The sequence below is a fragment of the Nicotiana attenuata genome, unplaced genomic scaffold (assembly GCF_001879085.1).
Source record: "Nicotiana attenuata strain UT unplaced genomic scaffold, NIATTr2, whole genome shotgun sequence".
Taxonomy (NCBI): domain Eukaryota; kingdom Viridiplantae; phylum Streptophyta; class Magnoliopsida; order Solanales; family Solanaceae; genus Nicotiana; species Nicotiana attenuata.
In genome coordinates, this window is record NW_017670311.1 from 805,320 (window position 1) to 877,408 (window position 72,089).

At 39.3% G+C, this 72,089-nt stretch overlaps 3 protein-coding genes across 3 annotated transcripts in view; 1 reads left to right on the plus strand and 2 right to left on the minus strand.

Annotated features, from left to right (window-relative positions):
• Nucleotides 1-592, minus strand: part of LOC109237626 (acidic leucine-rich nuclear phosphoprotein 32 family member B-like) — a 1,106-nt gene extending 514 nt beyond the window's left edge. Inside the window, exons 1-3 of the mRNA XM_019403947.1 lie at nucleotides 481-592; nucleotides 341-430; nucleotides 1-153 (exon numbers count right to left, since the gene is read on the minus strand). The exon at nucleotides 1-153 is cut by the window's left edge and continues 65 nt beyond it. Of these exons, the coding sequence (XP_019259492.1) occupies nucleotides 1-153; nucleotides 341-430; nucleotides 481-592 (355 nt within the window). The remainder of the gene's footprint in view (nucleotides 154-340; nucleotides 431-480) is intronic.
• A 27,024-nt stretch (nucleotides 593-27,616) lies between these two features.
• LOC109237636 (protein LUTEIN DEFICIENT 5, chloroplastic) lies at nucleotides 27,617-39,367 on the plus strand. The gene is made up of 16 exons (XM_019403960.1): nucleotides 27,617-27,883; nucleotides 27,965-28,130; nucleotides 30,333-30,540; nucleotides 30,666-30,737; nucleotides 30,849-30,959; nucleotides 31,156-31,347; nucleotides 31,469-31,630; nucleotides 33,478-33,573; nucleotides 33,653-33,754; nucleotides 34,283-34,315; nucleotides 34,404-34,484; nucleotides 34,566-34,648; nucleotides 35,693-35,824; nucleotides 38,289-38,349; nucleotides 38,501-38,566; nucleotides 38,739-39,367. Exons 1-16 carry the CDS (start codon nucleotides 27,787-27,789, stop codon nucleotides 38,931-38,933), a joined length of 1,857 nt encoding a protein of 618 aa, XP_019259505.1. The 5' UTR covers nucleotides 27,617-27,786; the 3' UTR covers nucleotides 38,934-39,367.
• Nucleotides 39,368-41,332: 1,965 nt separating this feature from the next.
• On the minus strand, nucleotides 41,333-59,410 carry LOC109237637 (sterol 3-beta-glucosyltransferase UGT80A2-like). The gene is made up of 14 exons (XM_019403961.1): nucleotides 58,776-59,410; nucleotides 56,954-57,132; nucleotides 55,593-55,835; nucleotides 55,169-55,280; nucleotides 50,147-50,317; nucleotides 48,911-48,974; nucleotides 48,637-48,694; nucleotides 48,361-48,538; nucleotides 43,575-43,705; nucleotides 43,177-43,279; nucleotides 42,995-43,071; nucleotides 42,276-42,323; nucleotides 42,040-42,189; nucleotides 41,333-41,787 (listed from the first exon to the last, which is right to left on the minus strand). Exons 1-14 carry the CDS (start codon nucleotides 58,939-58,941, stop codon nucleotides 41,614-41,616), a joined length of 1,854 nt encoding a protein of 617 aa, XP_019259506.1. The 5' UTR covers nucleotides 58,942-59,410; the 3' UTR covers nucleotides 41,333-41,613.
• Nucleotides 59,411-72,089: the final 12,679 nt, after the last annotated feature.

Below are 72,089 nucleotides of genomic sequence, written 5' to 3' on the forward strand. Positions count from 1 at the left end.
CACCTTCACCATCTTCAAGTTGTTCATCATCTTTATCATCATCTTCTTCTTCTTCTGCTACATCTTCTTCAGCATCTTTATCAACCTCTTGAGCAGCATCATCACCATTTTCATCATCCTTCACACCTAAAGCTTCATCATCACTGTCATTTTCTTCTTCGATAATTATTTTTTCTTAAACTTGTTCTTCCATTTGAGTTTGTGTTGCACTTATGTCCAAGTCTTCTTCCTCCTCCTCACCAACACCCTCTAGTGCTATCTTCTTTGAAACAATTTTTTTACTAACAGGTATATCCTCGTCAACTAATCTAGACCTTGATCTTGTACTTTTTTCTTTTACCAATAGACTTTGATGGCTCTTTGTTCTTTTTCCTCCTATCACGCTTAGAAATCTCAGCATTTCCTTTACTAGGAGAAGCTTTATAAGTATCTACATTCGTTTTCTAGTAGCAATTTTTGAAGGCTCAGTAATTGGTTTACTTGGCGATGCTTCTTTTTCTGCATTTCCTTTCCTGTTTGAAGGCTTTGAAGGCTGTGAAGATTGTGAAGGCTTTGTCAAAGGAATATACTTCTTAGAAATTGATTTCCTCATCATATTATCCACATGCAAATATGCAATGTGACATTTAATAAATTCAAACTTATGATCAGAATAAGAAAAATAAGCCCTAATTCCAACAAACATCTATGACCAGAAAACAATCGACCTCAGGTTTATCAATAAACATTAGGTCACCAGTTACGACGAAATTCTAAAATACAGAGCACATAGATAGTCCAAGAAGCAAATATAACCACCCACACCATATAAGATATGGTTATACACAACCCAATCAATCTTGAACATGCACATGAACGAATCACTCTAAAAACCTAAAATAAAAATTGTAAGAAACGGAAAAATAAAAATATTGGATTTACCAAAATTGAAGCTTGATTCTTGTCCCTTCCCGCCAGAAACCACCTTGGTCGATGGGGTTGAGTGACAGAGAGAACAGAGATCAAAGACAATAGAGAGATGAGAGAAATTGGGAAATGAGAGAGAGGTAATATTTTTCAAACCTTATATGTGACCCACAAGTGTCACGCCCCAACCTCGGGGAGAGCGACCGGTGCTCAACCGAGTTAACCTGGCCGAGCAAGACTACACAATACCTTCTACCCAAAACTCACATGCGAACAAAGAAGAGGAGATAAGTCTCATTAATTGACACTAAAAGAATTCATGAACAACACTAATTCCATAACCATTAGTTACTCCATTAAAAGTCCCCAAAATACAATACATTTCACAACCATGGTTTAACAGTGGAAGCATGTGATACAATTGCGACATTTTTAGTTTAACTTTCCCCAACACCACTACATAGCCCACACTATGTCTACGAAGCCTCTAATGGATACAAAAGAGTACAACGATAGTGCCGGAAACAAGGCTACCGCTATACCTCAAAACATAGTAATACACACGAAACAACAGATGCACAACCCCAGAATGATATGGGGCTCACCAAGTCTACTGGGAAGAACGAGTACCGCTATCATTGGTCAATACCCTCCGTTGTGGAACCATCTGCATCCATTAAAGATGTAGCGGCCCCGGCAAAAGGGACATTAGTACATGTCGAATAGTACTAGTATGAAAACCAATCATCAAATCAAGGACTTGGAAATACAACATGAATATGATGGATCATGGTAACAATAGAATGGCATAGATAGTCATTAAATCCAAAACAAATTTATCAAGAGCTTTCGAAACATTCATAAATTTTTAAGTCGATATCCTCTGTAACCACCTTTACATAAAGCGGCCCCGCCACCTCACACCAATGTATGCTAGTGGAGGTGCAATCCCAATACCACAAACTCTATTCAAGCGGCCATGCCGCTTCACCCCAATATGTAACGATCCGGCTTGTTATTTCAAGAATTTAACCTCCGTTCGGCGGCATAAGGTCTTGAACAACTTCATATTATGTGTATCGACCTGCATGCATGGTTGAATTCAGTTATCGAATGATTTGGAGCCGAATTGGAAGAAGGATTCTAGTTTTGGAAGCTTAAGCGATAAGAATTTGACCGAAATTTGACTTTTGTGTAAACGGCTCCGGAATGGGTTTTGGACGATCTCAACAGCTTTGTATGGTGATTTCCAATTTAGGTGTGTGTTCGGATTTGGAATTGGAGGTCCGTAGGGTAATTTGGAGCATTTCGGCAAAAGTTGAAAAAGTTGAAGTTTGGAAAATGGAGAAGTTTGACCAAGAGTTGACTTTTGTGACATCGAGATCGGAATGCGATCCCGAGAGTTTGAACAGCTCCGTTATGTCATTTAGGACTTGTCTGCAAAATTTGGCGTCATTCCGGGTTGATTTGATAGGGTTCGGCACGAGTTTTAGAAGTTCGAAGATTTGAGAATTCATAAGTTCGATTCTTGGTGTGGTCCGTAGTTTCGGTGTTGTTTGATGCGATTTGAGACCTTGAGCGAGTCCGTATTAGGGTATGTAACTTGTTGGTATGATTGGATGGTGTCCCTGGGGCCCCGGGCATGTTTTGAACGAGTTTCGGATGTTTTTCATAGTTTTGAACAAGTCTGGTTCTAGTGTTCTCGCACCTGTGACACTTTGGAGCGCAGGTGTGGCTCTTCTTCTGTGTGAGCCTGGCCGGTTCTACGTCATGAAGTCCTGGGAGCTTGCTCGCTTCTGCGGAGGCTGGCACGCAGGTGCGAAGGCCACTTTTGCGGTCCACCGATCGCACCTGCGAAGAATCTTGCTTCTACGGCTTCCCCTTTTGCTTCTGTTGTGCTGCTGGTGCAGCTGAAAATCCACAGATACGGTCCGAGGCCTGGTTAGCTGAGTTCCCAGATGCAGACTCTTTCTCGCAATTGCGGTTCTGCAGATGCGGAAGTTCTGGCAGAAATATTTAAGTCGAGGGTTTGGCCATTTTCATCATATTTTGAGTTTTGGACTTCGGCGTTGGGAGCTTCTTTTTGGGGTTTTCAAGAAAATCGATTAGGTAAGTATCCTTCACCTAGAATTTAATATATTCCGTGATTTTATCTTTATTTTTATCTTTTAATTTATGTTTTGAGTTGAGGAAAATGGTGGTTTTTAATTTGAAGAAAGTTTTCAAAATGAAAAATCATGATTTGAGGGACGAAATGGTACCGAAAACTGACAATTTTAGTATGGTTGAACTCATATTGGAATGGGTGTTCGGATTTTGTGAAATTTGTTAGGTTTCGAGGTACGGGCCCAGGGGGTCAACTTTTGGACCGATTTTTTAGATTTTGATAAAGATTGAGACTTTATGATCCGGAATACTTTCTTATGAGTTTTATTTGTGCTTTGAAGTTATTTTGGTTAGATTTGAGCCGTCCAGAGGTCTTTTCACCCGAGAAGTTCATTTTAGAGTATCGGTTTGTCTTCTTTGAGGTAAGTATCTTACCTAACCTTGTGCGGGGGATTTCCCCTTAGGATTTGAGTCTTCCATGTTGAATGTAGTCCGTGTACGCGAGGTGACGAGTGCGTACTCAGGCTTATTTGTGGAAAATTGGCCTTTTAGGATTCTTAGGTCCTTATATTCACTGTGTAGGATGTTATTCTTGGTATGACTGTGTTCCTATCTACTAGTTTCTCCTCTACATACTTAAATCGGAATTAATTGCTTTAGGATTCACTCTTATTGCCTATTTGACTCTTACTTGACTTAACTGAAGATTTTACCTCTTCTGTTGTCATGCTATCTTTTCATAATTGCTTATCTTTATTTGAAATTATCATCATCTCATCCTATAATTGTTTAATTTTAATTGAGGTTATGATTATCTTTTCGCTGCTTATCCTTAATTGAATTGTTGAATATCCTCGTAATTTCTCAACCTTAAAAGAGGTTTAGATATCCTATATCTTAGTTGACTGGTCCTTATTTGGAACTATATGACTCGTGTTAGTTTCCTTATTGTTGAATTGTTTATTGTGGGTCGTTGCTACATATTAGTTTTCCCTTGTTAAGTTGTTCTCTTTAGGCCAAGCATTCTTTACTATGGTTATTCTTGTGAACTGGTTCTACTGTTTCTTTGTGATTTAAAGTTCCTGAGTTTATTTACTTGTCGTACCTTGTATTATTGTCATTTTTGCTATTGTACCTATTGTTATGGGGTTGCACGAGGTTTTTGCCGTGTTGTAACTGTTATATCAGCCATGCACGAGGTTACTACCTTGGTGTAGAAATCGTACACTGTTGTTCCTATACTTATACTTGTTCAGTTTATTAAACCAGTAGGTGTCTTGACTGTTCCTCGTCACTACTACGCCGAAGTTAGTCTTGACACTTACTGGGCACCGCTGTGGTGTGCTCATACTACACTTCTGTACATTTTTTGTATAGATCCAGGTATTTGATCGTTTAGTAGTTGTGCGGATTCTTGTTGAGGAGCCTCAAGGTAAACCCGCTGCTACATTCGCAGGCTTCGGAGTCACCTTCTTATTTTTTATTCACAATGTTTTTACTTATTTCCAAATAGTTGTATTTAGAAGTTGTAGTAAATCTGTAGAGCTTATGACTTGTACTACCGGTTTTGGGAAATTGTAAATTTTGTAAAGATTTCTATATCGAGACTGTTAGATTTTCTGTATTATTGTTTTTATTTAGTAAATGTTAGGCTTACCTAGTCCCTAAGACTAGGTTCCATCACGATAACCAACAGAGGGGAAATTGGGTCGTGACAAGTTGGTATCAGAGCTCTAGGTTCCAGGTGCTATGAGTCATAAGAGAGTTTAGTAGAGTCTTGCGAATCGGTACTGAGACGTCTGTACTTATCTTCGAGAGGCTACGGAACTATTAGGACAATCTCACTTATTTCATTCATATCGTGCGAGTTCATTAATCTTGAAGTTTGAACTTTTATCGTTTCATTCTCTCATAGAAGGTGAGGACACGAGCTGCAGCTACCGACGATGCTTCTCCCGGAGTAGGTGTCGCTAGAGGAAGAGGCAGAGGCCGACGAGGAGCACGTGCTGCAGCTAGAGCGCCTACCAGAGCAGCAGTTGAGGAGCTGCCAATAGCTCCAGTTGGGGGCAGGTACAGGAGGCGCCCCGAACTTCAGGAGACCTTAGCATAGTTTTTGAGCATGTTTGGTACATTGGCTCAAGCTGGGTTGATTCAGGTTGCACCAGCTACTTCACGGACTGGCGGAGGAGCGCAAACTCCCGTCGCCCACACTCCAGAGCAGCGAGTTCACATTGGTCAGGTTCTAGGTGTCATGGCGACACAGCCTGTGGTTCCAGTTCAGCCCGTGGTTAGGGCATCAGCATCTGAGGAAGAGCAGCTTAGACTTGCAAGGTTCAAGAAATATGACCCTCCTACATTTAGTGGTTTGGCTTCAGAGAGTGCACAGGGCTTTTTATAGGAGTGCCATCGCATTCTCCGCACTATGGGTATTGTGGATATTAGTGGGGTTGCTTTTACCACGTTCCAGCTTAAGGGAGCGGCTTATCAGTGGTGGCAGGCATACGAGTTGGATAGCCCGGCAGATAAAGTTTCATTTACATGGGTTTAGTTTTCAGAGATGTTTTCGAGAAAGTTTGTACCTCAGTCCCTTCAGGATGCATGGCGCGCGGAGTTTGAGCATCTGCGTTAGGGCACTATATCAATATCGGAGTATGCCGTTAGATTTAGTGATTTGGCTAGGCATGGACCTGCCTTGGTCATCACAGTTAGAGACTGTGTCCGTAGATTTATTGAAGGGCTCAGACAGGATATTCGGTTTAGCATAGCACGGGAGTTAGAGTTAGATGTTTCGTATCAGCAGGTGGTAGGGATTGATCGCCGTCTAGAAGGCATGTGGGACCAGGAGTGAGAGGATATTTGAGTTCAGGAGAGAGAGGACAGGGAGGCGAGGAGGCCTCGTAAACTGGAGAGATCTACTGGTCCTTATTTTTTACGCAGGGTACGACATGGTAGAGCTTTTGTAGGTCAGCCAGTTCAGTTGCACTTCCGACTTTGCATAGTGTTTCAGGTGCTCATGGGTCTCAGAGTACTCGTATTACACAGTTTCCATAGCCACGTCAGCAGAGAAGTTACTTTGAGTGGGGAGATACCATCCACATGGTGAGATATTGTCCCAGACTCTGGACAGATGTGTCGCAGCGAGGTATTCAGGCGAGTAGGGGGTGCCCAAGAAGGGGAGGCCCGGCCCGCTGATGTATTCTCTATAGCGGGCTTGAGGCCGCTACGTCAGATGAAGTCATATAGGTATGCTTTCGTGTTGTTCTAGAGCAGCACCATTCGTATTTTGTTACAATTCTACTTATCGAGGCGAGTTCCCCTATTTGTTGCTCCACATATGGGTGAGTTCATGGCTCAGTATTCTGTTTATGTGTTGCCCCTGTTGGGAGGTTCTATGAGTGGTATCCATGTCTATCATTTGTTTTTACTCATTATTAAGAGTTACGAGGCTAGTAGTAAATTCTTGTGGTCCATTACGGTAGGTTTTGATGCGACTCATGAGTATTCTTGGTTACAATTTGTAATTTGATACTCTACCGGGGTGAGAGTTCAGTGAGTGTTATGATTTATTGGCAGAACTGAGTTAGTGGGGAATTTCAATTGGTATGATGTATATTCGACCTGTGATTTTGAGTTGAGGGTGAGACCATCGTGATTTCATGTGATTTGATATGTTGAGCTGGGCTACGTGCCTCGGTGGAGAGTTATACCAGGATGAGATCCTTATAATTTGTTCATGTACTTTGATTTTCCTATTTAAATTGATTCGTAGTATAGTACTGATAGAGAGTTGTGCCTGTCGGGCATGTTTGATATTTCTCTTATGTGTTTCTCTTTACATATTCAGTCATTTTCATTTTCTGCTTCTTAAGTTTTAGCTTGCGGGGTGTGTGCCTGGTGGTGTTAGCTGTGACTTGTTGATTCGGGTGTTTAGTTATGAGGTTTTCGTGGTTCTTCTATCATCGTCAGTGTTGTGGAGGTTTGAAACAGGTTCCTATTGGATATGAGGCTAATTGTTGGTGCTGGATTTGATTTCGAGCAGCTATTATGATCAGAAATGTTATTATGGGCCTATGTGTGGTGTGTTATATTGTGTGGTCGTACCTTGTGGGTGTGGGCATGAGTTGATACATCTGGTTGAGACTGATACCGGATATGGATTTAGAATCGGGTCTTTTAGAAATGAATGGAAGGTGAGAATTTTGGCTTAAAGGCTTATTGGTATTGGTGGAAGAGGTAAATTACAATTGAGATGGTGTCGTCGGGCTTGTGTTGATTGGGGTGACGGGGAGTCACCCGTGTATGTTGGATGTGTGCATTGAGCGATTTGACGGCTTCGAGGCGATTCTTGGCACGTTCGAGGACGAACATTTGTTTAAGAGGGGTAGGATGTAACAACCTGGCCAGTCATTTCGAGAATTTAAGCTCCGTTCGGCGGCATGAGGTCTTAAACAGCTTCATATTATGTGTATCGACCTACGTGCACGGTAGAATTCAGTTATCGAATGATTCGGAGTTGAATTGGAATGAGGATTCTAGTTTTGGAAGCTTAAGCGGTAAGAATTTGACCGGAATTTGACTTTTGTGTAAACGGCTCCGGAATGGGTTTTGGATGATCTCAACAGCTTTGTATGGTGATTTCAAACTTAGGCGTGTGTTCGGATTTGGAATTGGAGGACTGTAGGGTAATTTGGAGCATTTCGGCAAAAGTTGAAAAAGTTGAAGTTTGGAAAATGGAGAAGCTTGACCAAGAGTTGACTTTTGTGATATCGGGGTCGGAATGCGATTCCGAAAGTTGGAACAGCTCCATTATGTCATTTGGGACTTGTCTGAAAAATTTGGCGTCACTCCGGGTTGATTTGATAGGGTTCAGCATGAGTTTTAGAAGTTGGAAGATTTGAGAGTTCATAAGTTTGATTCTTGGTGCGGTCCGTAGTTTCAGCGTTGTTTGATGTGATTTGAGACCTCGAGCGAGTCCGTATTAGGGTATGGAACTTTTTGGTATTCTTGGACGGGGTCCCGAGGGCACCGGGCGTGTTTCGAACGAGTTTCGGATGTTTTTCATAGTTTTGAATAGGTCTAGTTCTGGTGTTTTCGCACCTGTGACACTTTGGAGCGCAGGTGCAGCTCCGCTTCTGCGTGAGCCTGGCCGCTTCTGCGGTCATGAAGGCCTAGGAGCTTGCTCGCTTCTGGGGAGGCTGGCACGCAGGTGCGAAGGCCGCTTTTGCGGTCAGCGATCGCACCTGCGAAGAATCTTGCTTCTGCGGCTTCCCCTTTCGCTTCTGCGATGCCGCTGGTGCGGCTGTAAATTCGCAGATGCGGTCCCAGGCCTGGTTAGCTGAGTACGCAGATGCGGACTCTTTCTCGCAATTGCAGTTCCACAGATGCGGTTACTTGTCCGCAGATGCGGAAGTTCTGGCAGAAACATTTAAGTCGGGGGTTTGGCCATTTTCTTCATATTTTGAGTTTTGGACTTCGGTTTTGGGAGCTTCTTTTTGGGGTTTTGAAGCAAATCTATTGGGTAAGTGTTCTTCACCTAGAATTTAATATATTCCGTAATTTTATCTTTATTTTTATCATTTTATTTATGTTTTGAGTTAAGGAAAATGATGGTTTTTGAAGAAATTTTTCAAAATGAAAAATCATGGTTTGAGGGACGAAATGGTACCGGAAACTGATAATTTTAGTATGGTTGAACTCATATCGGAATGGGTGTTCGGGTTTTGTGAAATTTGTTGGTATGACTGAGTTCCTATTTACTAGTTTCACCTCTACATACTTAAATCAGAATTAATTGCTTTAGGATTCAATCTTATTGCCTATTTGACTCGTACTCGACTTAACTGAAGATTTTACCTCTTCTATTGTCGTGCTATCTTTTATAACTGCTTATCTTTATTTGAAATTATCATCATCTCATCCTATAATTGTTTAATTTTAATTGAGGTTATGTTTATCTTTCCGCTGCTTATCCTTAATTGAGTTGTTGAATATCCTCTTAATTGCTCAATCTTAAAAGAGGTTTAGATATTCTATATCTTAGTTGACTGGTCCTTATTTGGAACAATATGACTCGTGTTAGTTTCCTTATTGTTGAATTGTTTATTGTGGGATCGTTTCTACATACTAGTTTTCCCTTGTTGAGTTGTTCTCTTTAGGCCTAGCATTCTTTACTATGGTTATTCCTTCTGAACTGGTTCTACCGTTTCTTTGTGATTTAAAGTTCTTGAGTTGATTTACTTGGCGTACCTTGTATTATTGTCATTTTTTGCTATTGCACCTATTGTTATGGGGTTGCACGAGGTTTCTGCCGTGCTGTAACTGTTATCTCTGGTTATTGAGTTGTATATTTATTTTGGGACTACGGAACGGTATTCCGGTAGATCCCCCTATTCTGCATATTTACTTTGGGACTACGGAACGGTATTTTGGTAGATCCCCCTGTTCTGCATATTTACTTTGGGACTACGGAACGGTATTCCGGTAGATCCCCATGTTTTGTATATTTACTTTGGGACTACGGAATAGTATTCCGGTAGATCCCCTGTTCTATATATTTACTTTGGGACTACGGAACGGTATTCCGGTAGATCCCAATGTTCTGCATATTTACTTTGGGACTATGGAACGGTATTCTGGTAGATCCCTCTATTCTGCATATTTACTTTGGGACTACGGAACGGTATTTCGATAGATCCCCTTGTTCTGCAAACATTCCACGTGATGTCCATCCTTTCCCTTATGCTTACTCGCTGATATGAACTATGTTTGACACTAGCACAAGCATACACGTAGTTAAGCACCCTTATCGGATAAGAGGTTTTCTTGATATTGTTGAGTATAGATGCACACCCTTGTTTACTTGTCTTCTATGTGAGAATGGCTCTATTTGGCACGTGAGTCGTCAGTGTGGTTATGAGGTGTGATGAGGGCACAGGATGCCAAGCGTTAGGGTTCAGGCATTGAGATCCGTGAGTTGTGATTTGTTCGAGGTTCGATACCTCGTGGAGTTTGTTGACTAAAATCTGATGTGAAAGTTGTCGTAATTGCTGAGTTATTACTTGTTCTTGCAGTATTTGTGACTTCGGATTTGGTCATATTACGCAGTCTTTATGTAGAAATCGTACATTGTTGTTCCTATTCTTATACTTGTTCAGTTTATTAGACTAGTAGGTGACTTGACTTTTCCTCATCACTACTCCACCGAGGTTAGTCTTGATACTTACTGGGCACCAATGTGGTGTCTCATGCATTTTTTTGTACAGATTTAGGTATTTGATCGTCAGTAGCTGTGCGGATTCTTGTTGAGGAGACTCAAGGTAAACCTACTGCTGCGTTCGCAGGCTTCGGAGTCACCTTCCTATTTTGTGTTCACACTGTTTTTACTTATTTTCAAACAGTTGTATTTAGAAGTTATAGTAAACTCTGTAGAGCTTATGACTTGTACTACCGATTTTGGAAAATTATAAATTTTGTAAAGATTTCTATATTGAGACTGTTAGATTTTCTTTATTATTGTAGTTATTGAGTAAATGTTAGGCTTACCTAGTCCCTAAGAATAGGTGCCATCACGATACCCAACGGAGGAGAAATTGGGTTGTGACACAATGTATGCGAGTGGATGTGCAATCACAATACCACAAACTCTACTCAAGCAGCCCTGCCGCCTCACCCCAACCTATGCGGGTGGATGTGTAACCATAGTCCCAAAAGCTACACAAAGCGTCCCCGCCGCCTCACCCCAATATATATGCGGGTGGAGGTGTAACAACAATACCAAAACCCTACACAAAGCGGCCCTGCCGCCTCACCCCAATGTGTGCGGGTGGAGGTGTAATCCCAATCACAATCTCTACAATATTTGGCATAATAACTTTCATTTGAAACACGACTTTGAGTTATAACATGTAGATACGCAATTCATACTTTGAACACATCCTCCATTAGAAGCACATTATAATAAGAGCCTTTGAAACACGTATGGAACATATATCTTTGTCACAAAGCTTATTTGGAATAATCGATTTATGAGAGTTTAGCCAACATACCTAGATTCAGCCCTTTACAGATATTAAAACCTCTCACTACTCTTACAACTTCAATCTACATCAACATAATTCAATTGGACCAATATTCGTAAAAATTACCAAGTTTTGGGTCATTTCGACATTTTGTCAAACACCTAAAGTGTGTAGCATTCTACTACGTCTAATAATGGTATTCCTTCATCCAACAATCCCTCCTTCCCACCAACAAGATATAATACAACATCCTCTGACTCCTAACTGCCTTCTTTAGCACCATTGTAATCACCAATGAACTGACATCCACCAAATTTCACTAATTAACTCATTACAAAATCTCTACAACACCCAATAATCTAGTTTAAGTATTTATGGTTTACAATCACCATCTCATAAGTGCTAGTACTTATTTCTTGTTCATATATTCACTAACAATCCATGCATGTAGATTTAAGGGTGAAAGATTACCTCTTGTAGACCAAATCTTGAAAGTCAACTTTTGGGGTGTTCTTGAGATTTTGAATAAATCCAATGGAATCCAATCAAAACCTTGTTGGAACTAGTGATTGAGAAGTGAAATTATCATAAATACACCCTTAAAAAATCACCTTAAGTGTGTATTGGAAGCCTTGGCCGGATGGGTGATGAAGAGAAAAGCCCTAGTCTTGAAATCCTTTTATAGTTCTCTCTCCGCGCTCAGGTATTAATAGGCCCAGGTACAGTATTTTTTTCATTGGTGCTATCCCTATGCTATAAGGCTTTAGCTCACTGGTTTGCTAAAATTTCCTGCTTTCATCTAGTGTTATAGCTGCTATGGAGGGGATAGCTCACTCTATTTTCTTTAGTTTTATTGCTTTGAAATTAGCATCCAAGTGTTCCCTATTATTACAACGCTGAAGATAAATAATATATTTATCCCCAAGTATCCAAATAAATTTATCCACTCCAGTAATTTCTCATGTAGTTCAGGTATACATTAAATTGTATTCCTAAGCTCAAAATTGCTCGAATTAGCTATAGAAATTCACGGGGCCTTACATCCTCCCCAACTTGGGATAGAGTCTGCCTAAAATACCTAACATAACTCATCTCGTCTTTCACACATCTCAAACCCCCAAATTTTGGCTAACCCAAATTTCCAGAAATTTCGGCAGAGTTTCCCCTGTAATTGGGCTTATCCACTTGCCAGAGAATCCCAAACCAAACCTAACAACATATAAATAATCTAATGATGCAACATAATATGAAACAACACCAACCGTGACCTCATAAGCAATATATTACTAGAAAGGGAACACCCTGAGTACAAACTGTACAAGTGATACATAGTTGATAGGAAACAATTTCATAGAAACGATTACATAGCTAATCAAACAAATGTTGATATTTCTTCTTCATATCTTCCTCGGCCTCCCAGGTGGTCTCTTCAACCTGTTAGTTTCGCCATAACACTTTCACGGAGGAAATTTCTTTATTTCTTAGCTTTCGGACTTGCCTATCAAGAATGGCAACTAGAATTTCTTCATAGGTCAGTTCTTCATTAACCTCAATAGTCTCAATTGGCACAATAAGCGACAGATCACTAACTACCTTCTTTAACATAGACACATGAAATACCGGGTGCACTAGTGCCATCTCAGGTGGTAGCTCAAGCTTTACGCCACCTGACCAATTCTCTAAATGATTTTGAACGGCTCGACATACCTCGGGCTCAATTTTTCTCTCTTACCAAACTGCATTACACCCTTCATGGGGGAACCTTCAAGAATACCCAATCATCTTCTTTAGACTCTAAATATCTGCGACGAACATCCGAATAGGACTTTTGACAATTCTGCGCAGTTTTTAACCGATCCTTAATGACCTTGACCTTTTCCATAGCCTGATGCACGAGGCTTGGTCCTATCAATTCCACTTCCCTAATATCGAACCACCTAATGGGAGATCTACATCTCCTACCATATAAAGCCTCAAATGGTGCCATCTGAATACTAGCGTGATAATTGTTGTTGTAGGCAAATTCTACGAGTGGCAAATAATTGTACTAGCTATACATGAAGTCAAGGACACAAGCACGCAACATATCCTCAAGCGTCTGAATAATCCGCTCTGCCTGCCCGTCGGTTTGTGGATGAAAAGTTGTACTAAGATTCACCTGAGTACCCAGACCTTGTAGAAATTTTTTCCAAAAATTAGTCATGGACCGTGCCCTCCGATCCAAAATGATAGAAACTGGAGTGCCATGCAACCTAACTATTTCCTTTATATACAATTGAGCATATTGTTCCATTGTGTCAGTATATTTAACTAGCAAGAAGTGTGCTGACTTCGTGAGTCGATCCACAATTACCCAGATGGAGTCAAACTTGCACGGTAGTCCTACTACAAAGTCCATATTAATCATTTCCTACTTCCACATTGGAAATTCTATGTTCTGTGCCAACCCACCGGGCCGTTGGTGTCCGGCCTTCACCTACTGACAATTTGGACATCTTGCCACAAAGTCCGGTTTCCTCTTCATGTCATTCCACCAGTAGACTTCCTTGAGATCATGATACATCTTTGTAGAGCCCGGTGCACGGAATACCTAGACGTGTGAGCATCGATCGTGCTTCTTTCCCGGAGGCCATCTACATTTGGAACACATAGTCGCCCTCGGTACCTTAGTGTACCATCATCCATGCCAAGAGAAAACGCCATAGTCTTATGTTTATGAATCCACTCCTTCAATTTTACCAACAATGGATTGTTGTATTGCTTCTCTTTGACTTACAAAACAAGCGATGATTCAGCCCTATTTTGCACAATCACCCCTCCTTCACTAGAGTCCGCAAGAAGAACTCCCAAACTATCCAACCGATGAACTTCCTTAGTCAATGGCGTTTTATATGCCTCCAAGTGAGCCAAACTACCTATAGATTTCCGGCTAAGAGCGTCTGCCACAACATTGGCCTTTTCCCGAGTGATATAGGATATCGATGTTTTAATCATTGAGTAACTCAAGCCGTCTTCTCTACCTCAGATTCAGCTCCATCTATTTGAAAATGTATTGAAGGCTCTTATGGTCCGTTAATATATCTACATGGACCCCATACAAATAATGACGCCAAATCTTCAATGCAAAAACCACTGCCTCAAGTTCTAAGTCGTGTGTTGGATAGTTCTTTTCATGATTGTTGATTTGCCTAGAGGCATAAGCAATCACCTTGCCATGTTGCATTAATACCATAAACCCATCTGTACCCTCTAGTAGGGTCAACACCAGTGTCGTAGTCAATCTTGATTTCAACTCCTGGAAGCTCCTCTCACAAGCATCTAACCATTGGAACTTAACCGTCTTCAGTGTCAATTTAGTCAACGGGGAGGCAAGAGTGGAGAACCCCTCCACAAATTTCCTGTAATACCTGGCTAAGCCAAAGAAACTTCGAATCTCCGTTGGAGTTGTAGGTCTAGGCCAATTCATCACAGTTGCAATCTTCTGAGGATCAACCTTGATTCCTTCTCTAGAGACGACATGACCCGAGAACGTGACATATTCAAGCCAGAATTCACATTTTGAAAACTTCTCATACAACTGGTGCTAATATAGAGTCTGTAGAAACTGCATGATCGGCATGGTTCTCTCGACTTCGAGAATATACAAGAATATCGGCAATGAACACTATCACAAAGGAGTCAAGAAAAGGCTTGAAGACTCGATTCATAAGATCCATGAAAGCTGCAGGGGCATTTGTTAGCCCAAAAGACATCACCAGAAATTCAAAGTGCCAATATCGGGTCCGGGAAGCTGTTTAATATCCTGCTCCCTGATCTTCAATTGGTGATACCCGGATCTTAAATCAATCTTGGAGAAGTACTTAGCACCCTCCAATTGATCAAATAAATCATCTATCCTTGGTAGTGGGTGCCTATTTTTTATTGTGACCTTGTTGAGTTGCCGATAGTCAATACACATCCTCAGTGACCCATCTTTCTTTCTTACAAAGAGAACTGGTGCGCCCCAAGGCAACACACTCGATCGGATGAAACCTTTCTCTAACAAATCCTTCAATTGTTCCTTTAGCTCCTTAAATTCTGTCGGTGTCATTCTGTAAGGTGGAATAGATATAGGTTGCGTGCCCGGCATCACATCAATCCTGAAATCAATCTCCCTGTCTGGTAGGATCCCAAGGAGCTCATTAGAAAAGACCTCCAGAAATTCATTCAATACAGATACGGACTCAAGTTTAAGTGCCTCAGCATCGGTGTCCGTAACCAGGACCAAATGGTAGATACACCCCTTGTTAATCATCTTCGTGGCCTTAAGGTAAGAAATAAACCTACCCTTCTGCACCACATTATCCCCCTTCCATTTTAATCACTGACTCATTTGGAAGGTCAAACCTAACAGTTCTGGTCCGACAATCAAGCTTAGAGAAACATGAATAAAGCCAGTCCATCCCCATTATTGCATCAAAATCAACCATCCCCAATTCAATGAGATCGGCCATGGTGTCCCGACCACGCACCGTGACAACACAATCCCTATAAACCTGCGCAACCACAATAGGCTCACCAACCGGAGTAGATACGGAGAATGGCTCATGAAGCTGTTCCGGTTCTATCCTGAATTCCATAGCAACGTAAGGGGTGACATATGATAAGGTGGAACCACGATCAATAAGAGCATACACATCATGAGATTGGACTGTCAATATACATGTGACAATATCTGGAGAAGCCTCTGAATCCTGATGCCTCCGCATAGCATAAAATTTGTTGGGCCCTCCCGAGTTTTGGGTACCACCCCTAGATGCACCACGCCCTGCGGGTACTGGGGTGCCTCGAGCTAGAAGAGGCGTTGTGGAGGTAGTAACTGCAGAACTAGCTGGTTGTGCCACACCCCTACCCATGGTTTGGCGGGACGAGCGGCAATCCCTCTGAATATGACCCCTCATACCGCACTCGTAGCATATAGGTAGGTCTATGAAGCAGACCCCAAAGTGAATCCTCCCACACTTAGGGCATGGGGGCCTCATCTACTACTGGAATCTCCCTCCTGATTGACCCTGTTGGTGGGGTCCCCTATTGCCCTGATCGGGCCTGAAAGGACACCAGTGCTACTGACTGGGCTCTGATAATTGTGCACTCATTGAAGACTAAGTGAAAGACTAAGATGGCTCTGATGACCCTCCGCTAAATGTCGACCTACTACCACCACCATCGTAAGAACCACCAAAGTTGCCCGTGGACCGGGTCTTGCTGCTACCCTCACGTTCTATTCTATTTTTCAGTTTACGATTCTCTGTAGCTTGAGAAAACGCCACCATCTTCTCATAGTTCATATCAGAATTCAAGGCAGCTGTCGCAGCCTCATTAATAACCAAGGGGCTAAGGCCCTGTACAAACCGCCGCACTCTTGCCTCCATAGTGAGAAACATGTGAATAGCATACTTGGACAGGCGCGCGAACTCCATGTGGTACTCCTACACACTCATGCTACCCTGCTTTAGGCTCTCAAACTCAGTGGCACTGGCCGCCTTGGTCTCGGCGGGTAAGAAATGATCCATAAAGGCATCGAACTCACTCCACCTCACCGAAGGGCTCCCGTCCTTAAGGGACCCCTCCTACAACTCAAACCAAGAATAGGCCACCCCTTTCAGGTGGTAGGAGGCCAATTCCACTCCCTCCGTCTTAGTAGCACACATAACTCGGAGAGTCTTGTACATCTCAACAATAAAATCCTGGGGGTCCTCCTCGGGATTAGTACCCGTGAACCTGGAGGATCTAAGTGAAGAAACTTGTTCACCCTGGAACTAGCAAATTCCCCTGGCTGGCTGGAAGAATTAGGTGCAACATTCAATCTCTGGGTCTGAAAAGACACTATCTGAGCCAAGATTTGTATGGCTCCCCTAAGGTCCCCATCGGAAACACCGGGACCGAAAACTGGGGCTAAAGGTGGATCTGGAATATCAGTTGGAGGATTCATTGCGCCATCATTAAGTGTAGGAACTGGTGCAGCCTGAGCAGGAATAGTAGAATCAGGTCGTGTAGTAATTGCGAGAATATCCTCACCCCTCGGGTGCTCACCCGCATCATCAATTATAGAATCAACCGCCACTCCTGGGGTAACATTAGCTCCTTGGCCAGTTCTTGCCTTCTTCCTAGGCACCATTTACTAAAAGTTAGAGCAATGCACGAGTTAGAGGAGGAACAATATTACAATCCGCTTTATCGCACGATTGAGAACATCAAAGAAGGGTATTGTTCCTAAATGTCCAAGTAGCCTCCAACTTATAGATGTGGTCGATAACACACCGATAAGAAGGACTCTACTAGACATGCCTCTGATACATCCTAGGACACTTTAAACCCTTAGGTTCTGATACCAAGTTTGTCATGCCTCAACCTCAGGGAGCGCGATCGGCGCTCAACCGAGTTAACTCGCCCGAGCAAGCCTACACAATACCTTCTACCCAAAACTCACCCACGGACAAAGAAGAGGAGATAAGTCTCATTAATTAACACCAAAAGAATTCATGAAAAACACTAATTCCATAACCATTAGTTACTCCATTAAAAGTCTCCAAAATACAATAGATTTCGCAACCATGGTTTAACAGTGGAAGTATGTGATACAATTGCAATATTTTTAGTTTAACTTTCCCCAAGACCACTACACAACCCACAATATGTCACGAAACCTCTAATAGATACAAAAGAGTACAATGATAGTGCCGGCAACAAGGCTCCGGCTATACCTCAAAACATAGTAATACATACGGAATAAAAGATGCACGACCCCGGAATGAGATGGGGCTCACCAAGTCAGCTGGGAAGAACGAGTACTGCTATCACTAGTCAATACCCTCCACTATGGAACCACCTGCATCTATTAAAGATGCAGCGCCCCCGACAAAAGGGATGTTAGTACGTGTCATATAGTACTAGTATGAAAACCAAACATCAAATCAAGGACTTGGAAATACAACATGAATATGATATATCATGGTAACAATAGAATGGCATAGATAGTCATTAAAGCCAAAGCAAATTTATCAATAGCTTTCAATAACATTCATAAATTTTTAAGTCGAGATCCTCTATAACCACATTTACATAAAGCGGCCCCGCCACCTCACCCCAATGTATGCGGGTGGAGGTGTAATCCCAATACCACAAACTCTACACAAAGTGGCCCTGCCGCCTCACCCTAATATATGCGGGTGGAGGTGCAATCACAATACAAACAAACTCTACTGAAGCGGCCCCACCGCCTCACCCCAACGTATGCGGGTGGAGGTGTAACCACAGTACCAAAATCTACAGTAAGCGGCCCTACTGCCTCACCCAATATATATGCGGGTGGAGGTGTAACAACAATACCAAAACCCTACACAATTTGGCATAATAATTTTCATTTGAAACACGACTTTGAGTTATAACATGTAGATACGCAATTCATACTATGAACACATCCTCCATTAGAAGCACAACATAATAAGAGCATTTGAAACACGTATTGAACATATATCTTTGTCACAAAGCTTATTTAGAATAATCGATTTATGAGAGTTTAGCCAACATACCTGGATTCAGCCCTTTAGTGATATTAAAACCTCTCACTACTCTTAAAACTTCAATCTACATCAACATGATTCAATTGAACCAATATTAGTAAAAATTTCTAGGTTTTGGTCATTTTGGCATTTTATCAAACACCTAAAGTGCATAGCATTTTACTATATCTAGTAATGGTGTTCCTTCATCAAACAATCCCTCCTTCACACAAGATATAATACAACATCCTCTGACTACTAACTGCCTTCTTCAGCACCATTATAATCACCAATGAACTCACATCCGCCAAATTTCAGTAATTAACTCATTACGAAATCTCTACGACACCCAATAATCTAGTTTAAGTATTTATGGCTTCCTATCACCATCTCATAAGTGCTAGTACTTATTTCTTGCTCATATATTCACTAACAATCCATGCATGTAGGTTTAAGGGTGAAAGATTACCTCTTGTAGACCAAATCTTGAAAGTCAACTTTTGGGGTGTTCTTGAGATTTTGAAGAAATCTATGGAATCCAATCAAAACCTTGTTGTAACTAGTGATTGAGAAGTGAAATCATCATAAAAACACACTTAAAAACTCACATTAATTAAGTGTGTATTGGAAGCCTTGGTCGGATGGGTGATGGAGAGAAAAGACCTAGTTTTGAAATCCTTTTATTTTTCTCTCTCCGCGCTCAAGTATTAATAAGCCCAGGTACAATATTGTTTTCATTGGTGCTATCACTCTGATATAAGGCTTTATCTCACTGGTTTGCTAAATTTTTTTGCTTCCCTCCTGTGCTATAGCTGCGCTATGGGGGGGGGGGGTGTAGCTCATTGTATTTTCTTTAATTTTATTGCTTTGAAATTAGCATCCAAGTATTCCCCTTACAACAAGTCTTTAAAATGTTAAAAAGGCCCCATCCACCCTAACCCACTCATTTAACCATTTTCCAACCAAAAAAATTTGAGAAAGAAAATGGGAGGTCACTTGACCAATTCAAGAATTGAGAAGGTCTTCTTGTCAAATGTTCACATGTAATTCAATGGTAATGATTGTTGTTGTAGGGTGTGTTTGGTACGAAGGAAAATATTTTCAAATTTTTTCATGTTTGGTTGGCTTAAATATTTTGGAAAATATTTTTCTCTAATTTGAGGAAAATATTTTCCCTATCAAGAGAAGAGAAAATATTTTTCAAGACTCTTTTTCAACCATCCCCACCCTATTCCCCATCCCAACCAACTCACCCCCACACCCACACCCTACCTACCAACCCCACCCACACCCTACCCCAACCCCACCCACCCCAACCCCCGCTCCACCCCCACCCTTGCCCCCATCTCCACCCTAACCCTAAATAAAAATATTATTAATAGTACTTTCTTGTCATGTTATAGATAGATTTTTTTTTCGTTTCAACAAATGAGTATTTTATTTTCATGATATAAAAAAGTATTTTTTTTCATTTTAACAAAAAAAGTACTTTCATTTCAACAAAAAATAATATTTCTTTTTCATGATGTAGGAAAATTAAATAATATTTTCTACTCTCCAACCAAATACTATAAAATATTTTCCGAAAAAGTTTTTCATTCATAACTAAACAAGAAAAAATAAGTGATAAGGGGGTCTGATCATTTGTAAAGGACATCATATTCATGTTACATAAAGAAATATACTACTTTTCTCTTAAGCTTTCAACATTACTATTACTTTGTTCTTGTATCAACTGAATCTTCACTTGGTTCAAGGGTGATCAAATTCGAGGGCCAAGGTTACTTGATTCATTTGGTTTGCTTCAATTCCTATTTACTGTCAATTTCAATATCAGTTTACGTTTTTTCTCAGTTTGTGCCAAGTAAAATCATGTATCCTTAAAACCAAAATATAAATTTAATTGTTATCCATTTTTAGGGTAAACAGTTTGGCGCCCACCGTGGGGCTAAGGATAATAGTGATTGTTTAGTACAAATTTTCGTAACACACACTATTTTACACTTGTTATTTTAAGTGTCTTTGATTATAGGATTAAAAAATGTCAGATTCTCAGTCAGCGCCTCAACACAATGACAATGATCTCGGCCATCACGGCAAAAATGAGAAAATTGCACTAGGAAACGTTGTACCCCCTACTGGCCTCGATGGAGTTCTGGCTATAGATCCAATCAACATCAGTTCGCATGTAGCCATCAATGGAAATTTGGTCGTCGATCCAAAAAGCAGTGTTTGTAGGGGTACTCAATCAGCTACTCAAAACGCATATGGCGGTGAAGATGGCGGGATCAGCCTGCGGGTGATCTTCGAAATGTTGCAAGCCCAACAGGCAGCAATAGATCAGCTCCAAAATCAGAACCACACGCCAAATAGGGCCGAACTCGAGCCATCCTAGGATGTTGTACACAGGGTCGAATCGGATTCGAGGAGATCGAATGAGAAGGAATCGAAGACCAATCCTGCTATCATAAAGATGCTCGAAGAACTGACAGCGAATCGAGACAGGGGAAAAGAAGATCGAGGGAAATGATAAGAAGGTGGAAACCGATAACTCCAAGGTCGACCAAATCCCGGGGGCTCCACCAATATTGAAAGGACCATATTCCAAAAATTTTGTACAAAAATCTTTCCCCCCAAGTGCAGCTCCGAGGTTGATCCCCAAGAAGTTTCGTATGCCCTAGATTCCTAAATATAATAGGACGACTGATCCAAACGAACACGTCACCTCCTACACGTGTGCTATCAAAGGAAATGGCTTGGAAGACAACGAGATCGAAACCGTCTTGCTGAGAAAACTCGGAAAGAATCGAAGGGTGCAATGACATGGTATCATAATTTACCGCCTAATTCTATGACTCGTTTGCTATGCTTGCAGATTCTTTTGTAAAGGCATACGCCGGGGCCATTAAGGTCGCAACAAGATAATTGGACCTTTTCAAGGTAAGGCAGAAGGATAACGAAATGCTCAGAGAATTCGTATCTCGATTCCAAATGGAACGAATGGATTTGCCACCGGTCACCAACGATTGGGTTGTTCAAGCTTTCACTCAAGATCTCAACGTTCGGAGCTCCATAGCTTCACAGCAGTTGAAGCAGAATTTGATCGAGTATCCAGCTGTCGCTTGGGCCGATATACATAATCGGTATCAATCGAATATAAGGGTCGAAGATGATCAACTGAGGACTCCTTCTGGGTCCGTTTATCCTAACAGGCTCGTAGATAGAATCGAGATAGACATTGACCGAGAACCAAGGTCAAATAAAGATCGATATCAACCGCATAATGGGAACTGTAGAGGCAACAGATCTAGGTGAAATTCTGCACAAAATGAGAGGAGAAATGATCGAGGTCAAAGTTCATGGGGACTTGGTACCGAGGAAGGTCGCATTAAACACCCGAAATCCAAATGATCAGGTACGACCCCATTTCAATTCTTTCTATTTTTCGACTAGCACTTGCAGGTTGTCGACAATGAGCGGCACGAAGACTTAGGTCCTAAAGCACGTGTTGCACTCTTTTTCCCTTGAACCGTTTTTGTCCCCATTGGGTTTTTTGACAAGGTTTTTAACGAGGCAACAATGGATCGTGCTAACTCAGAATCGAAGGTCGATCACGAATCGGTGCCAAAAATAGCATTAACAGTATTCGAGGTTCCTCTACAATCAACCTCGAATACTGGGGGGGGGGGGCATTTCCCTTGGATGTCAACTTTGTTGCGAGGAAATTACTTCATAGTAATGGGGTGAGATTTGTAAGGGCCAAACAATCAAACGAATCGTGCCCACATAGATTGCTCGAGCCCTGGCACCAAACATGTACACATGTGTAATCATTTTTTACAAGAATAGAGAGAAGTAGTTTTCCTTGAAATTACCTCATGTCCTAGAAAAAGTTTTTCTACTTTGCAATTCCATACTTTCAATCTATTATAGAAATGAGCTCAAGGGCCGATCATAACCAGAGTTCGAATAACCACCCCCACACTCGGGGACTGCCTTCCAAAAAATAAAACTTGAACATACCGAGCTATTGAGTGTTGAGGTATAAGACATGTTAGGCGATCCTCGAATTTTAAAGTCCACGGCTGTTCCACTCGGGGACTGCTATCTCAGGCAAGCTCGGATAAAAAGGGAGAACAAGCCCAATGGGAATATCCCAAACTAAAAGGCTACGGCCAATCTAACAAGGCTCGGAGACGTCCGAGACCCGTAACAAAATAGGCCTTCGAAAAAGAAAAAGTTCTTTCACAACTGGTTCTAAAGGCTACCCTCGGCAGAATCTTAAACTTGAGATATTTTCGGTAGAAAACTTCGGTAACTTCGAACCCCGGTAATGCCTTAACCCGGAAAGGCAATAAAGGTAAGATTTTGTTCGAACCCTCGAACACAAACTTATTATTTCATGCTAAGGCATTTCGACCTTTGTAAATACGAATGATAAAGCAAAGGGAAAAATTTGAGAGCCGAAAAGGGTACACCTTGACCCGAGTTCGAGCAAATTCTCACTCGGGGACTATCTATCAAGCCCAAGGGATACCTTATTTTGAGTTCGAGCAAGTCCTCACCCGACCATAAAGCCTAAGGGCTACTTTTACTTCGAGTTCGAGCAAGTCCTCACTCGACTACAAAGCCCAAGGGCCACTTTGACTCGAGTTCGAGCAAATCCTCACTCGACCATAAGACCTAAGGGCTACTTTTACTTCAAGTTCGAGCGAATCCTCACTCGATCATTAAGCTTAAGGGCTACCTCATCTCAAGTTCGAATAATCATTCGGGGTCCATCGATCAGAAACGGTCAAGGGAAGTACTTATTATTGGTCCTTACCATCTCAAACCTTGGACTTTCAAATACAGCTTTATAATTTTATGCTAAGGCACTTTGAACCTTACATAACAGATTCAGAAGCCATGGAAGGGAAAAAGTTTTATATATATTCATCAAAACCTTTTTATGAGGGCAACACGGCTCGATGGAAGTTCTTTATAAAAGGCCAAAGCGACCTCGACAGAAATACAAAAAACTATTTAAAAGACTAAGTGGCTCGGTCATCTCCGGAAGTAGCATCTCCACCCTCGGGGTCTTCTGCACTTTCGGATTCACTCAAGCTTTCAGATTTATCATCATCATCGGGATAGGCTAATTTCCCAGCTTCAACTTCAAGCTTCTTACCGTTCTTGATCTCAATTGAAAGGTCAAAGCCCCGAGCATGGATTTCCTCAAGGGCTCCATTCGAGATTGGTGTTTGGCATGCTCGGTGATCCTCTTTGCTCGAATTTGAGCGGCCTTGGCAACCTCCTTTGCTCGAACCTGAGCAGCTTCAGCATCGGCCGGATAGATAGCCACCACTGCATCGGCATTGGCCTTGGTCGCTTTGACCTCCGATTTGGCCGATTTGAGCTCTGTGACCAGCTTCTCCTGATCGGAAATTGTTAAACCCAACTGGGACTGGAGCTCCTCAATTTTTTTGGCTTGTACTAAGGTTTTCTCTTTTATACTTCAAAGTTGGATTTTAGCCGAGGCCAGCTCGGCCCGGGCAGTCTCCTTTTCTGAGGCCAAACGATCCATGTGCTTTTTCCATTCTTCGGCCTCAGTCTTTACATCTTCTACCTCTTCACGAAGCTGCCCGATTATGTCAATCTTTTGTTGGACCTGCGGGTTCAAATCATTAGTCACTATGCTCGATTCGCCTTCAGTAACTTCAAAGATTCTGTTTACCTGCTCGACTAGATTGGCATGCTCTTTTGAGCTATCTCTAAATCAGCTCGAAGGCTCTTAACCTCCATTTCTCTTTGCTCACTAAGAAGTTTGAAGGTATCCTTTTTCTGGGTGAGCCGCCAGATCTCGGCCTCATACCGGTTCAACTCATCTCGGGATCGGTGGAAGGCCTCATGATAAAGCACTGAAGCCTACAAAACACGAAAAAGAAAATTATATAAAAAAGTATAAGTGCAGAACTCGGAATTGTCAAAGATATTTAAGGGTACCCGATTCAACGCCCGTTGAGCTTCATTGAACAAGTAGGGCATCTCCACTTCATCCATCTTAGCCTGGTCCTCCTCGGTTACCAAACACCAAAGGTAGCTAGCCACCCCTACGGGGGCAGAAAGGACCCGAGCATCCTCCGGGACCGAGATGGCGGTTGATCGCTTGCGCCCGGGATCGACACTTGGAGCTGGAAATTGATTGATCAGTTTAAGGATCGAGAAAGCCTCGCTCGAGCTCTTCCTCGGTACTTCCAAATCACCCAGGCCGGTGGCATCCTCCACTCTGACGAAATAACCACGGAAAGGGTCTTCTGCTTCATGGACCTCTTCACCATGGCTAGTCTCCACCGCCTGAGCCTCCTTGATCATTGACTCAGTAAACAAAGGAAACGAAGGAGAACCCTCGATATTTATCACCCCAAGTGACTCATTTGAGGCGCCTTCATCTCGGGAAGCCTCGAGCCCAATTTCTACACCAGCATCAACCGCCTCCTCGGTAGCCTTATCACCTCGAGGCGAAGCGTATTCAGTTCTTTCTGGCTCGAGGACTTCAGCCAAAGCCTTCCCCTCAGTCTCATCAAGTCGAGGCGGAGCAGCCTCAGCCCCCACCGGCTCAATTATTCCTTGAATCTCGGTGCCAGCTTGCACACGGGCCACCAACCCAGAGTTTTCTTCTTCTTCTTCTTCTTAGGCCTCGCCCCTCAGCCATTGGACAGACTCCAAACTTAAAGGGATAATGTTCCCCTTGGGTTTACGGGTAGTTTTCTTTTTGGATTTCTGCCCCTCAGAGTTCGTGGAAGTCGAAAACCTCTTCCTTTTCTTCTCCTTCGCCGGCTTCGAGACAGATGGTGGGGGCAGGATTTCTTCATCACCAGACGGGGGCCTCATCATCACCTCCTTCCCGAGACCTACAAAAGAAGAGAAATGAGTAAGTTCAGAAAAATATTGGAACAGTGGTTAAATCATTAAGTTAAGAAGAAAAATTTACCATGACTACAAGCCTCTCATCGACCCTTCGCCAAATCACGCCATGTGAGATTAGCATGTGTCGATTACGATATTAAGCTCATTACCCAATCCTCGAGATTGGGAACCGCACCCGGCATCCAGGAAACGGCTGTATCAAGTAAAACACTGATGAGAAAGGGCGAACAAACGAAGGCAACAAACAGAAATTGAGGACGGAATTATACTTACGCTTCATATTCCATTTCTCATGAAATGGCATACTCTCGGCCGGGATCAAGTCCGAGGTCTTCACTCGAACAAATCGGCCCATCCAGCCCTGGTCTTTGTCCTTGTCTATGCTCGAGAAAGGTGCCCTGGTCGCCCAATGTTGAAGCTTTATTAGCCCTCCTCGATAGAGTCGGGGGCTATATAGGCGGATGAGGTGGTCGAGGGTGAAGGGAAGCCCATCGACTTTGCTTGAAGAAACGAAGTAGTATCACTATCCTCCAGAAAGAGGGATGAATCTACGAGGGTCACCTCGTATTTCTTGCAGAAATCTATGATAATCGGATCCAAGGGACCCAACGTGAAGGGGTAAGTGTAAACACTTAAGAACCCTTCCACGTGGGTGGTGATTGATTCTTCTGGAGCAGGAACGACCACAAATTTTTTTATCCCAGATACAATCTTTTTTAACCTGGGAGGGGAGTTTTTCGGTTGTCGAGCATATGTACCTCGATACCGGCTCGCATCGGCCCGGCACTAAGGAAGTGTTTTCAACCTTGAAATCAGAATCGAGGACACATCCTCTAGGAAAAAACTCTTCAGGGCGTAGCTCCGCCACCGATTCCTCACCGGCCGGTCGTGACGATGAAGCAGTCTCCTTTTGTGCAATGGTTTTTGAAGTCTTAGCCATTTTTGCTTTTATGAACGAAGAAGAATGGGAACTGAGGAGGACCGCTTGGTACTTTAAGATAAAACAAGCAGATCTGAAAATACAAAGCTCTGAGGAAGGCAAACGATTTTGAGGATGAGAGCAAAGAAAATTTAAAAGTAAAGTTTGGGCAAAAGAAGAAAGATGCATTTATAGGTTTAAGATGACTGTTCAATCCGGTAGTGGCCGATCGCCGACCAGCACGCATTAAATGCCTGGGAAACTGTACTGCCGAGACGTTTCGGTTACCTCTGTTGCTTACGTCACGGTGAAGATCGAGGGCTTAAGTCGTTTCTTGTCATTACTCTCCAAAAAATGAGGGGATTATCGGTATACAGTCAAAATCGGGCTTGCCCCTTTTTATGATTAATCAATACCGGGGGGTGACAGGCCAGGGTTCGACCCCATGCCATACCGGACCAAGACACAAAGTAGATGGCCAAGCTCGTGACTCAGGGACCGATCGAGATCAAGACCAGCCTAGATCGAGATCGAGCGGGGTAGAGATCGAGCAAGACCGAGGGGAGCCTGCCGAGTCAAATAACGGAAAGACGAGATATCCGCGATCGGGCGAGGATCACGGCGGAAATCTTGGCATGTATCAAGAAGAGGCCGATTAATGAGCTAATCATGGATTTCCTACCATATTTAGGATTGTATTAAGGGTAGGACTCCCCTACTATATAAAGGGGGTCTGATATTTATGAAGGACATCATATTCATGTTACATAAAGCAATATACTACTTTTCTCTTAAGCTTTCAACATTCTGTTACTTTGTTCTTGTATCAACTGAATTTTCACTTGGTTCAAGGGTGATCAAATTCGAGGGCCAAGGCTACTTGATTCATTTGGTTTGCTTCAATTCCTATTTAGTGTCAATTTCAATATCAATTTACGTTTTTGCTCAGTTTGTGCCAAGTAAAATCACCTTAAAATCACAATATAAATTCAATTGTTATCCGTTTTTAGGGTAAACAGTGCAAGAGAAATGCAAGACCAGTATATCCCTTGAAAAATAAAAGAGAATTTGAAAAGTCATCTTACAATTATCTATCAATTTTTACTTCTCCTTTCCCTGTTCCAACACATGGTCTAAATTTATATGAATTCGGAGCAAATAATGACAAAATCCCTCGGAAAATTTAACCTCCTACCAAACATTGGGTAGTCCAAATTTTCCAATCCTTAGTTAGTTGGCCTTAACCAAAACGAAGATACTTTAGGACGGCTGGGAGTATCTTTACACCAAAACGGTCCATAAGCCAAAGCTAACTATCCAAATAAGATTCCTTTTAGCGGTTGCCTTTTTAACAGCACAAACTTCACTCTCCATTATCAACATTTTCATGGCAGCTTCTGTTCCACTTCTTCAATTCCCAACTCACTCCCTTCACAAAACAACACTTTCCAGATTCCGACCCACTACTTCTCCTAAGTTCAATGGTATCATCATTAAGCTATTCCATTTTCCCATTTTTAGGTAGAAAAAAATCGTTAATATGTTATTATTTTCCTCTTAATTAGGGAATTATGGGTATTGCTGCACAATTAGGTGTAATTCTTCAAATGGAAGAGAGCCAGAGTCAGTAAACGAGGGAGTTAAGACTGTGGAGAAGCTTCTAGAAGAAAAACGGAGAGCTGAATTATCTGCTCGTATTGCTTCTGGCGAGTTCACTGTTGAACAAACTGGGTATCTTCACTTACACTTCTGAAAGAATTTCTTTTTTTTGGTCTTTTTCTCTGCTTTACTGTAGTGGATAATCTCTGTATGGTTTATAGTGGTTTTGCATATCCTTTAAGCAATTTTGTCACTTTATATTTAAAGTTTTGAAATCAAATCTAATAATGAGAACATCCTCGAGTAATTTAAAAAAAGTTAGCTCGGTGCACTAAATTACAGCTATGCGTGGGTCCAGTGAAGGTCTGAACCACGTTGGGTGTATGTATGCAGTCTTACCTTACATTTTTTAGGAGGCTAGTTCCGACCAGGGGCTGATTTATACGTGTAATTATGGGGCATGTGAACCCATGGTCTCTCCGTATAATTAGATATTTTATGTATATATTTTTTCTAAAATTGGTATAATATTAACTGGTGGCACCCATGTTCAAAGAAGGTTGAATGGTGCACTTGGTTGAAGGTTGAGTTATTTACCAAGAGGTATAGGGATCAATTCCAACTTGATACATTTTTTTGTAGTGCACCCATGTGCTAGAAATCCTAGATCGGCCTCTGGTTCTGACCTCCTGGATTGTGTCACACTCCTAGAGTAATTAGTGTAAAATTTTAAAATTTGTGTAAAGAAAGTACATTTTGAATTTAAAGCATGAAGGAAGTTCTTTCAATCAATGTTGTATAATATAGTAAAATTTAGTGGTAGTTTATTCTCATTGGAATTTTACCTTTTGTTTGGAAAGAATGGAAGGGTAGAAAAAGGAAGGGAAATTGTGAGAAAGCGGAAAAGCTATTTTTTTCGTTTGAATAGAAAAGAAAGTTGGGATAAAAGGCAATGGGGAGATCGACGAGGATATCACATCGTATTGGAGCGGGGTGGATGAAATGGAAGCTAGCATCTATTTGTCACGATCCGAAATTCCAACCTCGGGGTCGTGATGGAATCTAACATTTCACTTGCTAGACAAGCCAACGTTAGCTAATTACTTAACCAGTTTTAAAATTTAAATCAAAACATAAATAATAATAATAATAATAATAATAAGAAACCGTGATAGTATGAAATAGATATGATAAATACCATGTAGCATAGACTAAAAATATCACAGAAATCTGGAGTCAAAATGTTTAGTAAAAATTTTCATTTTCTTCAAAATTTCACATAAAAGCTTTTCGAAAAGCAACACGGACCACGTACGCAAACCAAGAAATGTCAAATGAAGTTGCGGGAGGTCTCGGATCATGAAAATTAAAGCTAGAACTCAAAATGACCTATCGGGTCCTAACACTAGTATCTTGTGTGATAAGAACGTGCCACCACTACTTAAAGGTAGGTTTTACATAATGGTGGTTAGATCGAATATGTTCTGTTGGACGGAATGTTGGGCAGTCAAGAACTCTCGTGTCCAGAAGATGAAAGTGGCAAAGATAAGGATGTTGAGATGAATGTGTGGGCATACTATGAGTGATATGGTTAGAAATGAGGATATCCGGGGCAAGGTAGGCATGGCCTCGGTGGTGGCAAGTTGCGAGAAACAAGGTTGAGATGGTTCGGGCATGTAGAGAGGAGATGTATGATACCCCAGTGAGGAGATGTAAGAGATTGACTATGGTGGGTTTGAGGAGAGGTCGAGGTAGGCCGAAGAAATATTGGGAAAAATGTGATTAGGCAAGACATGGTGCATCTTCAGTTTACCGAGGACATGACCCTTGATAGGAGAGTGTGGAGGTCGAGAATCAGGGTAGAAGCATAGTAAGGAGTCGAGCGTCTTTGCTTTCATCCCAACAGTGATAGTGTTATTCTCGTACTCCCATATTGTTAGATTTCTATTACTATCTGACAATGCTGTGTTTCGATTTTACTATTATCTTGTTGTTGTTACTACTCCTTTGACTTTTTCACTACTGCATATCGTTTCTCTATACTGTTGTGATTATGCATGCTTGCTTTGAGCCGAGGGTTTATCAGAAATAGCCTCACTACCTGCACAAGGTAGGGGTAAGGTTGCGTACTCTATACTCTCCCTGGGCCGCACTTGTGGAATTACACTGGATATGTAATAGTTGTTGTATTAATCGTGAACTTAAACTATCTACTTGATTTGATGCGTTCTTGTGACGCAACATATTTCTATTTCTAACATGAATAATAGGCAATTGAAGTTATTATGGTTTCTTCTGTTGTTAAATTTGAGCTCTTTTTCTTCTGTGGACTAGATTCCCATCACTGGTCAAAAATGGTTTGTCTAAGTTGGGTGTGCCTAAGGAGTTCTTTCAGTTCTTCTCTCAATGGCTGGGTGATTATCCTCGCATTCCAGAGGCAAAAGGATCTATTAGCGCTGTTCGGAATGAGGCTTTCTTCATCCCACTTTATGAGCTTTTTCTTACTTATGGTGGAATTTTTCGTTTGACCTTCGGTCCCAAGGTTTGTTCATTTTCATGAAGATGTACTTTTTTTCTTCAGCAGTGCATTTAAAAATCATTTGAAAGCTTAAAGGTAAATTAGACCTCCTCTGAATGATCTTTTGATGATTTGACCTTGTTGTGCAGTCTTTCTTAATAGTTTCTGATCCTTCAATTGCCAAACACATACTGAAAGATAATTCAAAGGCTTATTCTAAGGTAAAGCAGCTTGCAACCTGTATCTATTAGTTTGTCGAAATGTGAAAGTGAAGGAAAGAATAATCAACTCACAATTCCTAAGATGATTTCTTCTGCCTTCTCCACGTCCAGGGTATCCTAGCTGAAATATTGGACTTTGTGATGGGAAAGGGACTTATACCTGCAGATGGAGAAATTTGGCGCGTCAGGCGGCGCGCTATTGTACCAGCATTGCATCAAAAGGTAACAATGCAATTGTACTGCTTCTTGTGGCTTACTTATTATATTACTATTTGTTAATGTTAGTTGGTGTCCTACTGATATCTGTTGAGCTAATTCAATTTTTTTTAGTTATCTATTCATCTATTTGTGTAGTATTAAGAAGGACAAATTCTTCTAAAATTTTACTCTTGTTATCATTTTCCATTGCTGATTGTAGTATGTAGCAGCTATGATTGGCTTATTTGGTCAAGCAACCGACAGGTTGTGCAAAAAGCTTGATGCTGCTGCATCTGATGGAGAAGACGTTGAGATGGAATCACTATTTTCCCGTCTAACATTAGACATCATTGGCAAAGCTGTATTTAATTATGATTTCGACTCGTTAACAGTAGACACTGGTATTGTGGAGGTACTACATTTTTCTTAAGTTATTTTATTTGTTTAGTCTATTCTGTTGCAGCTATTGCTAGTTTTACTTATTGTTAAAAGCCTTGATCGTGCCTGCGCTTGTGATTCTTTGTCTTGTTCAGGCTGTATATACAGTGCTTAGAGAAGCAGAAGATCGCAGTGTTGCACCAATTCCAGTTTGGGAGATACCTATCTGGAAAGATATCTCTCCTAAGCTAAAAAAGGTCAACACAGCTCTAAAGTTGATTAATGACACCTTGGATGATTTGATTGCTCTATGTAAGGTAATATAGTTATTTGGTTCAGAGATCAATCTGAACTACTTGCTTTACAAATTTAATTGTTGTTTGGATGATAAAAATAACCAGTTAGTTTGCCTGATCAAAAAAAATAACCAGTTAGTTTGTTACGTAGACTTGAGATGAAGCATTATGCAGACCTACTAGAAAAGGGCATTTCCGTAAAAGAAACCCCTAGCCTTTTGCTGTTTTTGAAGAATAACTTTTGAGCCGCGTCAATGAGATTGCAAGTCTCAGAGGTTCATGCAATTCGACAACCCAACTATTGGACTGGTAGGACGTTTGAATGTGAGATTAGAGAAAAAAAATATTACATGTATTGTACAAATTATCTATAACAGCTCCTAGATATTGTACTTGTCTAAAACATTCTCCCAATGTCTTCTCTTATTTTCTCACATGGTATGATCTTGGTAATGACTTACTACAGCTGCTCCATCGGCCAAAATTTTCATTCTTCTTCCTAGTTTCAGTACTCCAATCTCTTTTCAGTGTTCGTTCTGGTGACTCCATGACTCTTTCCAATGGCTGTTCCGGTGCCACGACTTCTCTTTCTGTCACTGTTCCTAGGCAGTGCGTTTCTGTCAGCTTTGCGCTTTAGTCAAGTGATCGCTCTGACCTCATTACACCTGTTTTTCGTGACTCTTCCGACACAGTTCCATCACTATGACAATGACCATCTGACCACTCTTCTCATGACTGTTCCTACCACTTTTTGAGTGGTCACTGTCCGACCATTATGTCAATACAATTCTAGCCACTGTTCCTGCCATTGTTCAGGCACTATTCTGACATAAGAGCTGCATGTTAATCAACATCACTGGATAGGACCTATGCTACAATGCTAATGTGTAAACTCAAGGTGACTTCTCCACATTGAATTTGAAGCAGTGTGTTAGGATATTAGATATATTGTCCAATAATAGAAGAAAGTATTATGCTATTTGTAGAACCCATTAGGAAACTCCTATGTGTAAGTTATTCTATCACACCAGATACAAAGGATGAGAACAGATCGCATATGTCAAAGGTGGTTAGATTGGAACAGGATCAGTAAGGATCTTATAGGATCACAAGTGGGATTCTGAGATCCTAACAATCCTAGTACTGCAAATTTATTAGTTTTTTCTCCTTTCGCTGTTTCTCATAACTTGTAGTAGCGTTTATGTTATAAATTTCAAAAAACTTACCTTAGTAATAATTAAGGACAATAACATGCTTGAATATGGCATGAGTTGGTATGATTCAGGATGAAATCCAGCATATACAAACTAAGAATCAACAAAAAGTGGTAATCTGTGAACATGTCCTATAACTGAAATAGCATAGTGGCTTTATTGAAGTGGATGTGTGGGTTTTTTCTAGACTAGGACAGAGTGGTCCCCTTTCTAATACTGCAAAGCTCCATGGCTAGTTTGTTATATCTTCTTAACTGACCTGCAGTATGATTCAAAGGCTTTGTCCAATTGATGTCTTCTCAATTTTGTTTGAGAATAGCTTGTCCAACTATTCCTAGTAAGATGTATGATCTTAGCAAAAAAGATGTATTTTTCCTCTTCTAATAATAAGAAACAGTGATAGAGTCAAGAAATAAAGGCAAAAGAGACGACTGCTTAAGCACCAGAACCAAGCCATTAGGAAATACACTGCAGACTTTATTGCAAATAGAAATTTTGAAAGAGATGCTGCTTTGGGTGAGTACTCACATGCAAGTATTTTAACTCTTTTTCCTATGTTGTCAGTGCCTTTCTGAGACGTATTAAAATTGATTTTGCTTGATCTTTTGCTTGTAATTTTGTTCTGAATCGTGTGTATCTACAAATGCATTTCAGAGGATGGTAGACGAAGAAGAGTTACAGTTTCACGAGGAATACATGAACGAAAAAGATCCTAGCATCCTCCATTTCCTGTTAGCATCTGGTGATGAGGTATGACATATCGGTGTCTTGAATGCATTTATACTGCTCAAATATTTGGTTGGGAAAATTCTCATGCCCTAAGTTGTAGGTGTCAAGCAAGCAACTCCGTGACGACCTCATGACAATGCTTATTGCTGGACACGAGACATCTGCAGCAGTGCTCACTTGGACCTTTTATCTGTTGTCCAAGGTTAGTCTACCCCTTTCAAGTTCAGGTAGAAGCATAAGTATTTAACATCCTTCTTTCAGCTGCCTTTTAGGGGTAGAAGGTTCCTTCCTTTTTCGGTTTTCCTTTTCATTTAGACTTTCTGTCAGTAACAGTAACATGTGCATATACAAACTAATCGGAAGTATGTCGTCTTATGTGCGTACAGCTTTCATAAAATAGAATGACAATCAATTACTAGAAGCTTGAGAATATGGAGTTCAGATAACCTATGCAGATGTTTTTCAGTTCTATGTGAAGCCTTTTCCTTCAAAAAGAATATGCACACAATAGATGTTTTAGTGTCAATTAAGATTGTCTACATGTCGTGTTTTGAGTATGTCGTGTTTTACTCAACATCCATACTTGCAAGATCTTAAGTTTTTCTCATGGTTGAACCTTTGGAAATTATGGTTTATTTGTGATATGAGAAAGGAGATCTTATTTCAATAGGTAGTATTTAAGTTCTTCCTTATAGTCTTTGACCTTCGTTTCAATCCTAAATAACTGCAGGAACCTAGTGTCATGGCCAAACTTCAAGATGAGGTAGGTTAAAATAAAATATAATTAAATCAGCTTTTATTGAAAGCAGCTACTTGTATATCATATTTAGTGTATTTATTGTTACTTTCAGGTCGATTCAGTTCTGGGTGATAGGTTTCCAACCATTGAAGATCTAAAGAAACTCAGATACACAACTCGTGTGATTAATGAAGTGAGAAGAATGTTACCTGTAAGCATAAATCCTTGTGCTCACAACTGTTTCCTTTGTGTAATACTTCTTTTCATTTTGCAGTCTTTAAGACTATACCCACAGCCACCCGTCTTGATTCGTCGTTCTATTGATGAGGACGTACTTGGAGGTTACCCAATAAAAAGGTTATCCTGAAATCTGTTTGAGAAGCATTCTGCACAAACCTCTCATGCATGCTAAATTAAATTTAGGATAAATTTGCACCATGAGTGTATACAATCTTTGGAGACTCTGAAAATGCATCTCTCCTTCCCTTCTAACAGAAATATTAGAAACAAAGGGATAAAAATTTGAGGCTGCTTTTAGCATGCCAGATGTATGCTGTTAGATAATGAAAATCAACTGATTGGCTTTTCCAACTTGAATAATACCATTGAGCTTACTACAAAAATTGGTGTGTCTTCTATGCCTAGGGTGTAGAGATGCTGAAATAAGTGAATACCTCAGATAAGTCCTATCCTGCTCCGAGAAAGAAAGAAACAGGTGTTCATTGTTTGCAGAAACATTTGCACCATCAATATCGGGATAGTAGTATATTGGCGTCATTTTGTCAGCTATGTTCTTTAAACTTGTTCTGTAGTTTGGCAATAAATTTGACAGACTTCTCTCTCGTCTGACTTAGTACTATAATGTCTTCCCTTCTCATAACAGTATCTTAACATCGAAAACGGAAGCCTTCACCATGCATATTATATTCTTTTCTTTCTGCCTTGAACATTCTGCAAGGGCAAAGTGGAAAATGGTATAGGCAAAGAGTGTTCATGATCGATCGTGGTCATTCACTTAATTGGCTTTGGTTCACTGATTATCTTGAAAAAGCTGAATTAGAAACACTAAGATAAGTGATTGAGTTTTTGCATACTGCACCATTCATTTGAAGATACCATAAAGGAAATTGTAACGTAGTAGTTATTTTATTAACAGATTGATCATAGGCTTCTATTAGCATTTGTAAGTTTCCAGTAGTTCGGGTTTGGCATGGGTAACATGCCTAGTGATCAACTGAGGTCTTATCATCATAAACCTTAAAAGATTAACTTACATCTGCACCATATTTAGCGTATGGCCTTTATCATCTGTCTAGATCTCTGGGACTATGTGTTGGTTTAGGTTTCTCTGACATCATTTTTCAGTCATCATATTTCTGAAATTATTTAGCACTTCCACAGGGGTGAAGACATTTTCATTTCTGTTTGGAACTTGCATCGGTGCCCCAATCATTGGGAAGAAGCTGATAAATTTAATCCTGAGAGGTGGCCTTTAGATGGACCTAACCCAAATGAGACAAACCAAAATTACAGGTATTGCAGTTTTCAGCTTATCAGCATCTATAATGTAACTTTTGGAAAACTCAGGTTATTAGCCACTCTCTTTTGATATATTATAAATTTTTTAATTTCTTGCTACCTTTAGTAACTAAGTTTATGCAAAATAAAAAGAGTAGCTTAAATTTGTGCCTGTGTTTTTAGGAAAAGAACTACTCATTCTTGTAGTGCATGTTAATTTTAATCAGAATGTTTTTGCCTTATTTTGTTTAAAAATGAATTACCATTGCAAATGACTTGATCAGAGGCAATTCTATTCTAGGCTCAGCAACTCTATGTTTGCCATCAATATTGTGAGCTTGTGGATGTCAGCCGTGTTAAATATGGTTTCTCTTTCACCATTTGGAGTAATGTGCTTGGGGAAACAAAATTGACTATGAGATATATTTTTACATTTAGATTCTCCCTTCAGTTTACGTGGCAGGGCAATGATGGGTGGAACAGAGTTTGCAATACAGTTAAATGATAATAGTTGGAAAATATGTATGCCTAAAACATAGGTTAAGTTAACACTCTTTTCTCAAATGAATTATTGTTTATTGGGTACTTGTTGTGTAAGGTTGTGGTGTAGTGGTCAATAAAGTGGGTTGAGAACCATGAAGTCTCGGTTTAAATCCCATTGGATGAAAAATCACGTGGTGATTTCTTCTGTCCAAGCCTTGGTGGACAAAGTTACCTGGTACCTGTGTTGGTGGGACTTGGGAGGTAAAGGTACCCCGTGTAATTAGTCAAGGTGCGAGCTGGACTCGACACCACGGTTATAAAAAGAATATATTAAATAAATAGGAGTATATATTATATTATTCTAGAAGGTAGTTGATCAATCTCAAGTCATTAAGCAATAATGAGATAGATGTCCTTTCATTCCCTACTCGAGATTTATTTATTTGTCCTCTATATTTCATTTTTCTTCTTCCCTATTGTATAATAACTACCACGAGGTGGTTACTTTTAGGGGGAAATATCACTCCGTTGGAAAATTTACTCGTTGATGAGGATCTGCACAGTACTTTTTCAGTTATTTTGAAGAATCTTGACTTTGAAAAATGTGGTGTTCACTAACTGATATTTGATTCCTGCCACGTAGCACTCTTAATATGTAAAATCAGTTTCAACTTCATGTCAGATAACAGTTGTTAAATGCAACTTGTTGGAATATCATTGTAAATCTAAAGTTGAAACTGAAAATATGACTCGCATAATTAGCCATTTTTCATTTATCAAGTTTGTGTTTGCACCTATAGACCTCTTGACGATGCTCTTATCCCAGTTTCAAACTCCTTACTACGTTTTGATGCTAACATTGAGACATGCTAGGTTATGATCTATGTTGCTCGGACTCCCCGAAAATGTCATGGGATGCGTGTCGGATTCTCCAAAAGCAGTGTATTTTTGGAGAATCCGACACGGGTGCGGCAGTATTTTGGAGAGTCTGCGCAATATATGTTATGATTTTGATTTTTATCCTACTTAGCCTCTATTTTTGCAGAGATCTATATTCATCTACCATTTTCCAGAGGGTAAGAAAAAGAAAGTTCAGTAATATTATATATATTTTTTAAAACAGTTGAAATAAAAGTACTGATAATAGATAAGTAGACAAGTAATATAGAGTAGTGTTAGTTTGAATTTGTAGGGGAAACAAGTGTGAAGATGTCGCAGATGAAGGCGGAAAGTAAGTGTGGTAAATTGAGATAATGAAGTATTAACAGAACAAATGGTTTGCGAGGTGTATAGACTATTCCAGGCTCCTAGCAATGCTGTAATCTGACAAAATTCAATTGCTATTTTCTTGCTTTAGATGCTACCAGTTTATTTAATCTGTCAGAGCTAGCAATTATTCTATTCAAGCGAGTCATTTGCGTCTATTCAGAGGCTATTAGGTACATCAGAGTAAGTATCTTCAACAATGTAGTTGGTAGCAAGCAATACAATCTACAAATGAACTAGCCATGAGTAATTCACAAAGCCGTGCTCTTTTTTTTCTTACCATCGGTCTATATTCTTTTTAATAAAAGGAAGCTTATGGATGAGGGCACATGATAAGAATATAATATCGAGAAAGGAAAGAAAGTTTGCTTTAGGTCTGGGTTAGTTTTCATATCCTTTACTAAAACAAGTAACAAACATATGGACTGGAAGTGTTGGTGCCTTGTAGAAGTGAAAGGTAGATTTTCATTCAATATTTGCACAACCAAGCAATTTAGCAAGTTTCCTCACTTGTGCTCATTCTGGATAAGATTGCATAGAATTCATTTCATCCACATCCTCCTGGAGACATGTATGAACAACTTCCAGGTCATATCAAAATATTTCTGTTTATTTCCATGTTGAGCTAATATATTGTATGCTTTACATGTGAAATTATCCTAGTAGTTTTTCGGTTTAAAGCTTGAAATATACATAAGCTAAAAAAACTCTTTCCACTCCATTCTATCAGTTATCTGCCCTTTGGTGGAGGACCAAGAAAATGTGTTGGAGACATGTTTGCCACATTTGAGGTAATCCTTCAACTAGTAGACTGCAGTTGTGGGACAAGGGTTTTCAATTATATCTAAGTGAGGTTGCTTGATATGACTGCATTTAGCTTCTCCTTAATATTCTTATAGCATCTTCAGAACTACCTCTCAAAAACTTTTTATCTAATTTCAGAATGTAGTGGCAGTTGCAATGCTTGTCCGACGATTTGATTTTCAAATGGCTATTGGAGCTCCTCCTGTAAGTTATGATGTCCTCTCTTAATTTTTGTCATTTCCTTTTGGTAAATGATAGATTTATTTTACTGACATATTGTGAGTTTCTGTACTTATTACACCTGGATGAACTTAAAGGATACGATTTTTATTTTACCTACTCAAGAAATTATTTAGGATAATCAACTTCTCTGCAGGTTAAAATGACAACTGGGGCTACAATCCACACTACGGAAGGATTAAATATGACCGTAACACGAAGAACAAGACCTCCAGTAGTGCCCAAATTGGAGATGGCAACATTAGAAATAGATTCATCTGTGAATAGTTCAGACATCAACTCGGTGTCAAACCAAAGAGCAGAAGCTGAAGCTTCTACTGTTCGGTCCTAATAGAACCAAATACTAGCGACAGTATATATTTAAACAATTTTTATTCATCATTGGACCTTGGAAGCTCATGAGTTGAAGTCATCAAGAAAAGGAAGTCCATAATTCTAAGTTATGTTGCTGTAAGCATTTATAAGGTGGATCCTTATAGGCAACAATCTCAATAGAATTGAATCCACTTCTGGTGGCCTATACCTCTATTCTTCTCGAGCCTTGAAATGATCAGATTTCATTTCAATTGAAATCTCTCATGTTGTAATCATCAATCCTTTAGCACTTTCTTTCTTGTAATTGGTAACATATGGAAAAGCGCCACGAACAAGAAGTATGCATGAAATTATGGAAGCCAGTAAGAGCGTCTTAGGTTATGATTTCATGGCGTGACTTAGTAAGATGTTTTGACTATTCAGCCTCTCAATCGAAATTTGTTACGGTCACTTCACTCGTTTGGCCATAAATATTTTTCAAATTTTGTTTTCAACAGTTTGTTTATAAATTTTAGGAATTTTTACCTCCTGTAGCAAAGGTTATACCTTATTTATTTTAAATAATTACCCTTTTAAAAAATTATATTTCATAGCTACCTTTTGATTTTTATAGCCAAATATCTATTTATGGTCACCTCCTACCCTTAAGCCATAAAATATGCTTTGTATTATCTTTCTCTCTCATTCTTTCATTTTTCTCCATCCTCTCTCTCAACGCCAGTTTTTCTCCATGAATACAACCTCAATTTACTCTTCGTAACAGCCCAACAAATTCTTCCTCTTTATTCCAAGATTGCTCAAACCCAGTTGTTTATCCCTTCAAATACAGTGACCCATCAAAGCATTCGTTCTCTTCTGTGGCAAAAACGAACTGGGTTGTGCATTTTTGCACTCAAGGATGAAGAAGGAACTTGCTCCGGCGACTGAGTTGGAGATGGCGGAGAGAGAAAAGAAGCGGCGCCGCGGAGTTGGTGGGAGGAAGTTTGGGAAATTATTGAAAAATCTTCTTTTATTCTAGAGGTTCGAAATCTGCTATCGACGAGACGACATTAGGGTTGTTCTTGAACAAAGAAGACGGAGTTTGGGGCTGAGCAACTTGAAGATTCTGTTAATATATTTTCAATGTATTTTCAATGTATCTCGTTGTATTCTATGTATCTCATTGTCTTCTTTTTTCATTGTATTTCAATGTATCTCGCTGTATTCCATGTATTTCATTGTATTCACTGTCTCGCTATATTCCATCAATGTATTCATATGTTTTTTTTAACTAATATAATTTATGTATTTTATGTGTTCAGATTTATAATTGTGTTTGTTGAGTTATATTAGGAGTCTATTGTGTTAATTGATTCACTTTCCGTTTAAAAACAGCTGAATAGACCATGAATTGCGCTATTTACGTTACTGTATTCACAAATACATATCGTGAATACAGTCGAATACAATAATCTGTCTAGCTGTAATCCCCTATTTCACGCCGTGAATACAATCGAACACAATAATCTGTCTAGTTGTAATCCCCTATTTCACGCCGAGAAATGCTACTGTATTCATGAATACAGTAGCTTAAATACATCGAATACACTCCAAAAAAACCTGAAAACATAGCTATAGGAAGTAATATAGTAAATGGTAGCTACAACTAGCTAATAACCACTAAAACATAGTGATTTCTGAAAGTTTCTCAATATTTTTCGCAGATTTTAAAAACAAAATCTTAAAACCCCAAAAATATCTCTAGAGTAGTTTATAAAGTTTTCCGCACACAAACTTCAAATTTATTTCAGGTAAAATGCATGTCCAAACATAATTTTAATCATCTTATTTTCAAAAACTCATATTTTCAAGTTTCGACCAAATGTATGTCCAAACTTTAGCTTAATGTATGAATCACTATTCTCTGAAAAACCAAAATAATGTATAGTCAATTAGATATAACCACTTATCTAAATAATCGAAAAGACTACAAATGAAACGCTAAAAGTATCTGAAAGTATGGGTTTCTTTCATACTCTACACAAAACTTCAAAAAAATAATTATGATTAAACAATTAAATATAACTTAATATAGTTTAATTCAAGTGTATGACGTTCCTTAATCCAGATGATGCCTATACCCCAATTTGTCTGGAAAAAGAAAACGCGTAAAGCAAAACAAGCTCCAAAACAGTGCGGACCTGTGACCTCTTATTGCTTAGGTTGTCTACTTTGGCAGTAGAGCAAAACCTTATTGGCGGACTATTCACTTGATTGTAATTTATACATAAGACACTGCAGACACCAATAAGCTCAAGTTGCTCTTTGTCTGACAATATTTATAGTACATGACTTTTGCACCATTTTCTCCGATCCAAGGAAAAATCAGCACCAGAACCGTGATACGCGCGATTCATCAAGGTTTACATTGTCAAGTCATTGAAAGCGAGAGAGTTTAGGGATATGAAAACCAACATTTCCATCCATAACTTCCTTTGCTACAAAATATTACCGCCCATAACTCCTCTCACTCCATTTTAAACAAACACCAAACTACATTATCAAAATTACAATCAATATCAGGGATATGTTTCATCATGAGTGTTGGATCCTAAATTTTTATGGATATCTTTGTTGCCGAGGTTACAATTCCAACAAGCTGTTCTATCTCTACAACATCATTGATCACACAGAAGTAGACTTCAAATGTAAAAAAATTAGGCGTGACCAAAACAGCGACTTAGGGAAAAGAAATGGTGAGGACGAGGTGAGACCTCAGGCTTAGGCTCAAGTGATTCTCGAGGGAAATGTTTATAGAATGCTTTCACAGCCCCAGTCACTCCGTCCTCATTCTCCATGGCTTTTGCTAGTTCTACAGCACGTTCTTTTACCTGCACATCACAAAAGTATATTGACCAGCATGTATCATGGCTTTGGACCACTCAAATATTTTTGTATCTGGTTCTATATAGACGATCACACTAAATATTAACTCAGAGAATTCTTCACTTGGTCACCTCATGAAATATTCCCCATGTTTGACAGACGAAAATATCTTTTGAAAAAAAAAAAAAGCAAACCAAATATGGATGTCCCTCCAGAAATAGCCGATTGAAAAAGAAACACTATGGAAAACTACCTACCTTTGGATCTAGCATGAAGCGGATGGCAGCAACCAGCTTTTCAAGTGAGAACTCATCCACGGAGATGGGAGCAGGGCCAACTCCCCTAGCATGCACACGTTCACCCCAAAAGGGTTGATCCCCAAAGAAAGGTACCACAGTCGTTGGGCACTGAAAAACATTCATGTGTTATCATTCAAAGTAAGCCACTAAAACAATCTAAAGGATTACAGTCATGTATGAAATCAAATAATTACCGCGGCTTTAAGTCCAGCAGCGGTTGTTCCAGCACCTCCATGATGCACCTGGAAGAATGAACAATAAAATCTCCACATATCAGTGGCTGCTATGATTAAAAGGTCAAACAAATTTACTTATAACGGATGTTAGAACAACTACTTTATCAAGTTGAGGGGAGGCTAAAGTTGATGCACATATGGCTTGGACATGAAAGCAGTTCATTTTCTGTCCCAATACAGTATGCACTATATCAGATAAAGGGTTTCCATTGATTTTATTCAATAACAGTCAAACTCATATTCAATTTTCGCGTAAAGTAAAGATTAAGCTGCCCGTGAAGTATAGATTAACCTGCCATAACCCAAACGCTTTAGGATAATAAGCAGAATTACCTTTTGCAGCCATGAAAAGAAAATTAAACAAAGCTTAAATTATAGGGTAAACAGCAATAGGAACTAAGCAAGACTTAAACTGGACCAATGAACTAAGTGGATCACCCAAGGAGTTCCATAATAAAGTATGTTTGTGATAGAGGAGATACAAAGACCTCTAAAGGTGGACTGAATCACCCTTTATCAACTCAAACAATTTATTGCACAACCATATCATAGATCATCAATCTAAAATTCAGTCTTTTAACAGTGTAAGATGAAAAGGTGGAGGAGCAGGCGTGTATGCAGGGGTACGTCCAAATTCAGATAAAAACAGACCAATAAACTGAGTAAAGAGGTTATACCACAGCAGCACATTGCAGGAATAGCCAATCATGAGGGCAATTATCCAACAGGTACACAAAATCCTTTGGCTCCTTCACTGAGATAACACGAAATAGTCTTATCAGCCAATATAATCGATCATAAACCTTGTGAATTGCAGTAGGTTTTTTTGGTGTGACAACTAACAAAAATAAGTACTTACAGTTCCCAAGGCCACCCCAGCCTTTGTTAATGATACCTCTTTGTCCAGTCATTTCCAGAGCTTGAACAATTATCTCGGTCATTTTTTCAGGTTCTTGAACAGGCTGTGAAAAACACTTAATATCTTGAGAAAATTGTCACTGAAAGGTCAGCACAATACTTCAAAAGCCCATTAAATTAGCATAACATTTCAGTTGATTTTGAATCCCATGTAGGTATGTAGACTCATGGGTAGCAACAAAGACATTAATGGCGGTTATTGAAATACATACAGGACTTTAAAAAGTAAGCATGATACTTGAGAAGCCGACTTAAATGAGTATAAAATTTCAGTTGATTTTGAATTCCATGTAGCTTACACTCATAGTAGCAAAAGGAAATTAGCAGTGGTTAACTTACAAGACTTCCAAAGCCAATATAGATAGGCTTTTCACCATCTTCAAGCCATTTAACGAGTTCTTCTGGGGGTTCATAATTGGAAGCAAGGTCTAGGAAGCAAAAGCCCACCACGTCAATTTTTGGGCCCCAATCTGCAGATCACCCAGTAGAAAGAAGTGTTAGTGAAACAGCATGTTCTGCTGCCAGTTCCCTCGGTAATAAGAAAAACACCAAAATGATACATGGACAACTCATTAGTGACAATTCAACAATCATGTTCAAAGGGAAAATGGAGAAAGCCAGAAGCTTTATCTTCTAAGGATATCTACTTGCAGAACATACAGTAACCTTTGTGATGCAGCATTTCATCATTATCAAAAAGAATAGCAGCATGTTACACTCAGAGGTGCACTTTCTTTGTTTCATAAGGCACCTATCTCGGATTAGTTATGCGAAGAAGTGAATCAATAACAGTTATAGAGTAACGAACTTAGCAACTTAGAAGCTAAGAAGAAACTTGAATGCTGAAAAAGGCAACATCTAGCTAAGACATATATACGTACGAATAAAAGACATACTAAGAGTAGGAAGCCGGAGAAATCTCCAACTTTCTTAATCAAATTTCTGTAGTCATGAATCAACAGAAAAATATGCACATTAGTTTTGGAAAAATACTAGAAAGTGAATTTAAAACATATCAAAGGAAAAGAAGCAATTAGATAGAGGAAGCAGATACAACTATTTCAGCTGTATTATCCTTTCCCTCAGTATGAGCAAGGTCACTATGAGCAAGGAAAGTTTCAAGTACCTCAGATCTATAATCTAAGGTAATGGTGAGATTAACGAGGATTTCACACATCGAATTGGAGCGGGATGGATGAAATGGAGGCTAGGTTCCGCGGTTTTGTGTGATAAGAAGGTGCCACCAAAACTTAAGGGTAAGTTCTACAGAGTAGTGGTTAGACCTACTATGTTGTAGAGTGTTGGCCTATTAAGAACACAGCCATGTCCGGAAGATGAAAGTAGCACAAAATGAGGATGTTGATATGGGTGTGCGGGCATACCAGGTTAGATAAGATAAGGAATGTTGATACTCGGGAGGGAGTGTCCCCCGTGGAGGACAAGATGCGGGAAGCTAGGTTGAGATGCTACGGGCATGTGAAGAGAAGGTGCATTAATACCCATATGAGAAGCTGTGAGGGGTTGCTCATGGTGGGGCTGAGGAATGGTAGAGGTAGGCCGAAAAAGTATTAGGAACAGGTGATTAGGCATGACATGGCGCAACTCCAGCTTACTGAGGACATGACCCTTGATAGGAGGGTATGGAGGTTGAGAATTAAGGTAGAAGGTTAGTGGATAAGCAGGCGTGTCTCATTTTCATGCCAGCAGCATTAGCATTAGTCTCGTATTTTCGTTTCTCCTTATCCGCTGATCTCTTTTACTATATGTTCCTTTCACTTCGAATAATCTATCATCTTATCACCTTTGCTTGTTGTTGTTGTTGTTGATACTTCTTGTTTCTACTTCTTTTTCATTTTTTTCTTGAGCCGGGGGTCTTTTGGAAACAGCCTCTCTACCTTCGTAAGGTAGGGGTAAGGTCTGCGTACACTCCACCCTCCCCAGACCCCACTTTGTGGGAAGACCCCACTTTGTGGGATTACACTGGGTTTGTTGTTGTTTTTATTACCAAGGTAGGGGTACATTCCACCCACCCCAAACCCCACTTTGTGGGATTACGCTGGGTTTATCACCGTTAATCAACTTTGTGATTAGTCACTTTTGCCATTTGAAATTCCTTGCTCAAAACTCCAATTTTCTCTTTTTTGCTTTTTCCTAGTCTAGCTTTGGATCAAAGCAAGATATTAATTTTCTTTACTCTACTAAGATTTCTAAGCATTCTGTATTTACAGATCTATCAATAAAACAGCTATCCCGATCAACTAGGGGTGTGCATTCAATTTATCGATTCGATTTTGACCCTTATCGATAATTACTTATCGATTATCGATTTGTACATATGCTTATCGTTATCGTTTCAATAAGGTTTCGATTTTGATTTATCGATTCGGCGATTACACCAATAAGAAAATTCGCGGGATTCCACGGAAAGTATATCGCTATAAACACGCCTACCTAATATGGACAAAAAGAAGCTAAATAAGACGAACACCGTTTATAACATAAAAATTGTATCAACAAGCACATGCAACGAAACTAAAGTAAGGGATCAAATGTATGCCACCAACACTCCAACAGTATAAAAAAAACAAAAACAAAATACATCATCACGGCTAATTTTGTTTTCCATTAATTTGAACTTCATTCCCTTGAGCTTTAAATATGATCATTCCTTAAATGTGGTAGAGGAAATAATAGGGTTAGGGACTTAGGGTAAAGGAAAGGGTATTATAGAATAAGGGTAAAAAAAAAAAAAGTCTTTTTAGTATATCTTATCGGTTTATCGATAAACCGATAACCGAAGAGGACAAAATCGAAATCGAAATCGATAACTCGATAAGAAAAATTTCGAAATCGAAATTACGGTAAATCGATAAACCGATAACAAATAATCGATTCGATTTATCGATAAACCGATTCGAATGCACACCCCTACAATCAACCTTTTAAACATGAAGAATCATCCTTGCCTTACTATGGTCTGAGCCATGTCTGAGCTCTTCCGTTGGCTGTGGTTTGAATTGTAGAAGGCTAGTATCCTTGGAAGGCACATTCGAACTAATCCATAACATAGTTGGACTTAGAGCACCCCCCCCCCCCACAAACAAAACTCCCTAAGCCAGGAGCTCAATAGCAGCCCTTCATCTTGCTTCCTTGAACCCTCAACCTTATAGTTGGAAATGGATGGTCCTTAAGGCTAGGCTATTCCTCCCTGGTACAAGAAGTTGGTAGTAATAACTAACTACTACTGTGAGACCATCTTGAGAATGGGATATACGTCTCTGTCTGAGAGAGAGAGAGAGAGAGAGAGAGAGAGAGAGAGAGAGGGACGGGGGGGGGGGAGGGGAGCGCGGGATAGAGGCAGAGGGAGCTAGATAGGTGACGAAAAATAACAGTAGTCCCAAAAGAAGGAGAGGGTGCTCTTTTTCTAGTACAGAAGAGAAGAATACTATCTGGGTTTCTTGGCAGGTCCTTCTTAACAGCGAAATACTACCTTCGTGTTTTGTGTCTCCACAACAAGTGGAAACTACATTTGTTACTTCAAATCAGACGTAAGCTTACGGAGCATCAGGCATAACATAGAGATGCAAAATTTTAAAATGCTTGTTTCCAGAATTTTGTAAATAGAAAAGAAAGAAATAACAGAAACATTTCATCAGCACGTGAACACAATAATAATCACCAAAGTATTATTTTCAGAACCAACTAGAAGAGAGACAAATGATCACAGATTCCTACCAATTCTTACATGAATCTCTCTTAATGAACAGGTTCGCTTCCCTATCCAACCGTGGAGTAGGACTTGCTAATTGGTCACAAATGAGAAGAGTTGGTAACTAAGCATTTCCAGTGCAGGTTCTAACTAACAAGTATAGTGTACTATTATCCTGCCTCTACTCCCATATAACTCGAAAACTAATCCTTGATAAAGCCCCCAAAACTTCTTCAAGTATGCTTCTCAAATAATAGAACAGCACCAAATAGTCCCCAGCGAACTCCCACCCAACTTCAACTCCTATCTCAACAATCAAATATGGCGGCAAGTTCTGTTTATATATATGCCAAGAAAGAGAAATCATTCAACTACGGACTATTAAAAGCAGCTTGGAAGCACTTCAAAACAGTCTTGTATTTTCTCACAAGTATACCATATGTGAGAATACTTGTGTAGTTCCCAACACCGAGAATATCCCTTTGCCAAGATGATAAACTAAACTAATGAAGCAGCAAATTTCATTTATCCATTGATACAGACCCACTGGTTATCTATGGGAAAGAGAAGATTTACATTCATCCTATGAGAAACAGGAGAGAGATCCTACAACAATTAAAATGAACTTAACTATTGAAGGTATAAGAGACAAGATTAAAAGGCCTAATGAATTAAAACAGAAAGTAAAAATGACATATAACTTAATGAGTCATTCTTGACCTTCCATTACCATTACAGAGTCTTCTCTTGTTTCTACTTTTGGGAAGTAACATCTCCTTCTGACTTTAAAACCTTTTTCTTATTTTTGACTAAATTCGTATTTAGTGTTGTGTCTACCTCTAACCAAAGCTCAGTCATTTCAATGTCGATTAAAGGAAAGAGAATACAGAAGCTTGTTGAACCCGAAATATTTCGGCTTATTACATGGTCATAACATGAAACAGCTTCCAATTAAATGCGAAATTTGTTTTCGAATATGACCCAAACCTACACATTATTTGGTCTAAACTGACCATCTGAAGCACATTACAAAGACGAATCTAGAATGAGAACGGATATACCATTCCATTAAATTTCAACTATCAACTTTTAAGCAATGAGTGTTCTCATGACCTAACAAAAAGTGAAGTAACTAAAAGGGCAGACAGGTTGGGCAAAAACATCCCAGAATTTTCTATGAAAGACCATTAAGCTATGCAAAGAATGAACCATATACAATTTAGGGTGCATCTCAACCATGAAACTCACAAGGTAGAGACTACTGCAAGATATTTAGAAAGAGACCTTTGGGTTTAGGAACTAGGTGCAGACTCCATATATTAAGCTATACAAAGAATGAACCATATACGATTTACGGTGCATCTCAACCATGAAACTCACAAGGTAGAGACTACTGCAAGATATTTAGAAAGAGACCTTTGGGTTTAGGAACTAGGTGCGGACTCCATATATAACCATAAGGCACATCTGGATGAAAACTGTTGGAGTTACTCAAATAAGTTACTGGCCTTAGCTTCAACTTTTTCTTCCTGAAGTCATTTACCACATCTCGAATCCCAAGCCAGATCAGTCCATCAACGACTTGATATGATAGCTGCACCAGGCATTCAGAGATTAAAGATACAGACGATACAGAAGGACTATCAAGTGAAGTCAAAATGCTAAAGAAAATGAATATCATCAAACACTCACTCTATAACCAACTGCCTGTTTGACACGAGAGAGAGGATGTGGAAACTCACTAGTAGGCCTGCCAGGGAATTAAAGCAGGAAACTTAAAAAGAGTAGAAAGGTCACATGTTACAAGAAACTGTATAATCATACCCATATAGAAAGAACAAGATTTGCAAGAAACTGTGAAAAAAAATCTATTTTTGACCAGTAAGCATTCAGAGTTCTCACTGGAGCCACTTGATTGCAAATAGAGTATATTAGGAGTTGGAAAGCAACGAAATAGACCACTTACGTCCATGGCATCGTGAAAAATATATGCAATGGCACTTTCAGGGCCTCTGCTACATGCATATGTCCTAAACAAAGCAAAGGATAAGATAAATCACGCACAAATATGTGGGAAATTTTGCTCGATCTAACATATCATCAATTGTGATAAAATTCAGCAGATATATATGTACTTTTAAACCAAAAACTTTTCCAACTAAATAAAAGTAGAGTTAAATTACCACAATTTCTTCCACATGCCAGCAATACTGGCAGAAAGCACCCGTGACAAGGGAGTCATTGGCATATCAACCAAGTTATGCGGATCGAAATGTCAAATTTCTGCCAACTTTGTGAAACTAATGTCTCGTATAAATACAACATCGGCAAGGAAAGGTTTAAATACTACATTGCAGATTTTTCCATGCATTTTTCCATGCAGTAATCAACCGATTTGCTTTACGTATGAGCAATCAGCAATGTTATCCAAACCTAAAGCTTTGACCAAATTTTTCATCACTTCCAATATGACTAGTGCAAATTGACGTCTTTAAAATCAATCAATCAGATATATTACACAACCAAAACAATGTAAGACAAATCACTTGATAATGAGGTTGAGATAGTACTTGTCACGACCCAACCATTGGCATGGAATAAGATAACAACTAAGAGTGGAAATATTTTCACAGTCTCAATAACTAACTCCAAAATAAGGATAAAGTTTCAAAATCCTATCTTTAGCAGAATATGAAAAATTACAAACGCACAGCTTTGACTGCAAGAGTTCAACATGAGTACAGAAGATCTGGAAAATATCTGCTAGCGCTTGCGCTGCCATCAGGAGTGTGTTCCTTGCTCAAAAGTTCTAATATACGGAGAAGTAGAGCGCAGTTATAGTCTAATAGTTGCTATATCCACGGACCTGAAGGAGAGGAATCAGTATATCTCTGAAACTTTGAATCTCATATACTGCGGTCTTTGTTTGTGCTTACAAAACCCCACTGTATAAATAGATGGAATTTATTTTTTGACATCACGAGTTGTTCAAAAGTATTCAAGAACCAATCCTTTTGACGTATGCAATATAAAAATAGGGAATGATGATGTACACTTATCCTGAGCAACAACTTGAAGGTAAACTTACAACACAAGCAACGTTTATAAAAGCATGAGTAGTTCATATCACAATTTATCAAGCTGACGGTTGGTTAAACCTTTTTCCAAAAAAAAAAAAAAAGCATCAAGCGGATAGTCTTACCATATGCAGGAGGATTGGCAATAATGGCATTTACTTTGAATGGAACATTGGACTCTGGATCAGGATCTACGCATGCAGGTAACAAGGAGAATACGATATCTTTTATCTGATTTCGTTGAATATGTATTTCAGAAGGTCCAGATGGCAAAAACCCTTTATTCTTTACCATGTCTGCAAAAACATATACGCAGTGATCAAATTTGCTGATTATGCATTCTAAATTTGATTGGGAGCAATTCATAACCACAAGTAACAAGGAGAGAGAGAGAGAGAAGCATTAACCAGTTTCGACTATGCACATAACAAGGTTGTGAAATACAATACAATCCAACCAGGACACTTTTGTTATCAGCACCCAACTTAATAAGTGAAATTGTGTAATGCTAATAATGGAATTTCTCTGTTTCAATACAAGATATAGGCAGAAAGGCGAGTCAGCCTGAGCACAGACAAATGGCATATATCTACAACTACGGGGTAGAAGTTGGTGATTCAAATGATCTCTTGTTTTCTGCATCCAAAAGCCCCAATAATGAGGATACAATTTCCAAGCTTGAGTATAACACTTGTAGATTTCAGTCCTAATGACTACCAAAACGTATCTCATATGAACAGCAAACCAGATCCGAAAGATCAAAAGCCATCGGAAGAGATTGTTGACAAGTGCAGTCCTTCATTTCTCCAAAATGCACACAAAAAGAAATAAGAAAATGCTATGAACAAGCTTACTCGTTCTCTTAGCTACTAGCTGTACACAGTAGTACAGTACAGGACACAACACAAATCTTGTTCCTCTAAGTTGCAAACAACTTCCAAGGGAACTCTCCAGCATGTTTTACTACACGATGCAAAACTGGGAAGCATAGTACTTGGTAGCCACTCACTCCTTTGATAAAGTGCTACTACTTTATTTGTTGCCGGATCTAAGCCTCGTATATAAGTAGTGTTCTACAAATACTACGGTTGCTTATCAGGCGGATTGGGCGGTTATTTACTCTTAACGGTTTGGCTTAGCGGTTATCGGCTTTTAAATGTATTAACCCCCTAGCCACCCAATAAGATATCGGGCGGATTGGTATCGGTTTAGATCTTATCGGACGGTTATCGGGCGGTTTATCGGCCTAATTCAATGTATATTGCGTGCATTAATTATTTGCTGACCGCTGTGACTCAAAATAAAATTCCTACGCTCAGCAGACTACATTCCAGTCTATAGAATACAAATAGATGAGTCCATGACAAGGGTTCAAGGCTTACTATTCCAACAAACAAACTAAGGTATTCTGCATTCCCCTGCTACAGTTAACACAACTCATATTGAAATTAGTCACACGTCTCAACCGAATGATCTTAGAACCCGAAATTCACCAAACATGTATATAAACCATAGCTAATCTATAGTGTGAAAAAGTCCTTGTTTCAATGAGTCTTGGCTGACTAAACTGGATGGTCGCAGGTTCTTAAATAAGGCCTGCATCATTAGAAACCTTGAGAAAGATTTAAATCCAAATGGAACAGCTTCAGACCCATGGAAACTGTGCCTTTCCAGTAACCCTGAACCAGCACGCCTTTCCAGTACTCCAAGCAAACACAATGGACCGACACCTAGTTGGAAACTTCAATATCCCAGCAGCCCTAAGTCCATTACATCCCAAAGCAGACTGCCCGTTTGGCCAAGCTGCAAAAATCAGCTTATTTTGAGAAGTGCTTTTTCTCAAAAGTACTTTTGGTGAGAAGCAGTTTGTGTTTGGCGAATGGATTTCAAAAGTACTTCTGAGCAGCAATTAGTGTTTGGCCAAGCTTTAAAAAACTGCTTTTAAGTGTATTTTTCTCAAAAGTGCTTTTCAAAAAAGTGCTTTTGGAAAGAAGCTACTTTTTTCTGCTTCTCCAAAACTGCTTCTGCTTCTCCTCAAAAGCACTTTTTTTTCTTTCAAAAGCTTGTCCAAACACCTTAATTTTAGAAAAAAAGCACTTTTGACCCAAAAAAAGTACTTCTGCCTCAAAAGAAGCTTGGCCAAACAGGCTAGTACATTACAGATGAGTCCAGAATAAATATGTTTGTTAACGCCTAGAATACAAATTCTGAAATATATATTCTTAACGGGTTAAGAGATTATCCGTTAAGAAAATTGAATAATCCGCCCCCAAACCGATAAGCCGTTAATAAAAAAATTTCAATCCGTTCCCGTCGTAAGCCGTTAACACGATACCAATAAGCCATTAAGCTTCGGTTTCGGTTCGGTTTTGAATACCCCTAACAAATACCTCCAGACAAGTCATCTAGTCTAGCAGGAACCTCATGGGTGCATCAAAAATTAATTAAAAACAAATTTTATATGTATGAAATCATGTGACACCCCTTGAAAGGCTATTCTATTTCTTACTCTTAAGTACACACGTAAGAGCCAAACAAGCTACATCGTGTGGTCTACACTGTCTGAAGTCCAACTAAACAGCACATCCTTTACTATAATTTGCATTGCCCGTTGTTTCCAAACAGCACGTCCACCCAGCATTATAACAGTAAGTGATCCACATGTGTTCTCCTTAACAACAGTTAAACATGTAGCACCAGCTATCTCCCTCCTCCTATCCTCCTCCTGAAATTTCCAGCTGTGAGGGTGAACCTCCGTGCGCTACCGATCAAGTGAAGAAAACAGTATCCTCTCTTCTTAAAAGCTGGTGGTAGGAGGACTTCGCCGAAAAAACCCTGCTTCCCCTTCTGTATCATTTCCAAGTACATTGGATACAACAAAGAAGACAAGCTCCTATGTAGGTCCAATTTCTCAATCCTCTACCGCTACATTTAGGATTCTCATCTCACCCATCACCACTTTTACTACACCAGCAACACCCAGTTCAAGTATCCCCAACCTTGAGACTCTAAAAATTGAAATCCAATGAATTTTAATACGACCAACCCTAAGGAGGTGCAAAAGAGTTTGAAGGATTAACAAGCCCTCCATCGTTTGGTTCATACACAGAGTTATGCCAGGATTATAATGCAGGGATTGTAATACTAGTACCAGGATTAATGATCCTTGGATTATCAAGTGCTGACCAAGTTCCGTTCATTGCATTCGAAATGGCTTCGCTGTTTATAGTAAAAAACATGTTTGGTTTTAAGTTGAAGTTTTGTTTACAGTTTTATCCTTATTTTTAAGGGAAACATGAGAAAAAAAGAGGTGGTCAAGGAAATTCTGGTCTTTTAGGTGTTTTATCCTATGCTTACTAATCCCGTATTAGAAACTCCTGTTGAATCCGGTATAAAATAATACCAAAATTGTGGAATAAAATAATGTTTGATATTGCTTATACCAAAAACAAAGATCCAACCAAACGGGGGTAAAATAATTCTAAATTGTATACAGGGATTATTTCTCTAAACCTGTAACCAAACGACCTCTTAGAGTTCTGACTTCATCATAGCACCATGAGGTAGACATCCTTACAAATATAGTCTCTCTCCATTCTGAGACATTCCAAAATGCTCGACACTGTTTCACTAATGTCATTTTAAACAACTTCCATCTTAAAACCCTATCCTAGCTAAATAGATTCATGAATTGGAAGGGGCAAACTAATGATACTGACAATGATAATGTTAATGGAGGTGATGATGATGTAGTAATAGTGACAGTAACAATAACAACAACATTTACTATTTTTTTAATTTATTATTTTTAAACATATTTATAGGTCTATTAAGTTTTATAAAAGTTAAAAACTGTTTACTGTTTTGGCCTTTTGGGGCCTCTGTGACCAAAGACCAATCGACAAGGTTAACAAATTAAAAAGAAAAAGATATAAAAGGATATACATGTTAAGCTATGATGAATTAGGGTGTTGATCTAGTGGTAAGAGCACAACAAGAGATGTGTAGGTTAGCCGCACTTCACGGGTTCAAACCTTGCCGCAGACAAAAGCATGGTATTTAAGTGGAAAAGGGTAGAGGGGCAGGCCCATTTCTACCGAGTTCGAACCATGGAACCATGCGCCACGGGCCCTCGGGATTTCTCGGTTATAAAATAAAAAATAAGAAAATGATGACTTGGGGAGCACATAATGAGATCATCCAACCAGTATTGATGCTCAATTCTTTCAAGATATGCAGTGAACTAGTTGTAGCTACAAAAGCAAAACTGGTTTAAACATCCGTCTTGAGTTAAAATTTTCAGCCCCTTACCTTATTTACAAGGAAGCATATTTATTCTTCAGATTGTTTTCATTTTTTTATATGGTTCTTCAAATTGTTTCTATTCACAGTAGAGTTAGAAATCCTGAAACCACGTTGATAAAGCAATTGGAAGTCGACACCGCTATGCCCCATGGAAACACTGTTTGAAGGGTCAAAACCACTTCTACGATTTTCTTAGATAAGGTAATAGATTTCATTATAAGGGGCAAAACATGCCTGTTACTTCTATGATGAAACAGCCTTGCTGGGTTGATCTTTATTCTATTGCAGAAAGTTCTACAGGTTTTTTCATGCTTCCACATTTTTATTCTTCCCATATGATTTCTTCTTTCTGGTTTTGGGTCTCAAATTTCCAGGGTAAAAACAAGGAAACAGTAAAATGCTTTCAACCTTGAGTCAAACGTGCCTCGAGGCTTCACATCCAAAATCACACTTGACGTAAGTACTTTCCTAAATGCTTCGTGGCTGAAAGCTGAAGCTAATTGCATTACCAACTCGGTGACCAGTAGTTTTAAAACAAACAAGTAACTTGACTAATGTCAGAGTTCAAGGATTGAATTAGCTTTCTACAAGCACATTTACTTTTATTAGATTCTTACAAAGAACGAAAACATGTTACCAAAAAGACAATATGATAAAGCTCTGAGGTAGGTATATACCATGAGCCCCTCAACTCAAGTACAAACCATTTTAAGGGCACTAGACAGAAATTAAGTTGCAAAATATTTTTAGTGGTGGTTTATATGCTTGACTAAAACCTGAATATGAGAAATATGACATAATGAAAAGGCCAGTGGATAAGGTTTTCAGAGAAGATTACTCACAAGCAGCAAGAACTTTTGGATCTCCACCTAGAGGATAAAATTCCAATCCAGCATTCAAGACGAACTCTCTAAAATTGGCATGAGTTGCTAGTCTCACCCTATGACCACTTTCCTGCAAAAGAAATTTCCACTTCCAAGTTATAATATGCCTATTATTTGACTTCAAAGTTAACAGGAATAATTATCAAAGACTCGTCCAGCAAATGCCACAGATGTTATTTTCCTAAACAAACATTGATATCATTATTGCATACTCACATTGTAAAAGGATGCACATGTATCAGCCAGAAATTCATGGACTGGAAAGATATAAAAAGTTATCTCTAACTAATAGGAAAAGCAAGTGACTATGTTAACTAATAAAATGTAGTAAATTATTAAATTGCAGATGGTTGAGCTTGTTGAGTAGGAAGGGCAAGTAAACCTGAAACTTCTTCCCAATGGCAACAAAGGGTTGCACATCTCCCCTAGTCCCGACAATGAGCATAACAATTTGCAATGGAGGTAATTCTGGTGTATCAGCTACATCATTTGCGGCTTCAGCTGTAGCTCCATTGTAAACAACTCCAGTGCCAAAATCAAGTTTTTCGGGTTTAATATCCCCCGGAACTTCAAATTGCACAGTGCCGTCATCTTGAACAGTGGCAAGCCTATTGAACAATTTGAGCTGCAAATTTTAGGCTTTGTCACAAATTACAAGAACAGGCACAAGTTCATTAAAAACATCATGTCTGAAAGAAGATAGTTGTCTGGTAACAAGGAAGCTCCATCATTAAACTTTCCAGTGTATTACATGATAAAAGCAACTCAAACACACCCAAGTGATGGTAAATGAACAGAAGCCCAAGTAAATTAATTTATGGGACTTTAGCCCTTCTAAATGGAAGACAAAGTTGAAGGCTCTAAGAACAGGTGAACAGATAAGGTAGAAAGAGATCTGTGATTTCAGAACATTTAAATGTATCCAAGTTTACCTAGGGCTACCATGAGGAGTGATTAAGTATGTCCATGGGAAAATCATCTTCAGTATCCTTTGAAAGGCTGAAAAACTTATGTAAATCCCCACCTAACCAGGGGCAAAAAACTTGGAGCTTGACAAGCACCTAGACGACACGTAACATAAAAAATTAAACTACACACACTTTAACAAACATCTATACAAGCTAATACAGATATGGAGCTTGCTGTTTCGATCCAATGATTTAATTTGTGTATCTTCAGTGAACCCAAAGTAGGCCCCAATAATTAGCGTTTAGCAGCAAGTTCATTGGTTGCTTCAGAAAGGTACAAAAATCAAGCAAGTTACTTTCATATTCTTAGACAAGAAAACACCTGACCAGAAGGAAACAGGCATTATACTTTATTCACAAGATACTATTAAATATGCCTATTCAAAATGCTTGATATCAATCAGGGGCGGATGTAAGGTAAAAAAATCGGGTTCAATTGAACCCATAACTTTTGACGCGGAGCATAATTTTATGTGTAAAAATCACTAAAGTTGGAACAAATAGTAGATCTGAACCCATAGCTTTAAAAATATAACGGGTATAATACTAAAAGCTTTAAAGTTGAACCCATAGACTTTGAATCCTAGATCCGCCTCTGACATCAATCATGACGCAAACTAAAGGGTTTCATTCTAACAAAAAGATGTCCTGAAATAAATTTTAAGAAGATCTCAACAATGTGAGGCTTCTCCACCAATCCCTCAGCAAATCAAAAACAAATACAACATAGAACGTGTAAACAACTTCATAAACAATTTTGACATTTTACACCTGCCTTTTTTCTTAAAGGAACTTTATCATCAAAAAGCTTTGCTGCTAGCAGACCTAGAGCCCGATTCTGGTTTTGTTTGCGTCTTCCAGCTTTAACCGGCTGACGGATACCAAGTTCTGATATCTCCACCGGCTTTTCCACATTTGTAGTGCTAGGCCCAGCCGAATTCCCGTTAACAGATCCTGATCGAGGCGTATTAATATTGAGACACAAAATGAGTAACAAATAACTTAAGAATAGCCATCAAATAGTAAAATATGATATAACATATATTTGGAATTGATAAATCAATAATAGCATAAGTCCATAAAATAGTAACTAACTAGAAGCAGACTTCCTCCCAGTAGCCAATCAGAAGTTAGAATGACACCAAGCCAATCGCCCAAAGAAGGTCTATTCGGAATAAAAGTACTTCAGAATTTCTGTACGAAGTGATGCGCACTTTGACCGGGCACGGAGTTTAAGAAGTACAGAAAGACTTTTGAAACTTGTGGCCGAAAATAAGCCATAAATGTTTGTATGGCTATAAATCATCTCATTAAAGGTAAAATGGGAAGTTTAAAGTTAAATTATTTCTAAATATAGAAAGATATCATTCTTTCGAAATAGACTAAAAAGGATACTACATCACATAAATTGGGATAGAAAAGTACTAACTAGAAAGGAAAGCTCAAAGTATTCATGCATACATGCAAAGACGGATGTAGCTTACAGTCTATGGGTTCATCTGGACACCGTGTTTTCAACACCGGAGTACGGATATATATGTAAAAACCTATTAAAATCTAAACAAATGTTAGATTTGAACGCATAGTTTTAATAGTATAATGAGTTCAATACAAGTTTGAACCTATTAAATTAAAATCATAGATCCGCCTCTGCTTACACGCCATCCCGACATCAGATTCTCTTTCATTTGTGGAAACAAACATTAGCAAGGAAAGTCGATTCAATCAAAAAGGTGCTAGCCAAAGCAGAAGGTGATGATGCAAGGGAGGCAGTTCCCACCATGTAAAAGAATTCATGCACACAAGTTAGATGTCTATTTTAACATCACAAGTTTTGTGAAGCAATCATAGCACTAACCCTGTATAGAACCGCAATTTATCTATGCCAGGAAGCACAAAGATTAACCTTCTTTGTGCAAAATCTCTAGGTTGGTAATGAACAAAAGAAAACAAAACAAAACTTTAAGTACGTAATATTCAAGTGTGTTGACCATCTCATCTAAGCACACTTTCAATTACTTAATTGTGTTGTACGGGCCAAGCACAAAAAAATGGGTGACGATGAGACTCGAACTTAGGGCCTCTAACTGTGTTGTAATACCATGTTTGAGTATTTCATCTAAAAGCTTAGGTTGTTAGAGAGCACACCTTTATTTACTACTTAATTATGTCTTCAACACATAAAAAGTTAAGCACTTTTAGATATATATGTTCTTTCAATTGCTCCATCTACTTTCCAACAATACCAAGTCTAATGTGTATCGACAAGTAAGTATGATATTCAGACCCTTGTTTGAAAGGGCAAATAACTGCTGCAGATTTTAAAATATTGGCTAAACACCTAGCCAACTCAGCTTGAATAATTTTGGTCACATTCTTTTACTCGGACCACATTCACCCATAGCACGAACATCCATAGTCAGTGTCATACAAATGTTTGCACCAAGTCCAAAAGCAAATAAAATGACACCATTTTTTATTGGATAAGAAAAAGCAAATGACACATAATAATCAAGCAGGAAAATGCTAAACCGCAGCATTCCAAACCTTTGTCAGGAAAACATCAAAACAATGCCAGAGCAGAAAACAAATAGTACCTTCAACAATATTGATACTATTAACATCAGTCTCCTTGTGAGTTTCATTCCCATTATCACCCTGTACAATTTCCACTTCGAAATCAACCGGAACCTCGCCGGAATCAGCTGACGGACTCAACCGCCGATCAAGCCCATTATTATTCTTTTCCAATGAATCCGCCATTTGACAACAACCCAAAAGAAAGGAAAACCGACAACTGTAGTGTCTCTCCTGTTTTCCTTTTTCTTTTCCCACTTTAAAGGTGGGTATAGAAGAGAAACAGAATCTAAAAAAGCAGATAAAATGGGAATATAAGCAGATGGGTTTTTGTGGGGGGGGAAGAAAAGTAGGAGAAACTAATTAGGTAAGGGTAGACTTACTAGTACAACAAAAGTGATTTCATTAGGATTATAGAAATAGTATTTGGGGGAAGACGCTATGTGTAAATATATATAAGTGTGAAGAATTGGAAGAGAAAAAAGGGGGTGGCGGGGGAATACATGCAGAATTAGAAACAGAGAAAGAGAGAGCGGTTTGGGGGAGACACGTTATGTCCCCACGTACTGTGTTGTTTACGCACTATGTACAGATTTGTTTATTACTGCGACCCTTTTCCTTCGCAACATTTCCTTTTTGTTTTCCCTCTCCGACAGAATTGCACCCGGCACCGGCACCAAAATGGAAATTCCGAGGGCGTCTGCACTAAAAAAATATTTAATTCCTAAAAAAATTACTCATATTTACTATTCCTAATTGTTTCACCTTACGTGGCGATTTATACTAATGAATAGAACATAAAATTAGTAAAATAAAAAATTATGTTTAATATTTAAATAAATAAATAAAAAGAAAGCAACATAATATGAAAAAGTTACAAAATTATATGGAAGCATATCATAATCAACACGTTGGAAGATTGAAAAATGAGAATAAAAGAAATAAAAGAGAAATAATGTATGTAAAAAGAATATTATATTTGGAGGAAAAAAATAGAAATATTACATTAGCTTGTGATTACATAGTGTAATTACCAATAATTCTCACTTCTCCATTGAGAATTGGAGAGTGTAATTACAATCCTAGAATTACACCCAATTTCATAATGACCAAGCAGTTATTTGGCCAAACAAACATGTCAAACTGTATAATTACTCAATTACACACAAATTTAATTCCTGGGTAGCTTTTCAAATATGCTCTAGAACAAGTTGTGGGTATTTTTTAAAAGGCTTATTTTCTTCTTCCAATAACTTGTCATGCCCCAAACCTGGGGAGACGTGTCTGGCACCCGATGTCATACTCGGCCCGAGCTTATCACTCTGTAACTATGAACTTTGGAGGGGTAACCCTCAACTTCGGCCGACAAGGCCTACCTGCAAGATTGATGATTGAGTTGGACCTGAGAGCCGGATTTGTGAGTGTTATTGTGGATCGGGCTACGCGTCGCAGCATGTCTTATTAGCTTATCTATTATTGTGGATCAGGTTGCATGCCGCAGCAGGCCTTATAGGTTTTATACTAGTTCTTGGGCAGGATCCGCCCCTCCGGAGTCTGACATACCAGCAGTTAGCGCAGCCACCGTGATTTATATACACAAGCTTTGATGAGGGGTATTGATGTCAGGCACCCGTACAGTGTTGAGTGATTGTGTGTGATGACTAGGAATATGAGATAGACAGATTGAGGACTCTGAGAGTGTGGAGTACCTGAGATTATCGTTGTGATATATTACATTTGACAGCATATTAACATGTAGGCATAGAGATGTAACATTCCTCATGCTAGTTGTACTTGGCATATTCTATCAATGTTGGGCTTAAATTGTTGAACTTGAAAGCAAGCCTAAATTTTAGTACTGTGAACGACATGAATATGGAAGTTTCTCTGAGTTATTACTGTCATTCTCTTTGTTATATATGTGTTGCCATTATTTTGGTTCTGACTGTATTCTTCTGAGCTCGTCACTGCTTTCAGCCCAAGGTTAGTCCTGTTATTATTGAGTACATTGGGTTAGTTGTACTCATATTACACTTTGCACTTCGTGTGCAGATCTAGGTACATCTGGACGCGGTGATTGCTAGATCTGGCGCTAGTACCTGCTCAGAGACTACGAGGTAGCTGTTATGATGCCCACAGACCTTGACTCTTTTTCCTTTCATTTTATTCAATACTGTTCTATTTTCTCAGCCAGTTGTAAAAGTGTTTCAGACTATGTTGATACTTAGTAGCTCATGTACTTGGTGAAGCCGGAATTTTGGGATGGTTGTAGTAGAGTTACAGTTGTTTTTTTATCAAATATTTACGAGACTTTCCACTATTGAGCATATTAAATCATGTTTTATATTCAAATGCGTAGTTGTTGTGTGATTTTCAGCTTGCCTAGTAATGTGTTAGGCGCCATCACAACAGGTTGGGATTTTTGGTCGTGATAAATTAGTATCAGAGCACTAGGTTACTTAGGTCTCACGAGTCATGAGCACGTTTAGTAGAGTCTTGCGGATTGGTACGGAGACGTCTGTACTTATCTTCGAGAGGCACCGAACCATTAGCAAACTTCACTTTCTTGCTCTCTTATTGTACGGAATTGTTGATTCCGAAAACCAAAGTTCAGGAGGTTTTTGACCAGATATTGACTATATGCACGAGCCTTGCTCAGGCGGTTTCGACTCCGGCTGCACCAGCTACTTCTCGGGCCGGGGGAGGTGCTCAAACTCATGTCGCTCGTACTCCAAAGCAGGCAGCTCAGGGACTTCAGACATCAGGGGTACTACTAGCCCAGCCGGTTGCAGCTGCTTGGGCCCAGGTTGGCCCACCTATGAGTGATGAGAAGCAGGCGAGACTAGAGCGGTTTGGGAGACTTAAGCCTCCGAAGTTCAGTGGGGCCGAGTCAGGGGATGCTTAGGATTTTATAGACAAGTGTTAGTGGATTCTTCGCACATCAGGTATTTTGGATACTAGTGGAGTTTCATTTACTACTTTTCAGCTGACAGGGGCAGCCTACAGAAGGTGGGAGGCTTATGAATTGAGCAGGCCAACCGGCGTTGCACCACTTACGTGGCATGAGTTCTCAGTTCTCTTCTTAGAGAAGTTTGTTCCACAGACTCGTAGAGAGGAGTTACGTAAGCAGTTTGAGCAGCTACGCCAGGAGGGTATGCTAATTACCTAGTGTGATATGAGGTTTTCATAGTTGTCTCATCACGGGGTATGATTGGTCCCCACCGAGAGGGAGAGGATTAGGAGGTTCATTGATGGCCTCAACTTTGGACTATGTTTCATCCTGACTCAGGAGATTACGCCGGGTGTGAGGTTTGACGAGATGGTCGATATTGCTAGACACCTAGAGATGGAACGCAGCTAGGAACGTGAGGAGAGGGAGGCCAAGAGGCCTTGTGGTTCAGGTAGTTTTAACAGTGCCTTATCTGGAGGACAGTCCCACCACAAGGGGTCGTCCTTATAGGCCCGCCCAGATGGCTCGTCCGGTTTATCGTGGTGCATCAGCTACCCATGGTTCATATAGTGCTTGTCCAGGTCAGTCATCTTTTAGTGCACTTCCAGCTTAGAGTTCATATCGTGCTCCATCAATTCAAGGTTTATCTATACCAGGTTCTTCTAGTGGTTATTCTAGTTCTCGGGGTCCGATTCAGTCCCCGCCGCCATTGTAAGATTGAGGTTTCTTCGAGTATGGAGAGTTGGGGCATGTAAGGAGGTATTGTCCTTGTATTATAGGAGGTCCATCTTAACAGAGGGTTCAAGCTATAACTTTCGCACCAGTTACTTCACCACCCTCTCAGCCAGCTCGGGGTGGGACTCAAGCAGCTCGAGGTTGCCCTAGAGGGGGAAGTCGATCAGGTGGTGGTCAGCCTCGATGCTATGTTTTTACCTCCAGGCCAGAGGCCATTGCTTCAGACACAATGATCACAGGTATTGTTTGAGTGTGCCACATGGATGTTTCCATATTATTTGACCCTGGTTCCACGTATTCATACGTATCATCGTATTTTGCTCGTTGTTTGGATATGCCCTGTGATTCCTTAGTTATGCATGTTCATGTATCTATGTCGGTGGGGAATTCTATTATTGTGGACCGTATATATTGGTCGTATGTGGTGACTATTGGGGGAGTGGAGACGAGAGTTGATCTTTTACTGCTTGGTATGGTTGATTTTGACGTGATTCTAGGCATGGATTAGTTGTCCGCATGTTATGCCATTCTAGATTGTCAAGCTAAGATCGTGATGTTGGCAATGCCGGGATTGCCTAGGATTGAGTGGAGAGGTTCTTTGGACTATGTTCCTAGTAGAATGATTTCATATTTGAAGGCCCAATGGATGGTTGGGAAGGGATGTTTGCCTTTGTGAGGGATGTTGGTGCTGATACTCCTGCCTTTGATTTCGTTCTGATAGTGCGAGACTTTCTAGATATTTTTCCTACAGACCTGCCAGGCATGCCACCCAAGAGGGATATTGATTTTGGTATTAACTTGGTGTCGGGCACTCAACCCATTGATATTCATCTGTATTGTATGGCACCAGTAGAGTTGAAGGAACTGAAAGAACAGCTTCAGGAGCTTCTGGATAAAGGGTTCATTAGGCCTAGTATGCCGTCTTGGGGTGCACCAGTTCTTTTTGTGAAGAATAAGGATGGTACTATACGAATGTGCATTGATTATAGGCAGATAAACCAAGTTACAATTAAGAACAATTACATATTGTCGCGCATTGATGACTTATTTGACTAGCTTCAGAGAGCTAAAGTGTTCTCTAAGATTGATTTGAGGTCTGGGTATCACCAGTAGAAGATTCGGGGTTCTCACATTTTGAAGACGGTATTCAGGCCCCGTTATGGCCACTACGAGTTCCTTGTGATGTCTTTAAGGCTGACCATGCCCCAACAACATTTATGCATATGATGAACAATGTATTCCAGCCATATCTTGATTCTTACAGTATTCATTGATGATATACTGGTGTACTGTCGCAGCCAAGAGGAGCATGCGCAACATCTAAGGATTGTACTACAGACGTTGAGGGAGAAGAAGCTTTATGTTAAATTCTCCAAGTATGAGTTTTGGCTCGATTCTGTGGCGTTCTCGGGGCATGTGGTGTCTAGTGAGAGGATCAAGGTAGATCCGAAGAAGATCGAGGCAGTTCAGAGTTGGCCCAGACCGTCTTCAGCTACGAAGATTCGGAGTTTTCTTGGTTTGGTCGGATATTATCATCAATTTATTGAGGTTTCTCGTCCATTTCTGCACCTTTAACTGATAACTGAATTGATAATTGATAATTGATAATTGAATTGAACAAAGGAAGTAAGGATATGGAGACTCCCTCTTCCGAATGATGAACCACCTTTTTATTTGAATAAAAACGGTGACCTCATGTCCAATATATATGTGCAAAAGTTGTGGCATCGGGCCCAAGTATACGTATACATAACTGCACCCTCAGGACTAAAGATGCATAAAGCATAAACTGCAGCCTCAGGCCCAAAGATGCATAAAGCATAAACTACGGCCTTAGGCCTAAAGATGCATAAAGCATAAATTGCGGCCTCATGCCCAAATATAGGTGTTCAAAATTCATGGATTTAAAATCAAGAACTGAGAATCATACTACAATACATGATAATGAAATACTGAACCATACTGAGTTACATGATACTGGAATGTTAAATTAAACTAACTGAGACATGTATTCATGAACCGATTATGAAAAATGAAACTTTAGCTGTTTATGACGTGATGGGTAGTCTAGAATGAGACTTTGTGCATCAAACACAAGTCTTTGTTGATTACGCACTGAGCTCACATCATTCGGAATGAAAGTCATGAACAAATTACGAAGCTTGAGAATAGAAGTTCTGCAACTATTCAAGGAACTAAGCTTAACTATATTTCTTAGATAATTAGTAATATTGTAAAAGAAACGTAGTGTAGGGAGAATCATTAACATTCCCAAACATAGAGTTAGCCTCACATACCTTGGCTTTGCCCCTTTAAGCGTACCACAAAGTTCGTCACCTCTTTCAACTGTAATCTATGGCAAAATATATCAAGAGGAACCAATTTAGCATTAATGCTCATGTTTTGGTCACTTAAACATTTTATCAAACGTCTTATGGGCGTAAAGCCTTATAGCCCTCTCAATGGTGTTTATACACCCAAAACCCATTCTCTTGCTCCTAGATAAATTCTAAAATCTCAAATTTCTTATAATCAATATCATTCTGTAGGAAATGAGAGCAAAAATTTCAATAATAACACTGTTTCAATATTCTTTGTAAGCGGATACATGAATTGGCTTGAGTTGTGCTGGGCACTGTCCTATTAAACTATTTCAGCAGTGTGAAATTTTTCTCCACGATTAAACAAGCCTACCTCTATTTGGGAGGATACAGGAATCAATAAAATATTAAATTACAAACCCAGCTATTTAAAAAAAAAGAGGGGAACAAAGAAAGTAGACTACAAAAGCTTAAGGAGAAAAAAAAAGGAAGCTTGAAGAGGAACGAAAAGGCAAGGGAAAAGATGTTGCGAATTGATGGCTATTTTGAAGGCATATTTATAGGCTATAAGAGAAGCCTAGAGCATGACAAGTGTATAACACTTGTCTTGAATTTTCCATGCAAGATTTTGTCCATTTTTTTGAAATATCACAACAATTCCCCCACATATTTTCAAAAAATTCATACAAAGAGGAGTAAGATTTGCTGGATTTGTATGGTCCAAATGCAATAGGTTTGGTGTCTTTTGGACTATGAACCAAACTTAGACAAAATAAAACTTAACTCATAGAATTACTGGTAAAATATAATATTTCTATGAACCACTAATTCTTATTGTAAGTCGGAGATTTTATCAATCACATTTCGACCCTCACAATTTCGCTGTTCAACACGGTTTTGCGCCACTAGGCCATGCGCGTGCCTGGATATTCATGAGAGCTCTAGAGACTAGGCCAAAATCTCATAAGAGCGGCCCCGCTCCACTCTCATATAGGTGAATTCATAAAGTATATAACACTTTTAAATACACCATCCATAAGGACTATGAATTTCATTAAGCTCAATTAGTAGCAGTTAAGCACTCTCCTTTAGTGCTTCAGTGCCAATATCGACTTGTTATTACTCATATGAAGCTACTTCATGGGATCTCCAATCACATAGGTTGGGTTACCATCTCTATTGACAACATGTCGGCCTTAACCCCATCTCTTTTGAGGTTTGAAGACTTAATTTTCTTCCCATTGGTTTAGTCAGATATCTCATATCAAAATTAGCAGACAAAAGTAATTTAGTACTTTGCACAATATTTAAACTTGTACCAAATATAAGCATATCATCAACATATAGACATATTATCACATAATCATTGTCTACCATTTTAGTATAAACACATTTATCCTCCTCAACTGAAGAAAAACCGTCTCTCAGTAGGACTTGTTCAAATTTTTCATAGGAGCTTGTTTAAAGCCATAAAGAGATTTAATTAATTTACAAACTTTATTTTATTGTCCAGGAATGACACAGCCTTCAGGCTGAACCAATTAATTTCTTCTTCTAAATCACCATTTAAAAAAGCTGCGTTGACATCCATTTGATGGATAAAAAGCTTACGGATTGAAGCTAAGGCAATTAAAACTAGAATAGAAGAAATTTTAATCACAGGTGCAAATGTATCAAAATAATCTATATTTTATTTTTGAAAAAATCCTTTTGCTACTAACCGAGCTTTATATTTATCTAAAGAGCCATCAAGATTAAATTTCTTTTTGAAAATCCATTTACAACCAATAGGTTTTGCACCAGGAGGTAAATCAGTTAAAATCCATGTATTAATTTTTATAATAGAATCAATTTTAATTTTTATTGCCTCTTTCCAATAATTAGCTTCTGAAGAAGATATAGCTTCAAAATAATTTGATGGTTCATTATCAACAAGAAAAGTCTGAAAATCATTTCCATAAGAAAAATATTCTTTCCTAGGCCTTTTACTCCTTCTCAGTTCCTCGTGAGAGGTAATTTCATTATTTATTTTAATAGGTGTATGACAATTTTATCAGACAGTTGATAAATATATTCAAAAAACTCAGCAGTCTTTGTCTCAATTATAGTATTGAAATCAAGCATATCACTTTTTTAAAACAAGAAATCTATATGAAACACTATGTTCAACATATCTAATAAGCATGCAATCAGCAGTTTTAGAACCTATTTTTCTCTTTTTAGATTTAGGCAAAAGAACTTTAGTAAGGAACCCCCATACTTTTAAATATTTCAAGTTAGGTTTATAACCCCTCCACAATTCATACGGAATTTTGCCAGTTCTTCTATGTGGTATTCTATTTTGTAAGTGACATGCAGATAAGATAGCTTTACCCCACAAATTATCATGAGCATTATAACTAACTAACATAGAGTTCATCGTCTCTTTCAATGTTTTTTTTTTCTTTCAGCTACTCCATTTGACTCGAGTGAATAAGGCGGAGTTATTTCATGAATAATTCCATTTTTTCACAAAAATCATTTAAAGATAAATATTCTCCACCACTATCATATCTAATTCTCTTGATTTTTCTACTAAGTTGATTTTCAACCTCAGTTTTATAAGAATAAAAGCATTAAATGCATCATTGTTATTTCTAAGCAAATACAACTTATTATATCTAGAAAAATCATCAATAAAAGTCACATAATATCTTTTACCACCTCTAGTCATAGTCTGCTTTAAATCGCCTAAATCAGTGTGAATCAAGGATAACAATTCAGTTTCTCTATTTACAGAAAAATAAGTCTTTCTATTACTTTTAGCTTCAGCACATATTTCACATTTGTCAATATTATTTGAGTCTAAACTAGATATTAATCATAGTGACTGCATTTTCTTTATATACGCGACATTAACATGTCCTAGTCTATCATGCCATAAAGAAATAGACTCAACCATATAAGCAGAAGTAGGTATTATTAAGTACAAAGAGTCCTTGGTAACAATAGCCCTTTCCCACAAACACATTGTTTTTGGTCATTATGATCTTATCAGATTCAAATGACACTTTCACTCCAGCTCTTCCCAACAAGGATATAGAAATCAAGTTTGCCCTCATAGTAGGAATTATGTAGTACATCAACAAGGGCTAAAGTTTTTCCCGAAGTGAGTTTCAAGAGAACTTTACCCTTACCCAAGACGTTGGTAGTACTTGAGTCTCCAAGGTAGACTTCTTCTCTATCATCCTCTACATGAGTGTAAGAGGAAAATGCTTCTCAATTTGCACAAATGTGCCGAGTAGCCCCAGAGTCTACCACCCATTCTTTTGCATTTGCTACATTGTTTACTTGAGAAATGACAGCTGCAATAATATCACTTCCTCCAGCTAAGTTAGCCTTAGGAGTATTAGTTTTTCCTTTGTCATTCCCTGCTTTGTACCTACACTGTGACGCATGATGGCCTGGTTTTCCACAAACAAAACAAGAGCCTTTTTTTTTCTTTTAAGGTTAGGATTTTTAGGCTTGTAACCTTGAGACTTTTTCTCGTACCTTTTCCGGTTGTTGTTGCTGCTTTGCACTAAATTTGCTTAAAGAGCTGTCATCCTTGGCAAATTCTTTTCTGTTGGAATCTTCAGTTTGGATGTGGGTCACAATTTCCTCAATGGTGAAATTTTTCTGTTTGTGCTTTAAGTTGTTTTGGTAGTCACTCCACGAGTCAGGCAGCTTCTCAATCAGCACTCCAGCAGCAAACTTTTCTGGTAATGACATCCCCTCGGCCTTGCAATTTTTGATATTCGTTAATTTGCACGTTCATCTCTTATCTGCCATTGATAGAATATTCCTACTACAAATTTTTGTTTTCTAGCATCTTCAGCAGTGAAATTTTTAATTAAGGCTTCCCAGATAGCTTTTGCTTCCTTATAATTGCAATACACGTCAAACAGTTCATTTGAAATAGTTTGTAATATAGTATGACGGCATACCTTGTTGTCATATTGCCATGATTCCACTATTTTATTATCAGTGTCTGGACTAGGTTGTTGTCACGACCCAAAATCCACTAAGGGTCGTGATGGCGCCGGACACCACTGTCAGACAAGCCAACACCAATAAGTTAATTAAATTCCCATTTTAGTATTTATTGAAATCATTTCTTTTATACCTTAAACAATAAATAATGAGATTCGCTGAAATAATAATGATATCTTTAACAAACTTAATATTGAATAATCCCATAATCATCCCAGAACCCGGCGTCACAAGTGCATGAGTGATTTTTAGGAAATCAAATAAAGTACAATAAGCGTCTGGAATACAAGCTTGGACAGAAAGTAAATATAATAGACTGAAAGAGACTCTGCTGGTTGCGGGTCATCTCGAGAGATGCATCTCACCTAAGTCTCTGTGTCATCCATGCTGCTACGTCCATTAGGCCACTAGAGGTACATGTGCTTGTGCAACAAAAATGCACAGTAAGTGTAGCACGAGAACAGAAACAACGTGTACTCGATAAGTATTCCGCCTAACCTCGAAGAAGTAGTGACGAGAGGTCGACTTCGACACTTACTGATGGTCCAATAATATCATTACAATAAAGAAGTGAATAAGTAAGAAACATGGCAATTATATGAAACAAGCATGTATAAAACACATAGTAACATCCCCCTTCTTCTTTATTTTACTCAAGTTTTCAGCTAGCAAGTTCCCTCCGTAACTGGAGCACATATATAAATATGGTGGATTACCTTAAAGAAGTTGTCATAATTCAAAATAGGGAAAAATCCCCCAGGTGCACTGGCTCCTAGCCAAATGTCACGCACGATTCCATGAGAATATATATGGTTCGAACGGCGCGAACCATAGACACATCTATTTCCCCGCTCGCGAATCATACATGCGACGCAGTCCCCGCTCGCGAATCATACATGCGACGCGGTCAGATATAAATTTAATAAATTACCCCGCTCGCGAATCATACATGCGACGCAGTCAAAAATAAATGTAATATTTGAGTCATATCTCTTTCTTGATTCTTTTTCAAAATAATGGAAATTCATCATGATACTTTTTGAGTAATTTACCCCGCTCGTGAAACATACATGCGACGCGGTTACCCATAGATTTCTTAAGCTATTATAAGATTTCTCAATTCTTTTAGAATATACTAAGTTTAATGGAAACGCTTAAAGTCTTAAATTCCTGAATTTAAATTCCTTTTCAGCACAATTATTATGCAACCTCAATCTTATTTCTCCTCAAGGAAAACAATAAACATATATCAACAACAATATCAACAAGGCATAATGTAGCCTAAAACTACCCGGACATAGGCATAATAGTAGCTACGCATGAACTCTGGTCACCTTGTGCGTACGTAGCCCCCACAAATAGGAGCAGATATTTAATTATTTCACCTATGGGGTTAATTCCCACTTACAAGGTTAGAAAGGAGACTCACCTCGCTCCGAAGTTCAATAACCGACATTCCATGACCTTCTGAAGACTCAAATCGATGCATAACTCTCCAAAACTAGCCAATAATCATGCAAACTCATTAATATATGTTCAATTACTCATAATAATCCAATTTATAACAATTTCAAACCCCGATCGAAAAGTTGACACAATCGCCCTCGGGCCCACGTGCCTGGGTTCCGAAATTTTTCGAATATAAAGTTTTCCCACAACCTCACGAACTCCAATATATAATTTACTCTCAACTTCATGCCCAAAATCGTGGTCAAAATCCAAGAATACTAAATTTTTAGGTTTTCCTTAAAATCTCAATTTTTCTACTAATTTCCATGTAAAAACATATACACAATCGATGTATTTAACTCAAACCGGTAAAAACTACTTACCTCATGCTTGGTGGTGAAAATGGCTTCTCAAAATTGCTCCAAAATCGGCTCCCATGGAAGAAACAGGTTTGAAATGAGCAAAACCCCCGATTTAAAGAACCTCACGGCCTCCAGCATTTCCGTACCTGCGGTCCCTTGACCGCTTCTGCGGTTCCGCAGGTGCGACCCACAATCCGCTTCTGCGGTCCTCCTGCAACCCCTCAACTTCCGCATCTGCGCCCTTACTTCCGCAGGTGCGGTCCCGCTTATGCGGCAAGATGACCGCATTTGCGGTCCCAGCCTAACCCAGCCACTTTTTGCTTCTACGGCTCCGCACCTACGGCCCAAGCCTCGCTGGTGCGGTTACACCAGAAGGTAGCTGCTTGCTTCCTTCTTCAAATTCCAAGTTTGATCCGTCAACCATCAGGAATCCACCCGAGGCCCCCGGGACCCTGACCAATCATACCAACAAGTACCAAACCATAATGCGGACCTGCTCAAGCCCTCAAATCACATCAAACAACATCGAAATCACGAATCACACTCCAATTCGAGCTTTATGAACTTTTGAAATTCAAACATCTTCATTCGATGTCGAAACCTATCAATCACGTCCGATTGACCTCAAATTTTGCAGACAAGTCATATTTGACATTACGGACCTTCTCCAACTTTTGGAATCGGAATCCGACCCCGATATCAGAAATCCACCTGCGGTCAAACTTCTTAAAAACCTTCAAATTTCTAACTTTCGCCAAATGACTCCAAAATAGCCTACGAACCTCCAAATCCACTTTCGATCGCGCTCCTAATACCAGAATCACCATACTGAGCTTTTTCCAGACTCGGAATCCCAAACGGATATCGATAACACTGAAATGCGCTTCAACCCAGATTTATGAATTTCTTCCAAAAATGCTAACTTCCACAATAGGCGTTGAAACGCTCCCTGGTCATCCAAAACCCGATCCGGACATACGTTCGAGTCTAATATCATCATACGAACCTGTTGGAACCTTCAAATCCCAATTCCGAGGTCATTTACTTAAATTTTCGATCTTTGCCGATTCTTCCAGCTTAAAGCTTTTGAAATGAGAACTTTCTCTCCAAATCAACTCCAAAATTCCCGGAATTCAATTCCGACCATGTGTACAAGTCATAATACCTGAAGTGAAGCTGCTCATGGCCTCAAACTGCCGAACGATGCGCTAGAGCTCAAAACGATCGATCGGGTCGTTACAGTTGTGGATGCAGTAATGCATGTGCAACACCATGGACATCACACAGTGAGAAAATACGTTCTTGCTTGCGTTTGAAATTTTCATTGGCAAATTTTTTGATATTTGACACATCTGGAAATGATCCTGGAATAAGTGCAATTAGAACTAAGGAAGCGGAGGTAGCGCTAGTAGTGGTAGTATCAGTAGTATTTTCAGCATTAGTGTTGTTTGCCATGGTTTCTTAGATTGCAGGAAATGAGAGCAAAAATTTCAATAATAACACTTC

What these genes read in the sequence shown, in the direction of transcription:
- LOC109237637 (XM_019403961.1), bottom strand. Translation starts at nt 58,941, where the DNA reads ATGGCGGATTCATTGGAAAAGAATAATAATGGGCTTGATCGGCGGTTG. An exon ending in AACAGGCAGTTGGTTATAGA is followed by an intron (nt 48,539 to 48,636) that starts GTGAGTGTTTGA and finishes TGCCTGGTGCAG; the next exon opens with CTATCATATCAAGTCGTTGA. An exon ending in ATATTGGCTTTGGAAGTCTT is followed by an intron (nt 43,280 to 43,574) that starts GTAAGTTAACCA and finishes TGTTTTTCACAG; the next exon opens with CCTGTTCAAGAACCTGAAAA.
- LOC109237636 (XM_019403960.1), top strand. Translation starts at nt 27,787, where the DNA reads ATGGCAGCTTCTGTTCCACTTCTTCAATTCCCAACTCACTCCCTTCAC. An exon ending in TGTTAGCATCTGGTGATGAG is followed by an intron (nt 33,574 to 33,652) that starts GTATGACATATC and finishes CCTAAGTTGTAG; the next exon opens with GTGTCAAGCAAGCAACTCCG. An exon ending in TGGCTATTGGAGCTCCTCCT is followed by an intron (nt 38,567 to 38,738) that starts GTAAGTTATGAT and finishes ACTTCTCTGCAG; the next exon opens with GTTAAAATGACAACTGGGGC.